The 72089-nt window shown below is 42.6% G+C and overlaps 1 protein-coding gene across 2 annotated transcripts; it reads left to right on the top strand.

Moving 5' to 3' along the window:
- Positions 1–32386: 32386 nt before the first annotated feature.
- LOC122922363 (brevican core protein-like) lies at positions 32387–47117 on the top strand. 2 transcript variants are annotated; one of them, XM_044272951.1, is made up of 13 exons: positions 32387–32472; positions 34442–34828; positions 35848–36022; positions 36107–36234; positions 37397–37690; positions 37911–38297; positions 38914–38997; positions 41631–41741; positions 43036–43194; positions 44816–44898; positions 45198–45342; positions 45435–45617; positions 46225–47117. In XM_044272951.1, exons 1-13 carry the CDS (start codon positions 32394–32396, stop codon positions 46233–46235), a joined length of 2226 nt encoding a protein of 741 aa, XP_044128886.1. In that variant the 5' UTR covers positions 32387–32393; the 3' UTR covers positions 46236–47117. The 2 variants fall into 2 exon arrangements, with proteins under 2 accessions (XP_044128886.1, XP_044128885.1); XM_044272950.1 differs by having other exon boundaries at positions 38914–40098.
- The last annotated feature ends 24972 nt before the right edge of the window (positions 47118–72089 follow it).

Below are 72089 nucleotides of genomic sequence, written 5' to 3'. Positions count from 1 at the left end.
ATGAGATAGATAGATAGATAGATAGATATGAGATAGATTGATAGATATGAGATAGATAGATAGATATGAGATAGATTGATAGATATGAGATAGATAGATAGATATGAGGTAGATAGATAGATATGAGATAGATAATTAGATAGATAGGAGATAGATAGATATGAGATAGATAATTAGATAGATAGGAGATAGATAGATAGATATGAGATAGATAGATAGATAGGAGATAGATAGATAGGAGATAGATATGAGATAGATAGATAGATAGATAGATCAAATCAAATCAAATCAAATCAAATCAGCTTTATTGGCAGGACTAAATACATTTTAGCATTGCCAAAGCATGTGGTAAATAATTGGGTAGGGTTGGGGGTGGGGACAGGTCCAGGGTGGGGGTATAGGAGTCCATAGTATATCAGGCTCCTCTCAGTCCATGGCAGGCAGTAATATATTGTGCTGCTATGGCCGCTGTGTTCTCCTCTTCCCCCAGCAGTATGGGGAGTCTCTCTTCCTCCTCCATGGAGGTGAAGTCTGGGCAGAGATCAGACAGTCTCCTGAAGTGAGTCTCTCTCACTGCTGAGTATTTGGGGCACCGCAGCAGGAAATGAGCCTCATCCTCCACGGCCTCCTGGTCGCACTGCTGGCACAGTCTGCTCTCCCTGGGCATGTACCTCTGTCGATGACGCCCGGATTCAATGAGCAGGCTGTGGGCGCTTAGTCTGTACCGGCTCAGGATCTGTCTGTCTTTTGGATTGGGGAGTTTCTCCAGATATGGGGCCAGTTTGTACTCCCTCTGCAGGCTCTGGTATACTGTCAGCTTCTGGGATGTTCTTATGTCGTTTTTTCCAGACGCTAATATACTCCTCTTTGAACTTGTGTATCGTCCTCTGGATTCCGCCCTTTGTCAGGCTATATTGGTTGGTGGATTGGGCAGGCTGGGTTTGGGTGACTTGTTGCGGGGTGCTTTGTTTTTCTGGGGCTTCTTGGTGTAGCAAGGCTTTGTGATGGTAGGAGCTGGGACTGCTGCTATGTAGATGGGCTCTGAATGATAGCGCCCTCTTCTGTACAGCAAAGTAGAGTGGGAATCTGCCCAGTTCTGCTCGACAGGCGCTGTTTGAGGTGCCCCTGTGGACCTGGAGAAAGTGTTTGCAGAGTTCTAGGTGGAATAGTTCTGTTGGCCCAGATAGATATGAGATAGATAGGAGATAGATAGATAGGAGATAGATAGATAGATAGATAGATATGAGATAGATAGATATGAGATAGATAGATAGATAGATATGAGGTAGATAGATATGAGATAGATAGATAGATAGATAGGAGATAGATAGATAGATAGATAGATAGATAGATAGATATGAGATAGATAGATATGAGATAGATAGATATGAGATAGATAGATAGATAGATAGATATGAGATAGATAGATATGAGATAGATAGATAGATAGATAGGAGATAGATAGATAGATAGATAGATAGATATGAGATAGATAGATAGATATGAGATAGATAGATAGATAGATAGATAGATAGATATGAGATAGATAGATAGATATGAGATAGATAGATAGGATATAGATAATTAGATAGATAGGAGATAGATAGATAGATATGAGATAGATAGATAGATAGATAGATAGATATGAGATAGATATGAGATAGATAGATATGAGATAGATATGAGATAGATAGATAGATGATAGATAGATATGAGATAGATTGATAGATATGAGATAGATAGATAGATAGATAGATAGATATGAGATAGATTGATAGATATGAGATAGATAGATAGATATGAGGTAGATAGATAGATATGAGATAGATAATTAGATAGATAGGAGATAGATAGATAGATAGATAGGAGATAGATATGAGATAGATAGATTGATAGATATGAGATAGATAGATAGGAGATAGATAGATAGATAGATAGATAGATTGATAGATATGAGATAGATAGATAGGAGATAGATAGATAGATAGATAGATATGAGATAGATAGATATGAGATAGATAGATAGATAGATATGAGATAGATATGAGATAGATAGATATGAGATAGATAGATATGAGATAGATAGATAGATATGAGATAGATAGATAGATAGATATGAGATAGATAGATAGATATGAGATAGATAGATAGGAGATAGATAGATAGATAGGAGATAGATAGATAGATAGGAGATAGATATGAGATAGATAGATAGATAGATATGAGATAGATATGAGATAGATATGAGATAGATAGATAGGAGATAGATAATTAGATAGATAATTAGATAGATAGGAGATAGATAGGAGATATATCTATCTGTTATAGACTTGTCTTCCTCTGGTACAAGCTGCAGACCAAGAATTAGAGATTGGCATATAAAGACTACAGGGATATTCACCCCCTGGACCAGCAGGGACATCGCCATCGCTTTCAGCACCGAAGTCTTTAACATTTCCTAATAAGAACCCCATATCCCCAAAGACGAGACAGAGGGGATATGAGAGAAACTGCTAAATACATAAAGGGAATCAACAAGGTAAAAGAGGGGAGAAGATTTAAAAGAAGAAAAACTGCTACAAGACGACATAGTTTTAAATTAGAGGGGCAAAGGTTTAAAAGTAATATCAGGAAGTATTCCTTTACTGAGAGAGTAGTGGATGCATGGAATAGCCTTCCTGCAGAAGTGGCAGCTGCAAATACAGTGAAGGAGTTTAAGCATGCATGGGATAGGCATAAGGCCATCCTTCATATAAGATAGGGCCAGGGGCTATCCATAGTATTCAGTATATTGGGCAGACTAGATGGGCCAAATGGTTCTCATCTGCCGACACATTCTATGTTTCTATATAGTAAGGCCCCCACTCCGGACCCCCTTCTGTTAGCCATACTGGAGTCACCCCGTCATATAATAGATCTAATCTCTAAGTCAATAAAATCAGGTCTCCACTTCAGGCTGTAGCCGACCACGAATGTTATTTATTACCTCCTCCACGCTGTTAACCACTGGACCACCAGGGTGATTATTATAATTATGATCCCGGACTCCACAAGGAATAATATTAATAGTAAAAACCCCAACACCACAAATAATGACCCCCACCACCACAGGGAATTGTAGTATTTCACCTCTTGACCACCAGGGACACTGCCAAGTTAATGAATCCCCCAGGACTGGCTACGAGATAACCATTTGAAGAATCACAGAGGATCAGGGAAGAACAAGGTCCACCAACAGGGATGAGGCATAAGGGGCACAGGCATAAAAAGCTGAAAAATGAGCCCCCTTCCCACACCCACTCAGAAAAGTGGATTCATCATAAAGACAGGAATGCGGCATAGTGTGAGTTCCCATACTGTATGCGTTGGAGGTTCCTGCATACAGGACTTCTTTGTCCTGCAAAAAGCAGGATTCCGAACAGACTCTATTGAAGTGAATGAAGCCTTTTAAGCTCTGGTCAGTTAGGTGCTGGATTGGGCACTTCTGTTACTTCCATTGCCCTGCTTCTCTAATGGAGCAGAACACTGGAAATTTTTTGTATTGATGTGAACCTGGCCACAGGAGATCACTACAGCAGTGCCCACATACTACAGCCTTACCATACAGTGCACAAACATAGCACCACAGGCTACATATTATAAAGCCCAATGGTAGTACCTATGGTACACTGCGATATAGGAAAGACCTCACAGTTGTGCTATATGTTAGGGCCCAGAAATGCTTCATAGTGTGGTGTCCTTATAGTGATATAGGAATGTCCACATAATAGTGCCATATAACAACACAGCGATAATGCCACATACTGTAATTCTGACCCTACAGTACAATACCAACAGCTGAGCCCAGTATATATCACCTTGTCCCTATGCCACCAATGGCAGTAGTCCCCTCCCAATAAATTCACCTCGGTGTCCCAACAGACAGATCTCATGGTACTATATAGCAGTGCCCAAATGATGATACAATAGAGTGTAATAGGAGAGGATTTATAGCAGTGCCCTGACAGTGGTGCCATCAGGAGGGAATTTACAATGGGACGCTATAGTAGTGTCCTCACAGGGGTTATACGGAAAGAACTGCTATATAGTAGTGCCACAGGACATACTAGAAGTAATTTCACAAAGGTGCTACATAGTACGGTCCATATAGTGCTGCCACAGGTCATATTAGAGGCGATTTTAATAAGTACTAGATGGTTGGGCTCAAACGGTGTAGTCACAGAGGGGGTAGGACTGTGATTATAGTAGCACACTTTAGTAGTGCCTCCTGCCTAATGATCATTCAGGAGTATGCAGCAGAGAAGGAAACCGACCATTCCACTGGTGCTGATTATTAGGACTGCATTAATTAGTAATGAAATATTTCCTTTTCATAACTAACTAGGAAATATATATTCACCGTCCTGAACCGCGGCCAAAACCAGCATCAGGGAATGGCGCTACAGCAATTCTATTCATAATATATAATTTCCCTGTAACATCACTGTGTACTGAGGACATCAGTATCAGATAGATAGATAGATATGAGAGAGTTAGAAGATAGATAGCTATAGACAGATATGAGATAGTTTCACGATAGGTAGGTAAGCGGGGAAATAACCAAACACAGGAAAACCAACAGAACAAACGACTAGGCCCAAAAGCTAGGGAGAAAAGGGTCACCTCCTAGCGATCCCTAAAAGCTTTCCCAAAACTGCTGTGCCCATGTGCATACCCTAAGGGTAGATATGCACATGCCCTCGTTCCTAAATCTAAACACCTTGGGCAAACCCTAAGCAGCAGGGAAAATGTAAGAGGCAACCTGCTTCTTCAAACCTGGAGGAAGCAAGCATCTCCCTAGAGGCCTAGATAAACACACAAAGGGAAATGAAGGAAAGGACTTATCTTGAGCAGAGCTGGAGCAGACAATCCACCATAAATCAAGAGCTCCCAAGAAAGAACTATAACCCGCACAGGCCACTGGGGGAAGGAGGGATAAATAGCCTCACTAACAATGAAACCAGTACACCCGAGGGAAGGTGGATCCAGCTCAAACACAAATCAAACCAAGAAGTCAGACATGTGCAGCCAGTCTGACAGATCTCCGCACATTCACAGGGCAAGGCGTGACAGATAAATACTGTAGATAGATAAGATAGATAGATTTACACTTGCCACTTGCCACCATTACTGATTACAAGGACAATCCCAGGAATCGGGTCACAAGCCCAACCCAAAGTGAGTGTTTTTTGGGCATTCCTGACTGTTTAGGCTCTGGATGGTCAATGGGGTGGGGCCTAAATATCCAGATTTATTTGTCTTTTTGAATACTGGTAAGTATGTGCTTGTATTGTTGGTCTGTTTGAAGGCTACAGTTTATACCAAAATAGACTGGAGACTTATCAGAAGTAGGCAGCCTTTCTAAAACGTTCCACTGGGACAGTATTCCTAGTTTCTCCTCGCCATGACTGATTGATCAAGAACAGTGCATCTCAGGCCTGTTTCATGCAGCCATAAAACAGTCACATTGCAGGATCGGTATTGTACCACAGCACAGGTCTTCTCTGATTGTAGATGCTTTCCTTTCCTTCATGTCTCTAACTGAACCAGACCACCATGATTGTGATGAACCAGCGGGTGTGAACCCACTGTGCCACGTGTCCTACCCCCTTTAAGGGTGTTGTCTAAGTGAACCCCTGGATTTTCACAGTACCCCTCATAGTGGGGATAGACTTTCCAAAGTGGAATACCAGGTCGCTACATCTTGAGGGGGATAGGCACGCGAGGAAGCTGGTCCAGGCGGACCAGGAGGTAGACGAGAAAGGTACCAGAGGCGCAGAACCGAAAGATGAGGCAGAGGCATAGTCAGACAGGCAAAAGGTCAGGGCAGGCAGCACAGGTACAGGTCAGGCAATCCGGGTCAGCAACAGGAGAGTCAAGGCAAGCAGACAGGGATATAACCGGTAGCAGAGTCCAGGAATACAGATATGAGGCAGGAACACTGGTGGAAACCAGGAACCTTAGCAGGACACAAGGACCTTGACACTAAGGCATCTAGGAAGGGGGCTGAGACACTTATATATGCGCAGGAGGGCTAAGCAAGGTCACATGACCTAACCCATACAGCCCAGGAAGTGACGCTCGCCGGCCCTTAAGGAAGTGCTGCAGGAAACAAGCAGTAAGCATGCTGTGGCCAAGGCTGAGAGCAAACTGGAGCGGATCCCAGAACAACAGCACTCACACAGACAGAGCCCAAGACTGCAGTGGTGAATGGGAAGCACTGGCAGCAGATCACCACTGAACACGGCGCCCGGGACCTCGGCGATAAGCAGCGGAACAGCGGCGCACAGCTGGTGAAGGCAGAGTTTGCTGCCTAGTTTGGTTCATCATTTCTGTACCCAACCTCTCTGTTAACTCCTGCCCCAAGGTGCCTCCATATTTGTACTTATAGTCCTGCCCTCCAAAATTCTAGACTTCAGACATAATAGGGTATGAGAACGAGAAAGAAGCTGAAAACAGGGGCATAACTACAAATGAAGGTCATCCTAACAAAACTGTTATGTGAGCTCCACACCAAACCTTAACATTAATTCAGACCCAATATTTTATGCCTACCCCTCTCAATCTCTATGTAACAAAGCTAGGAGCGACCCGGTACATCACATGCATCCAGAGATCTTCCCATTAATTGCTCCAGTTGCTCTGCTAAATTTATTTCAAGCTCAATGTCCTTTCTCAAAGGTTATATCATGAGACAACCCCTTTCACGTAGAGACATGGCAGGATGGTCAGGATCCTTATACTGGGATTATACTATATCAAGAATTATATAGTTTTCTGTCCACCTATATAGCTCCCCGTTGTAGACCTGTACCTTTTTTCATTATGCGCTACTTGGTTCCTGGATAGGATGTGACCATATTTATGGCACTTACAGAAGACCATTAGAAGAAAGCAGAAGTACAGGAGAATCTAAGGAACAATATACTGTCCTTTCTGGTTGCTAAGGATATTTATAGATCCTTGTCCTTCCAGAAGAGAGACCGACCAGTACCACAGCTTGTGAGTGGGAACATTCTGAGAAAAGGAACAGTTTGGTCCTCACAAGACAGAAGCTCCAAGATGAAGGCAGTTTCCTTATTAAGGAAGCTAAACTTCAAAATCACGTCTGGTATAATAGGAGAAGATCCAAGATCATCCCACACAAGATGCAAAGCCTGATATGTATAATCTCTCAGAGAATAACACATATGGAGCATGCTGGTATAACCTGGGTATCTCCTGTATATAATTATATATGTACAGCTGGTATAAGTTATACGTCTTCTTGTATATAGTGATATGGAGCATGCTGGTATAACCTGGGCATCTCCTGTATATAATTATATATGTACAGCTGGTATAAGTTATACGTCTTCTTGTATATAGTGATATGGAGCATGCTGGTATAACCTGGGTATCTCCTGTATATAATTATATATGTACAGCTGGTATAAGTTATTCATCTTCTTGTATACAGTGATATGCAGCATGCTGGTATAACCTGGGCATCTCCTGTATCTAATTATATATGTACAGCTGGTATAACCTGGGCATCTCCTGTATATAATTATATATGTACAGCTGGTATAACCTGGGCATCTCCTGTATATAATTATATATGTACAGCTGGTATAAGTTATACATCTTCTTGTATATAGTGATATGGACCATGCTGGTATAACCTGGGCATCTCCTGTATATAATTATATATGTACAGCTGGTATAAGTTATACATCTCCTTGTATACAGTGATATGGAGCATGCTGGTATAACCTGGGCATCTCCTGTATATAATTATATATGTACAGCTGGTATAACCTGGGTATCTCCTGTATATAATTATATATGTACAGCTGGTATAAGTTATACATCTTCTTGTATATAGTGACATGGAGTATGCTGGTATAACCTGGGTATCCCCTGTATATAATTATATATGTACAGCTGGTATAAGTTATACATCTTCTTGTATATAGTGATATGGAGCATGCTGGTATAACCTGGGCGTCTCCTGTATATAATTATATATGTACAGCTGGTATAAGTTATACATCTTCTTGTATACAGTGATATGGAGCATGCTGGTATAACCTGGGCATCTCCTGTATATAATTATATATGTACAGCTGGTATAAGTTATACATCTTCCTGTATATAGTGATATGGAGCATGCTGGTATAACCTGGGTATCTCCTGTATATAATTATATATGTACAGCCGGTATAAGTTATACATCTTCTTGTATATAGTGATATGGAGCATACTGGTATAACCTGGGTATCTCCTGTATATAATTATATATGTACAGCTGGTATAAGTTATACATCTTCCTGTATATAGTGATATGGAGCATGCTGGTAAACCCTGGGTATCTCCTGTATATAATTATATATGTATAGCTGGTATAAGTTATACATCTTCTTGTATATAGTGATATGGAGCATGCTGGTATAACCTGGGCATCTCCTGTATATAGTTATATATGCACAGCTGGTATAACCTGGGTATCTCCTGTATATAATTATATATGCACAGCTGGTATAAGTTATACGTCTTCTTGTATATAGTGATATGGAGCATGCTGGTATAACCTGGGCATCTCCTGTATATAATTATATATGTACAGCTGGTATAACCTGGGCATCTCCTGTATATAATTATATATGTACAGCTGGTATAAGTTATACATCTTCTTGTATATAGTGATATGGAGCATGCTGGTATAACCTGGGTATCTCCTGTATATAATTATATATGTACAGCTGGTATAAGTTATACGTCTTCTTGTATATAGTGATATGGAGCATGCTGGTATAACCTGGGTATCTCCTGTATATAATTATATATGCACAGCTGGTATAAGTTATACATCTTCTTGTATATAGTGATATGGAGCATGCTGGTATAACCTGGGTATCTCCTGTATATAATTATATATGTACAGCTGGTATAAGTTATACATCTTCTTGTATGTAGTGATATGGAGCATGCTGGAATAACCTGGGTATCTCCTGTATATAATTATATATGTACAGCTGGTATAAGTTATACATCTTCTTGTATATAGTGATATGGAGCATGCTGGTATAACCTGGGCATCTCCTGTATATAATTATATGCATACAGCTGTTATAAGTTATACATCTTCTTGTATATAGTAATATGGAGCATGCTGGTACAACCTGGGTATCTCCTGTATATAATTATGGGATTTTACTAAAGTATGACGTAAAGTCATGATTTTATTAAAGACACGGAGGCGAGTATTGCTTTAACCTTTCTTTACTTCTACCATAGCAGCAAAGAGAGAAAATGGTATACAAAAAAGAAACCATGGTAACAGACTCCTCCCCCTTATCCCAGTATATCCTTCCTTGTCTGTCTGAGCTCTTCCTCTTTCTTTGTGTCTCAAACAGCGCTGGTCAACCAGAACAACAGACGCCGAAACCACCGGGTAACGAAAAAAAACCCTTGAACTCGTCGGCTTGGACCGCCCCAACTGGACCTCCGACCGGAACTGTGTAACTCTAAAACATGAAGCCGTAAGCCTCTCAACCTAGGAAAAAAGGAAATAAGAGAAAAACCTTCTAAGAGCATAATCCAGTGCATTAGAAACATAGGATCCACTAGTTGGAAACACAGTAACAACATTAAAATTCTGACCATACGGTAAATCAACAAAACATACTTACGTCAAAAACCCCAAGGGGTGGGTCCAGGGAGGGCAATACTCGCCTCCGTGTCTTTAATAAAATCATGACTTTACGTCATACTTTAGTAAAATCCCATAATTTTATAACAAGACACGGAGGCTCCTATTGCTTGTTTAAAGCTGAGCCACTATAGAATCAAAAGCATGCGAAGCCGGTCGGAAATAAAACTCCCGGAAAGTGGAAGATCTGGACCAATCCGCCAATCTCATAACATCCTCCAAACGAGCCCCAGATAACGTCATGGACGTAGCTGTCGCACTGCGGACCGAATGTGCCGTGAAGATAGACGTATCAATCCCGGAAAGGGATAGAATCCACTTGACCCAGCGAGATAACGTAACACTGGTAACCGGAGCAAATGGGCTGCGAAACAAAATGAATAAGTGGGGGAGAGAAAGAGACCGCAGTGGACGGGTTCTGTCCTCATACTCGCGTAAGCACGCTACAGGACATAGCTGTGGAGAAGTCGGAAAACGGGGGTAAGAGACCGACCGGATACTGGTTTTCGTGCGACGGGAAATGTTAAAGTGGACCCCCTCCGGGGTGAAGGATCTGGCGTCCCAATCCAAAGCACGCACATCCGAAACTCTCTTACAGGAGATTAAACAGAACAAAGTGACCAATTTGGCCGATAACTGACGTAACGACAATAGCTCATTTGAGGGCCAACTGACTAGACATTGCAAGACATCCGACACATCCCAGGTAGACGAAAACCGTGGCCGAGGTGGTCGGGCCAAACGTGAACCCTTGAGTAAACGACAGACCAGGGGGTGTTGACCCGCTGGACGGCCGTCGAAACCGTTGTGTCTGGAGGAAATTGCTGACCTAAAGACATTGATGGTGCGGTAAGCCTTCCCTGCCTCAAAAAGTGAGGATAAAAGGCTAAGATGGAATTAACAGGGGCCGCAACGGGATCCAGAGTCCGGTCGACGCACCAGCGAGACCAAGAACCCCAGGCGGCTCGATAAGCCCGTCTCGTCCCGGGCGCCCAAGCGCAGTCCAATAAGAACCTAGCTGTTCCTGAAAGTCCAGCGCCTCCTCCTGGACTCCCGATATCTTGCAAGCTAGGAGGCGTAGCGACCCGTTCTGCAGGAGTGGGTGAACTTCTCCTGCAGGCCCTTGGAGTAGTGACACCTGCGTGGGAAGGAGAAACGGAAAATCCACTAGAAGTTCCAGGATCTGAGGGAACCAGGACTGGGTTCTCCAAAACGGAACAATCAGAACCAGGTTCGCCAACTGCTGACGAACCTGAAGGAGCACTCGTGGAATGAGCGCGAAGGGAGGGAATGCGTACATCAACGCTCCTCCCCAATGTTGAAGCAGAGCGTCCACTGCCTCCGCCAAGGGATCCGGCCTCCAGCTGAAAAACCTGGGCAGTTGGGTATTCAAACGGGAAGCGAAGAGGTCGACTGCAAAGGGACCCCACAGAGAATAAATAGCAGAAAAAAACGTCTCGTCTAACTTCCAGTCGCTGGAGTCCGATATGTAGCGAGAACTCCAGTCCGCCAGAGTGTTGTGAAGGCCTGGAAGGTACTCGGCCACCACAGAGATGTTCCTGTCGAGACAGAATTCCCAAAAATCCTTCGCCAAATGGGTCAGAACCACCGACCGTGTGCCACCCATACAATTGACGTACCTGACCGCAGATATATTGTCCATGCGGAGCCTGATGGCTGAGCTGACCACACCATTGGCAAAACTGCGAATGGCAAACGACCCTGCTAGGAGTTCCAGGGCGTTGATGTGAAGACCGCCCGTGGACACACCACTGCAATGTGCTCCCCATCCGTGCAGGCTCGCATCGGATTCTATGATCAGATCCGGTTGGGGACCCACGATCGCTCTGCCATTCCACACTGACAGGTTGTGGATCCACCATCTCATCTCGTCCGTCGTCTCGGCATCTAATGAGACCAAATCTGCGTAAGAGGCCCCCGACCGAAGGTGAGCAATTTTGAGGCGTTGCAACGCACGATAATGGAGGGGGGCTGGGAAAACGGCCTGTATTGAGGAGGCCAGAAGTCCGATTATCCTTGCCAAATGCCGCAACGACATCTGAGGTAGGCGTAGAGCATGCTTCAACTCCTTGCGGATAGCCTTGACTTTCGAGAGTGGAAGACTGAGGGATAATTCTTCCGAGTTCACCTGGAAACCCAAGAACTCTATGGATCTGGAGGGGGTCAAACAGGATTTCTCCTGGTTGACAATGAATCCCAAGTCGGAAACGAGCGTCACCGTCAAGTGGAGGTGTCTCAACAAGAGAGCCCGTGATTGGGCCATGATCAAGATATCGTCCAGGTAGACGATCAGACGAACACCTCTGCTGCGAAGCCAAGCCACCACTGGGCGCATGATCTTGGTAAAGCACCAGGGGGCGGAGGACAGGCCGAACGGAAGGCAGGTGAAGCGCCAGGCCTGACCGTTCCACAGGAACCGCAGCAGGTCTCTTGAAAAGGGGGACACTGGGACCGTGAGATAGGCGTCTTGGAGATCTATCTTGGCCAACCAATCGCCTGGAAGGAGCAGATCCCTCAAAAGATGGATGCCCTCCATCTTGAAATGTCGGTATTGTACAAAATTGTTCAGGGCTTTCAAATTGATCACCGGGCGCATCTGGCCCCCTTTCTTCTGCACCAGGAAAATACTGCTGATGACACCCCCACGATTCTCCGGTGCGCGTTCGATCGCGCCTTTCTGCAGAAGATCCGACAACTCCCTCTGAAATTGGGACCGTGCCGCATAGGACAGTGGTACCGTAGGGGGGGCTGGGATGGAGCTCGGATCGGCAATCAGATCTATTGTGAACCCCTGCACAGTAGAAAGGACCCATTGGTCTGAGGTTATGCCTGACCACACATGAGAAAAGAATCGGAGTCTGCCCCCGACTAAATGGTCTAAAAAAGGAGGGGGACGAAGAACATAACTTACCGAATGGTCGACGGGAGCCTGGATTCCCTCGGAAACCTCGTGACCTGAAGGGAGCGCCTCGTGAGGGAAAAAAGGACGGCTGATGTCTCTGATCCTGGAGGGATGCTCTATAATTAAAGGAGCCTCTGCCGGAACCTCTGGCATGAAAGTTGGAACGGCCGGACAGTCGGCCCCTAGCACTGCCGGCCCTGTTGGAAAAACGCCCTTGAAAGACTCGACGCATCGAAGTCTGGGCTTTATCAAGAGCCGTAAAAGCTCCTACATATTTCCCTAGCTCTTTAATAAAAGAGTCGCCAAAGAGCAACCCCTGGGCGTCCTTGCCCGCTTCAGTCAATGCCAAGTTCGAGAGCTTTGGCTCGATCTTAATTAGTATTGCCTTCCGCCTTTCAATGGCGAGCGAGGTATTGGTATTACCCGCTACGCATATGGCTCGCTGGGCCCAACCTCTCAATTCTATAGGGTCTACCTGGCTACCAGCCGCGATAGCGGACTCAGCCAAATCGAAAATCTTTGCTAAAGGACCTGTAATGTCCAGTAGCTTGTCTTGGACAGCCTTCAAGGCCGCGTCTAGCCCTTTACGGGGGTTAAACCCCGTCTTCGCCAGAAACTGGACCATCTTTGGATCCACTGATGGCGTCTCGCACACTTTGTGTGGTATTAAAGGACGAGGGCACTCCGCCCGCAACTTATTACGCGATTCCTTACTAAGCGGATTGCGTATGCGAGCCTCCATATACTGCGCCACATGTGTGGCGGGCATCCATTCCGCGGAGCGGGGATGATGCAGCTCCTCGGGGTTAAACAGCGGTTCCCCAGACGGATCCAATAAGAGATCCTCTGCTGATCCCTGTTGTAGTAACGGGGCTTCCGGGTCCAGATTACGAACCGGATCCACAGCAATATCCGCCAAATCGTCCTCCACCTCATCCGTCAATTCATAGACGTTGTCATGAGTCTCCTCCTCTGACTCCCTATCAGAGTCTGACCTAGGCTCAGGTAGAGACCTGGCAGTCTTCCATGCCCGCGTTTTTTCTGCCTGGCGGGTACAAGCTCGTTTACGCGACTGAAGCGCGTTGTCTTGGGATGGGGATGGCCCATCAATCTGAGGTGTTCTGGAGACAATAGGAGGTGGTCCTGGAGGTGGGACCAAAACCTGGGTAGTAGTAGCAGGGCGCGCCATAAGGGCCTGAGATATAGACTGGGTCAATGCAGCTGACATCGAACCCATGGCGGTTATAATGGCATTAGATATGGATCTTTGCAGTGCCACCTCATGGTCGTCCGGGTGGATGACCTCGGACCTCCTATCCTGCGCAGGGGAACCCTGATCTACTTGGGGGGCTTCACTAGGGGCCACAGAGGCAACGGAATTCTTTCTGACAGACATGGTGAAGTAGCAAAAGGCAGGGGTTAGTCACCCCGACCGGAGCAGCAAAAATAGCACTAGAGGAGAAAAGAGAAAAGGGGATAATGAAGCCAGGAATCATAGCCAGCTAGTGGGTAGACGAAATGGAATAAAACAGAACTTACAAGGCTCAAGAGCAGTGGAAAAAGACCGCCAGGAGATGCGCTGTGCAGAGCGGGATGTCCGGTGTGTGCAGAGCGGGGAAACGCACAGGGACGGCGAAATCTCGCGAGATCTCGCCGTCAGTAGCAGTCGAATGCGAAAAAATGCGAAAAATGCGAAAATATGCGAAAATATGCGAAAATATGCGAAAAAACGCGCGCGAAATCTCGAACTCGCGAGACTTCGGGCGGGAAGGAGAGGAAGAAGAAGCAGAAAGCGCGCGCAATGGCGGCGCAGTCTGAGGTAACGAGGGACAAGGATGACAGGGCAGAGAAACGGATCACACGGGGGGAAAGCGGGGAAGCCGCAAAAACTGTTATAAGGACAAACCCCTAGGCAGAACGGCCACAGAAGTACCTGAACGAAAAAACATATACATATATATACGTACCCTAGATAAATAAATATATATATATACAGGGGAAAAATATGTATCTACGATAAGAGTCTAATCAGAATCTAATAAAGAAACCGAACGAACCGATAATCCAAGCACATAAAAATACAAATATACCAGACCCTGAGCAATGCCACAGAGCTGGAGAGTACTTATCTGCCTGGTAGCAGCAAAGAAAGAGGAAGAGCTCAGACAGACAAGGAAGGATATACTGGGATAAGGGGGAGGAGTCTGTTACCATGGTTTCTTTTTTGTATACCATTTTCTCTCTTTGCTGCTATGGTAGAAGTAAAGAAAGGTTAAAGCAATAGGAGCCTCCGTGTCTTGTTATAAAATTATATATGTACAGCTGGTATAAGTTATACATCTTCTTGTATATAGTGATATGGAGCATGCTGGTATAACCTGGGTATCTCCTGTATATAATTATCTATGTACAGCTGGTATAAGTTATACATCTTCTTGTATATAGTGATATGGAGCATGCTGGTATAACCTGGGCATCTCCTGTATATAATTATATGTACAGCTGGTATAAGTTATACATCTTCTTGTATATAGTGATATGGAGCATGCTGGTATAACCTGGACATCTCCTGTATATAATGATATATGTACAGCTGGTATAAGTTATACATCTTCTTGTATATAGTGATATGGAGCATGCTGGTATAACCTGGGTATCTCCTGTATATAATTATATATGTACAGCTGGTATAAGTTATACATCATCTTGTATACAGTGATATGGACCATGCTGGTATAACCTGGGCATCTCCTGTATATAATGATATATGTACAGCTGGTATAAGTTATACATCTTCTTGTATACAGTGATATGGAGCATGCTGGTATAACCTGGGCATCTCCTGTATATAATTATATATGTACAGCTGGTATAAGTTATACATCTTCTTGTATATAGTGATATGGAGCATGCTGGTATAACCTGGGTATCTCCTGTATATAATTATATATGTACAGCTGGTATAACCTGGGCATCTCCTGTATATAATTTTATATGTACAGCTGGTATAAGTTATACATCTTCTTGTATATAGTGATATGGAGCATGCTGGTATAACCTGGGTATCTCCTGTATATAATTATATACCGTGGATATAAAAAGTCTACACACCCCTGTTAAAATATCAGGTTTCTGTGCTGTAAAAAAGATGAGACAAAGATAAATCATTTCAGAACTTTTTCCACCTTTAATGTGACCTATAAACTGTACAACTCAATTGAAAAACAAACTGAAATCTTTTAGGTGGAGGGAAGAAAAACTAAAAATAAAATAATATGGTTGCATAAGTGTGCACACCCTTAAACTCATACTTTGTTGAAGCACCTTTTGATTTTATTACAGCACTCAGTCTTTTTGGGTATGAGTCTATCAGCATGGCACATTTTGACTTGGCAAGATTTGCCCACTGTTTTTTGCAAAAACACTCCAAATCTGTCAGATTGTGAGGGCATCTCCTGGGCACAGCCTTCTTCAGATCACCCCACAGATTTTCAATCGGATTCAGGTCTGGGCTCTGGCTGGGCCATTCCAAAACTTTAATCTTCTTCTGGTGAAGCCATTCCTTTGTTGATTTGGATGTATGGTTTGAGTTGTTGTCATGCTGAAAGATGACATTCCTCTTCATGTTCAGCTTTCTAGCAGAAGCCTGAAGGTTTTGTGCCAATATTGACTGGTATTTGGAACTGTTCAAAATTCCCTCTAGCTTAACCCCTTCCCGACCTATGACGTACTACTACGTCATGGGAACCACAGTGTTCCCGCAATTTGACGTAATAGTACGTCATAGTGATCGCGCGGGCACCGGAGCGGTGCGCGCGTGATCACTGCAGGGGCCCGGCAGTCCGTGGTAGCCGGGCCCCTGCTGTTTCCGTTGACATCACAGTAAAATCCAATGTCGGCGGATTAACCCCTTCTATGCCGCGGTCCGAGTGATCGCATCGAGTCCCATCGCTGCTGTGGCGGGGACCCGATGCGACACAAAGCAGCCCGATGCCGTGCAAAGGCTGCCCAATGCCTTGCACGGCATCGGGAACTGCCTTCTACGGGAGCCGAAAAAAAATGTTATAATAAAAAACTGAGAAAAAAAAAACACATATTAGGCATCGCCGCGTCCGTAATGACCGGCTCTATAAATATATCACATGATCCACCCTGTCTGATAAACACCATAAAAATATAAATAATAAAAACGGTGTAAAAAAAAAAGCCATTTTTGTCACCTTACATGACTAAAATTGCAACAGCAAGTGAGCAAAAAGGCGTAAAATAGTACCAATCAGACCGTCATCTCATCCCGCAAAAAATGAGACACTACCTAAGAGAATCGGTCAAAAAATAAAAAAGCTATGGCTCTCAGACTATGGAGACATGGAAATATTATTATTTCAGTTTCAAAAATGCTATTATTGTGTAAAACTTAAATAAATAAGAAAAACTAGACATATTAGGTATTGCCACAAGCGTAACGACCTGCTCTATAAAAAAATTCACATGACCTAATCCCTCAGGTAAACGCTGTAAAAATAAAAAATATAAACGGTGCCAAAACATCCATTTTTCGTTTACCTTGCCTCACAAAAAACGTAATATAGAGCAGTTCAAAATCATATGTACCCCAAAATAGTACCAATAAAACTGTCACCTTATCCCGTAGTTTCCAAAATGTGGTCACTTTTTTGAGTTTCTACTGTAGGGGTGCATCAGGGGGGCTTCAAGTGGGACATGGCATCTAAAAACCAGTTCAGCTAAATTTGCCTTCCAAAAACCATATGGCGTTCCTTTCCTACTGCGTCATGCCTTGTGCCCGTACAGCAGTTTACGATCACATATGTGGGGTGTTTTTGTAAACCGCAGAATCAGGGTAATAAATATTGAGTTTTATTTGGCTGTTAACCCTTCCTTTGCTACTGGAAAAAAATTATTAAAATGTAAAATCTGCCAAAAAAGTGAAATTCTGAAATTTCATCTCCATTTTGCCATTAATTCTTGTGAAGCACCTAAAGGGTTAACATAGTTTGTAAAATCAGTTTTGTATATCTTGAGGTGTTTTAGTTTCTAAAATGGGGTCATTTTTGGGTGGTTTCTATCATGTAAGCCTCACAAAGTGCCTTCAGACCTGAACTGGTCCTTAAATAGTAGGTTTTGGAAATTTTCCAAAAAATGTCAAGATTTTCTTCAAAACTTTTAAAGCCTTGTAACTTCCCCAAAAAATAAAATGTCATTTTCAAAATGATCCAAACATGAAGTAGACATATGGGGAATGAAAAGTAATTACTATTTTTGAAGGTATTACTATCTATTATAAAACTAGAGAAATTGAAATTTGGAAATTTGCAATTTTTCAAAAGTTTTGGTAAATTTGGTATTTTTTATGAATAAAAATGATTTTCTTTACTCATTTTTACCACTGTCATGAAGTACGATATGTGACGAGAAAACAATCTCAGAATGGCCTGTATAAGTAAAAGCGTTTTAAAGTTATCACCACATAAAGTGACACATGTCAGATTTGCAAAAAATGGCCTGGGCAGGAAGGTGAAAACAGGCACGGGGTTGAAGGGGTTAACTAAGGCCCCAGTTCCAGCTGATGAAAAACATCCCCTTGGCATGATGCTGCCACCACCATGCTTCACTGTGGGGATGGGGTTCTTCTGGTGATGTGCAGTGTTGTTTTTGCGCCAAAAATTACTTTTGGAATTATGGCCAAAATGTTCAACCTTGGTTTCCTCAGACCATAACACCCTTTCCCACCTACTTTTGGGAGACTTCAGATGTGTTTTTGCAGAATGTAGCCTGGCTTGGATGTTTTTCTTGGTAAGAAAAGGCTTTCGTCTTGCCACTCTACCCCATAGCCCAGACATACGAAGAATACGGGAGATTGTTGTCACATGTACCACACAGCCAGGACTTGCCAGATATTCCTGCAGCTCCTCTAATGTTGCTGTAGGCCTCTTGGTCGCCTCCCAGACCAGTTTTCTTCTCGTCTTTTCATCAATTTTGGAGGGACGTCCAGTTCTTGGTAATGTCACTGTTGGGCCATATTTTCTCCACTTGATGATGACGGTCTCCACTGTGTTCCATGGTTTATCTAATGCCTTGGAAATTCTTTTGTCCCCTTCTCCTGACTGATACCTTCTAACGATGAGATCCCTCTGATGCTTTGGAAGCTCTCTGTGGACCATGGCTTCTGCTGTGGGAAGCGACTGAGAAAATTTCAGGAAAGACCTACTAGAGCAGCTGCACTTTATTTGGGGTTAATCAGAGGCCCTTTACATGATGGCCGGTGTATGCTGACTCCTATGTAACATGAATGTGAATGTGAGTGCTTAATTCTGAACACAGCTACATCCCCAGTTATAAGAGGGTGTGCACACTTATGCAACCACATTATTATTTTTTGTTTGTTTTCTTCCCTCCACCTAAAAGATTTCAGTTTGTTTTTCAATTGAGTGGTACAGTTTATAGGTCACATTAAAGGTGGAAAAAGTTCTGAAATGATTTATCTTTGTCGCATTTTTTTTACATCACAGAAACCTGACATTTTAACAGGGGTGTGTAGACTTTTTGTATCCACTGTATGTACAGCTCGTATAAGTTATACATCTTCTTGTATATTGTGATTTGCACCATACTGGTATAACCTGGGCTCTATTTTGTCATTCTGTTATTTTGGCCTTCAGACGTTTGCTTCCATCTTTTCCCCGCTATGATCTAAGCCCTTTTTGCGGTCACTTTGGGATCAGCAGTGATGGTTCTTCATTATAGAGGGGGCTCTGGATGGTCTTGGATCTCTTCCTCATCATGTGGTGACAGACCAGACTTGCGCTTTCCTCAATGAATGCTATAAATTTAGGTCTTTGCCCTCATTAAGTGGTGGTGGAGTGAATTACTTTGCTGACTTCACATCCCATGTTTTCATTGGAGTTTAATCTGTTATTAAATGCTGGCGAGAAGAAAATCCTGATTCAGCAAAAGGTGGGGACGACGGATATGAAAACGTTTCAGCCTCACTGTAACTCATTTCATGTTCCAGCCATATAACGCTTGCAGGTCGCGGCCAGAAAGAAGTCTGACATTTCCATCTGTATTGATCTCCTGGCAGAGGTCATATAGGTACACGTCTCTTATGAGGTCCTATGGCTATAAAACACGTAGTCCGGGGTATAGCTGTCACCTGGGGCAGTTATTGATTTTCTACATAGCCCTGTAGCTAAAAATGTCCCTCCAAGCATCTCTCTCTTTCCTAGTCCTGGTATTAGTCACCCACCTTTTTCAGAAAATAAATATGAACTGAACATAAAATGTCACATAGAAGTGCCGATATATACTGTAATTATATTCTTGTACATAGGAGGCAGTATTATAGCAGTTATATTCTTGTACATAGGAGGCAGTATTATAGTAGTTATATTCTTGTACATAGGAGCAGTATTATAGTAGTTACATTCTTGTACATAGGAGCAGTATTATAGTAGTTATATTCTTGTACATAGGAGCAGTATTATAGTAGTTATATTCTTGTACATAGGAGGCAGTATTATAGTAGTTATATTCTTGTACATAGGAGGCAGTATTATAGTAGTTATATTCTTGTACATAGGAGGCAGTATTATAGTAGTTATATTCTTGTACATAGGAGGCAGTATTATAGTAGTTATATTCCTGTACATAGGAGGCAGTATTATAGTAGTTATATTCTTGTACATAGGAGGCAGTATTATAGTAGTTATATTCCTGTACATAGGAGCAGTATTATAGTAGTTATATTCTTGTACACAGGAGCAGTATTATAGTAGTTACATGCTTGTACATAGGAGCAGTATTATAGTAGTTATATTCTTGTACATAAAAGGCAGTATTATAGTAGTTATATTCTTGTACATAGGAGGCAGTATTATAGTAGTTATATTCTTGTTAATAGGAGGCAGCATTATAGTAGTTATATTCTTGTACATAGGAGCAGTATTATAGTAGTTATATTCTTGTACATAGGAGCAGTATTATAGTAGTTATATTCTTGTACATAGGGGGCAGTATTATAGTAGTTATATTCTTGTACATAGGAGCAGTATTATAGTAGTTATATTCTTGTACATAGGAGCAGTATTATAGTAGTTATATTCTTGTACATAGGAGGCAGTATTATAGTAGTGATATTCTTGTACATAGGAGCAGTATTATAGTAGTTATATTCTTGTACATAGGAGCAGTATTATAGAAGTAATATTCTTGTACATAGGAGGCAATATTATAGTAGTTATATTCTTGTACATAGGAGGCAGTATTATAGTAGTTATATTCTTGTACATAGGAGGCAGTATTATAGTAGTGATATTCTTGTACATAGGAGCAGTATTATAGTAGTTATATTCTTGTACATAGGAGCAGTATTATAGTAGTTATACTCTTGTACATAGGAGGCAGTATTATAGTAGTTATATTCTTGTACATAGGGGCAGTATTATAGTAGTTATATTCTTGTACATAGGAGGCAGTATTATAGTAGTTATATTCTTGTACATAGGAGCAGTATTATAGTAGTTATATTCTTGTACATAGGGGCAGTATTATAGTAGTTATATTCTTGTACAGAGGAGGCAGTATTATAGTAGTTATATTCTTGTACATAGGGGCAGTATTATAGTAGTTATATTCTTGTACACAGGAGCAGTATTATAGCAGTTATATTCTTGTACATAGGAGCAGTATTATAGTAGTTATATTCTTGTACATAGGAGGCAGTATTATAGTAGTTATATTCTTATGCACAGGAGACAGTATTATAGTAGTTATATTCTTGTACATAGGAGGCAGTATTATAATGGTTATTTTATTTTATATAGGAGCAGTATTATAATAGTTATATTCTTGTACATAGGAGCAGTATTATAGTAGTTATATTCTTATGCACAGGAGACAGTATTATAGTAGTTATATTCTTGTACATAGGAGGCAATTTTTATTTGCATAAAACAAACATAAATACAGAAATACTTTTTCATCATTTTCCTCAAGAAAATAACAAGAATATTAACTGTAACTTGAAAGAAAATTTTAGCTAAAGCAGGAAAGAAAAAAAAAAAAAGAAGGGAAAATAAAATAAGAAAACAAACACAGTCACATCATTCAATTGAACCGTCAGTCAGAGGGACGTTCCTCCATAGTTTTAGGTTTTTCCCTTTTTCCTGACCTCTAATGACCGGATGAACCTGATTTCTGACATGATGAGGTTTATAGCTGTGGTATGTATATGGAATGGCTCGCTACAGATGGACACTTGGGTTCTGGTTTGCCAGTGGTAATATTTTATGATAGTGATTATCAGATATATGATCCCCCTCTTTAATGTTGAGATGTTACCCCATAAAGGATTTCTGTGTATTTTAGGGCCTGTAATGATGGGGGTTTTACCTTGGCTGCTATTTCATGCCAGATTTTCCGTCCACCCCACCACTCTGAGATAAAATGAAGCATAGTCTCCTCCTGCTGACAACCTAAGGGACACATGCGATCTGACACACTGAGGAATTTTAGTTTCCCACTGACAGTTTTCCCTGCAATGAGAGCTAGGCGATATCACAGAATTAGGGGGCAGCCTCGGCCCATTGAGAAACCTCAGACTATACTGTAAGGTTGTGGTTTAATAGTCTGTAGTACTAGTACTAGTGTAGGACTTTCTAAACAGTAGAAAGTCCTACATACTCTGGAGTATAGATCTTTCCTGGTTTTACTCTCAATGAAAGACTTGTCTATAGCCCATTTCTTCAGACATCTTATGCCATAGTCCAGAGACTGGGGGATTTAGTCACGAGTCAATTGGCCCTTCTTGAGACTGCCACCTCGCTTCCAAGATTCTGAAAAAGGTAATATCCAGTCCCTGCTATTCATCCACAGGGGATAGTTGTTTGAGTCCAGGTTATCAAAATTAACTTTTAAGGAGTCAAAGAACACCCTTGGATTTATCATATCCAGCCTACCCTCTCTCCTCTGTAGGTAGGTGATCCCTCTTTTTACTGGGTTCAACCTGTTTCCCCATTACAGCTGGAAGAACAGGTTAAAGAGCCTAGCCGGGAAAGACGACAGAGATGTACAAGAACACAGGGACCAGGTAAGTCTTCAACATAGTAACCCTTTCTCTATAGGTCAGCCTTTAGATTTTCTATCGCTGAACCTTTACATTTCAGGCACTAAACTTTTTCTTCCTATTTAGTTTGGCATTATCTTCCCTACCAAATTTAACCCCCAAGAATTTTAATAAGGGTGGAGGCCTTCGATAACTGTGGCAGATCAAAATCAGGGTCAGGCATCCATTGTCGAGAAAGCTTGACTCTTCTCAAGGTTGACCAGAGACCCTGAGGCCTCAGAGTATCTTCTGATGGCAGCAGATAACATCTCCACCTCACGAGACTCAGATATCACCAAAGTCACATCATCCGTGTAGGCAACAACATCCAGGGGCAAGCAATGGGGACCCCGCACCCCCTGAAAATCACACTCTAAGGCAAACACATACAGCAGTGGGCTTTATGGGCAACCCTGAAAGTGTCACCCTGCCAACCATTGATCAGAGGAAAGCTCTCTGGCTGAAAACTTTGTATAGAGAGGCAATCTACAAATTGTCCTGAATACCGTAGTTTGGAAAAGTGGCCCATATATACTCATGGTCTACTCTGTCAAAGGCTTTAGCCTGGTCCAGACCTACAACATATCTCCCACACCTCAAAGCTTTACATCTCTCAAACATCTCCCTTATCGAGATGACTGCTCCAGAGATGTTCCGCCCTTTACCTATGCCAAACTGACAGCCTGCCAACAGTGCCCGGGACAAACAGACTAACACAGAGAACAGAATTATTGCCAAAAATCTTCAAGAGGGCAATCAGCCTCCAGTTCTTGATATCAGAAGTCTCTTTTCCTTTAGACAGGAGAATTAACGAGGACACCCTCATGATGAAGGCATCATGTGATGTTCTAGACAATTTCTGTATTCATCCATGAGGATTGGAGCTAAGAGGTCTCTGAACTTCTTATAAAATTCTGCAATAATACCATCTGGACCTGGTGCCTTCTTCAGATATAACTTATCAATCGCCTCTTTTATCTCCTCCACCGTTATTTCTGCTGTTAAAGGAGAAAAGTCCAAATCTCTAGTATCAGGTCCTGGAGTTGCCTCCAAGACTTGGGTCACTTTTTCCTTATCCAAAGCCTTCCTCTGAAACAAGTTAGTATAGTCGTATCTCACCACTCCCCGGATACCCTCCAGTGATTCTTGTAAAACACCCTGGGAGTCAGTGAGACCTGTGATCAGTTTTTTAGCCACACACTCACGGCAGTTCTCAAAGGGATCTGGAGCCCCTGAGGACCCATAATCCCGTTCAGCTAACAGGGAGGTGTAACTGCTGTACTGATACTGCCTTATCTCAGATTTCAGCCGGTCAATCCTTTGTTGGTCATCCCCACACGCCGATTCTTTGCGCAGTCTCAGATACTAGCCATACTTACTCTTCCCCCTCTTAATTGACAGTCTTTGTAAGAGGAATCGGATCTCCTTCTTGACATCCTCCCACCAGTCAGCCATGTTATCATAGAAATACACTCTGCCAAGTTGATTCTGAAAGAAAGAGTGAATGTATTCCTTGATAGAGTTAACAACTAAAAGACTAGAATTCAGTTTCCATAGCCGTCTACGAAGATCTGGATGCTTAGTGGCACCCAAACAAAAGTACAAGGCCAAATAATCAGAATAAGGTACTGTCTTTTCCCTTCTTTCACTGATAGTTTCAGTAGGACTCACCAGAGGCAGGTCTATCATACTACTGCGTCCTGCACACGTGTAACTGTATTTTGGGCTCCTACCACCCTGTACAAAAACATCAGACAGGCCGGCCTGCAGAATAATATTGTTTAGGACCCTACAGTCCCTACCACTAGGCCTGTCACTGGTTGTAGTGGTGACAAAGTCTCCAGCCATGATAACAGGAATAGAAGTGAATAAGTATGGCTTAATGTCCTTTTGCGTCCTTTTCCTAACTGTATGTGGCCCACGGAGTCTTCTACCTCGGATGGTAATCTCTAGCAGCAGGCACCTTCCCATCAAGACCTCCGTTAGTCTATGTACAATTACATCACGGATAGTAACCCCGGCATAAGGATCCAAAGACATCGACCAAAAGTATGGACCAGACTGCCATTCTCGATCTGCCTCTCGTATGAGATCTAAGGTGTTTAACGCTTGTCTCCTGCAAGAAAAACACATTGGCCTTGAGGTATCTCAGGTGTTTGTAGACAACATATCTGGTCCTTCTGACTCTAATGATGATCACATTACTGGTGACCACTTTAAGATGAAAGTCTGCCATCCAGAGAAGAAGAAGAAAAATAACCCCCATCATCATAAATCAGAGTCAGAGTTGTCTTGATGACTACCAGTTTCCATAACCCTTACAGACTGTGAGGTAGAGGTCTCCTTTTTGTGGGAGGATCCCCTCTTGGGTCGTCATCACATTCGGCCATCATACGCTTGAGCTCTCTCTCTCCATCTGACTCAGACAGTACACTGTATTTGTTCTTACAGTTACATCAGCCTGTCTGTCAACTCTCATTTTAGTAGGTTTTTGGACAGTGGTCCATGCACCCTTAAGCCTTCGGCTGGTCTTATCTTTTTTCTGTTTTTTAAGGTTTTTATTTTCCCCAGTGGTGGGTGCTAGGACAAGAGACAGACACTGGATGCTCTACAGGTTGCTCCACAACCTCCTTCTCAGTGTTACCTGCCTGTGGGTGGTCCGGCACAGTACCACTTATGGGTGGGGTTTCTGGTACTGTGTACAATGACCCTGACAATAACGCCTCCTTCTTCTGCTCCCCATCTGCCCCTTCCACCAAGTCCTCATCAGAGAGATCTCTCCAGATGTTATGCCACGCTTCTGGACAGTCTCTATGGGGGTGACCGATTTTACCACACAGTTTACACCTTATGTTCTGGCAGGTGGCGCTCACGTGGCCGATGTCCCCGCACAGGCCACACTCGCAACGTGACCTGATTTCCCACACTTGAAGCATAGCCTGGGCTGACCAGCATAGAAACAAACACCTTTCTCCCGGCCAATGAAGAAGGAATTAGGAAGGTGATGGGTGATGTTCTGGTGCTGGTGCTGGTGTAATGTAACCAGGACCCTCCACCTCCCGGTGCAGATTCCATCCTCAGCCCTGGTCTTGGTCAGGTTCGACTTGAGGTTACAATTCCTCTTGAGCCAGATGATAATATCCTGAGGGCTGACAGACTCATTCCAGAAAATGATGGTAACATTTACATTATCAGGCTTAGAGATGGTAATAAAGCTGAACTTATTCCACCCCCTCAATTTCTCTGACCCGGGTGTAGTGGGCCCAGAACCCGTCCAGATCAGACATGAGCTTAAAGCTAATATCATAGCACTGTCTGTCTGGGAGGTTTATTACTGTCAGGATGTTGGCTGTCAGGAAGCGCATCTGGTTAAACAACATGTCTCTGACCACACACCTTCTGTCAGGTAGATCTTCTTTTGCCCCTTTATGTCTAAAACTGACAACATTCCTTCTCTTAAAGGCCTGACCTGTGTATCTTGTGTTAGAGGGAAATGATGGTGAACCCCGACTCCAAGAATTCCCAGATGTCTTACCAGTACCAGTGTCCTGGGGGCAGTACTATAATAGTTATATTCTTGTACATAGGCAGTATTATAGTAGTTATATTCTTGTACATAGGAGGCAGTATTATAGTAGTTATATTCTTATACATAGGAGCAGTACTATAGTAGTTATATTCTTGTACATAGGAGGCAGTATTATAGTAGTTATATTCTTGTACATAGGAGCAGTATTATAGTAGTTATATTCTTGTACATAGGAGTAGTATTATAGTAGTTATATTCTTGTACATCGGAGCAGTATTATAGTAGTTATGGTCTTGTACATCGGAGCAGTATTATAGTAGTTATATTCTTGTACATAGGAGCAGTATTATAGTAGTTATAGTCTTGTACATCGGAGCAGTATTATAGTAGTTATGGTCTTGTACATCGGAGCAGTATTGTAGTAGTTATATTCTTGTACATAGGAGCAGTATTATAGTAGTTATATTCTTGTACATAGGAGCAGTATTGTAGTAGTTATATTCTTGTACATAGGAGCAGTATTATAGTAGTTATATTCTTGTACATAGGAGCAGTATTGTAGTAGTTATATTCTTGTACATAGGAGCAGTATTATAGTAGTTATATTCTTGTACATAGGAGGCAGTATTATAGTAGTTATATTCTTGTACATAGGGGCAGTATTATAATAGTTATATTCTTGTACATAGGAGGCTGTATTATAGTAGTTATATTCTTGTACATAGGAGGCAGTATTATAGTAGTTATATTCCTGTACATAGGAGGCAGTATTATAGCAGTTATATTCTTGTACATAGGAGGCAGTATTATAGTAGCTATAGTCTTGTACATAGGAGCAGTATTATAGCAGTTATATTCTTGTACATAGGAGTAGTATTATAGTAGTTATATTCTTGTACATCGGAGCAGTATTATAGTAGTTATATTCCTGTACATAGGAGCAGTATTATAGTAGTTATATTCTTGTACATCGGAGCAGTATTATAGTAGTTATGGTCTTGTACATCGGAGCAGTATTGTAGTAGTTATATTATTTCACATAGGAGGCAGTTTTATAGTAGTTATATTTGTGTACATAGGAACATTTATCTCGTCACTTGTAGGTTTTGGAAATAACAGATTTTGTCTGTATGAGACAAGCTTTTGGTTTCATGCATCAATTGTTGCTGCCAAGAAGATGTGTGTTTTCTACTGGAAAGTCGCCATGTCTCTTTATTTGTCTGTGATCTTATCTCAGAGGCTTGGCATGTATTCAGTGCTGAGGTAGATTCATTGACAACATGGGGCTATTAGTGTAGCTCAGAATTTCAATCTATATCTCCTTCACCGCCTGGCATTGTGATTTATCTAAAAACCAAATTCACTCACCACCCATACTGGGTCTACTGATTGCCCTGTTCTCCTCATTTCCTTGGCATATAATATCACCTTTCTGCTATGGAAGATTTTTTTATGGGCCCATATTCCTCTTCGGATTACACAGGGATTTTAGGGAAGTTAATTTTAGACTTGATAGGATTTACAGCAAAATTTCAGCCTACGATCAGTGCCAGACAGTGGACATCTTGAATAGATTATGCTCCCAGCAATACCAGTTAACTAGGTGAATAATGTCTTTTTGGCACTTGAGGTAAGAGGAAACTGCGTTGAAGCTTCTGGAGAGCTCCTGAATTACATCCTTGCCGGATTTAAGGGTTATTTTATCCTCTGCCACGTTGCCTTGGAAAAAGGAAAAAAAAAATCTCTTTAACAAAGGGAACCCAGTATTTGGCAGGTCTCTTTATGGTGGGGATGGTCAGGGCAGCTGATGTTTCGAATTACATTGTGGTCACTAAGACTGGGAAGTAACTCCATCTGAATACTAATGATTATCTAGTTATGGCGACGGCTCCTTTCATTGAGACATTCGCTCATGTATCTGTCTATGCCTTCATGTCCTCTATGACTTGAGAGATGCCCAACATTAGAGCCTTGTGTGTCTTAGGCTACCGGATGCAACATAAATACTTATATATCGGTATCATTGGGAGTCGGTCACAGTAGCCTCATGTGATGTCAACCTAGTAATATCTAGTTAGCGATTTTTTCCAAATAGCCTATTAGTCCTCAGATTGGAAACTTGAATTTCCTTCGGCCACCACTTCAAAGGGGTTATTTTTATTACTAGGCTCATCTTATGTGGAAGAGCAACCTTCAGCATCAAAACATATTTGTGATGTCTTATGATCTCTTAATACCAGGTTGATGCCTAAACATGTTTGTGTCAGTTTCCTTCCTTTACCCATAATTTTATTTCAATTAAAGAAACTTCCTTTAAAGGGGTTGTTCCACGAAAAATATTCTACAGTTTTTAACTCAGCACCTAGATCTGAATACTTTTGTAATTGTATGTAATTAGAAATTTAGTATAGCCATTGAGTTATTCAATAAAATCTGTCTCTATAGTGCCACCTGATGTTAGTTATTTTCCTACTTTCTCTGGCCACCTCACTCGAGGTGGATACACATGTTCAGTTACTTCCTTCAATTGCCACCAGCTGCAGCAGAAAAAGACATTCCCTGAGAAAGGGCATGAGCGATGAGCTGCCATCTTGAAATAAATCCAGTAGAACAATAGGACCTATGAATGAGGAGATCTCTGGATCCATGTGAGGCACAGGTCCAGTTCTAGCTTAATTATAAAGCGACTGCCATGTAGTAGATTATGGAGCTTCATCTATGTTAAAGAAAGTTACATTTTCTTGACGGAGTGAAAAATATTGATTTAATTTATGTTGATTTTACATCAGTCTTTCAGTTTCTAAAAAAGTGCCCCCTACTGGGAACCTTGCCTAATGAAAACACTTACCTGAACACCCTTAATTATCCCATACCTATTGTGAGCTGGACAAGGTATCCAGGTAGACATGATGCTACAGATATCCACATTTCTTGGACATAAAATTAAAAGGAACATTATGATCAAGTCTTCCTCTGACACCAGTTCAAAAAAAGCAAACAAATATGAAAGGACTTTGTCACCATTCATTACTTCTAAGAAAGATTCTTTGTGATCGCCGGTGTTAACCGTGGACTTTGACCATAACGACTGCTAAGGAGCTTCACATAGTAACCGGCGTGAACAGAATTCTAAAAAGCTCCTCGCCTCCTCCATTGTCAGCAGTCTATGGATTGGTGGTCTATTGAAAGTATCTCACCATTGTGTGGAGGCCAATTCACCCTGCCCTCGGCTGTTTCTTTACACAAAGCAAGGCTATGGGAATGCTTGGGAAGAAAATAGTTTTTGTAAGGAAATACTACTACTTCTTCAATATCTTCTTATGATGAATATACAAGGGGCAATAACCCTCAAAGAAACACTCATGCCAGGTCAAAATATCCATTGTTGACCCCATGGTGGAGACCAATAATGACTGAGCTTTAATATTAAAATATAGTGGAATGGAAATGTAGTATTAGATTTTTTCATCTAGTTTTATCATGATGCATTATTTTAAAATGTTCACTTATGATGTTTTTCCTACAAAAGGAAGAGTTTCATTGTTACCTGTTTGTTAATTGGCAATTGAACTTTGTGTTGGGTAGGAGAAATAACACAAGGAACCTGCTCTTGATCTTCCCCTCCCATGTTCTCTTTTATCTTTGCTTAGTCTGATGTCATCCATTCGGACCCCATTCCAAGTTTTGCAATAGGAAACTACTGTATACCCCTCGTTGAACATGCAAGCAACCACATCATGAGTAAATTGTATGGACCAGGGAAGACTGAGCTGCCCATACCATACTGCCCCTTACCATAATGGCATCACATTATGTGAGATTGTCACACAAACTCTGGTGGAGTCACAGACGCTTCCAGTAGAGGTTTTACATTTTCTTGTAAGTAAGGTTAAAGGTGGGAGCTGTGGCTGTATAATCACTCATTCTACACTGCACCTAATGTCTTTGAAGACTTTAAGAGCTTTACACGATGCGCATAAAGCCTATAGTTACCTTCAAATTATATAGCACTCATGGTAAGCATAACTGAACACAATCTATGTAGTGCAGACTATTGTATAAAATGACTTCTAATGGGCCCAGTTCATTCTTTATGAGTCAAAAGATGGCAAATTGCCATCTATGTTGGAGGAGCCCACCAAGGGATAAATAAGCATGGCATGGCCGACTTTTTGGATTTATGATGGGAGTTATGAAAAGCCTATAGCTACCTTTGAATTGTGTAGTGTTCATGGTAAGACTAGCCAAACCCAATTTGTGTTGAAGGTTGTACATACTATTGTAGGAAAATACTTCTACTGGGCCTAGCAGATTCCTTACGGTCATGGCAAGAGCAGATAGACAACGTGGCTGCTTTCCACCTATGTTCAAGAAGCCCAACCAAGGGAAAAGAATAGCACGGCCAACTTTTTGTACCTTGTGTTTGGAGTGATGAGAAGCAAGTACCTTTTTTCACAAGGTCAGTTGTCATAGTTACATAGTACAGATGAAAAAAGACATAAGTCCATCATGTCCAACCAAGGGATGTGTGGTGATATGAATTTTAGGAAAGGGGAGTGAGACCCAAATTTCTACACATTTTTATAAGTACAGTGATCCCTCCGGATACAATGGATTCAGGATACAATATTTTTAACATACAATGGTCTTTTCTGACCCATCGTAAATTGAAACTAGATTCAACATACAATGCCTCAGACTCAGATCCAACCAATCAAGGCAACTTTCCTGGTAAAATAGCAGTATTAGTTGATCGCTAGCAGCTATTTCTGACTGTGATATGTAAGGACTTGTTTTATTTGTCTTAGTTATCTGCTTATTTGTCTTAAATCTTTATTTTCTCTTATTTCTCTTGGATGACATTTTTGGGGCTTTGGAACCGATTACTGTGACTGCGTCATGAGGTAGACTATACCATAGATGTTCTGTTCTAACAGTAAAGAAGCTTTGATGCCGCTGGAGACTGAACTTTTTCTTCTCCAGACGTAGACAATGCCCCCTTATCTTTTTAAGGGATTTTGCGTGGAACAGCTTTTCACTATTTTTTTGGTATGGCCCATTTATATATTTGTTTAGGTTAATCATGCCCCCCCCTTCCCCTTAGACGTCTCTTCTGAAGACTAAATAAATGTTATTGTTTTAATCTTTCCTTATAACTAAGACCCTCAATGCCCCTTTCAGGTTAGTCACCCTCCTTTGTACTTTTTTCAGCTCCAGGGCATCCTTTCTATGGACTGGTCCCCAGAACTGAACTGTATATTTCAGATGAGGCTGCATCAAAGCTTTGTAAGGTGGTAATATTACATCCCTGCCTTGCGAGTCAATGCATATTTTAACACATGATAGGCAGCATGGTGGCTCAGTGGTTAGAACTGGCGCATTGTAGTGCTAGGATCCTAGAATTGAATTATACCATGGTCAATATCTGCATGAAATTTGTATGGTCTTCACAAATTTGCATGGGTTTCCTGCAAAACTCCTAAGACATAATGATAGGGAACTAAGATTGTGAGCTCCATTGGAGATGAGAATAACTGTAAAGTGCTGCAGAGTATGTCAGTACTATATTAGTGAGTTAAATAAATATCCTGCCTTAGAAGCAGCTGATTGACATTGTGGTGTTATTTAGTCTATGATCTAGAAGGACACCCAAATCCTTCTCTACAAATGGCTCTCCCAGTGTTACATCACCTAGGACATATAAAGCACAGAGATTATTACTACCAAGATGCAGAACTTTACATTTATCCGCATTGAACCTCATTTGCCAAGTTGATGCCCAATCACTCAGAGTGTCCAAGTCAGCTTGTAGTATATGGACATCTTCCATAGACTGCACAGTACTACACAGCTTAGTGTCATCTGCAAAAATAGAAATGGTGCTATTAATCCCGTCCTCGATATCATTAATAAATAAATAAGTTAAATATTGGGGGACCCAGGACCGAACCTTGGGGTACACCACTTATAATCACTTATAATCAGAACAGCTTTACTTATGTGAAATAGTACATGTATTGATGTCCATTGTGTCCTGGATAATGTAATGTTTACCAATGAGTATTTCTGTTACCTACAGGCTGAAATGAAGTTATACTTGTTGCTCCTCTTCCTGTGGGGTCTCACCGCACAAGCTTTAACATCGGACACTGACAGAGGTTCAAGTTAAGTTTTGTCTCCTCTCATTTCAGTAAATTAAGTCATCAATATTATCATAGGGGTCACAAAGAAGAATCCTCATTATAAAGGTCTCCCCAACAGGCCATAGGTAGAAAATATACATAAAATATATATATATATATATATATATATATATATATATGTATAAAATGTATTACATTTCTTACATGTGGGCTTTCTGTAGTGACTTTTGAAGTTCCAACCATGGTCAGCCATTTTGAAGGCTATGGAGAGCTATGTTTGATCACCACCTAGTCAACCCTTTCGCATACATTTGCAGACTGTTTTCTTTCTTTTCACTTCCCTTCTCTCTCATTCTAAAGCTGGCCATACACATTAGTTAGAAGTTGGTTGATGTTTGAACAACAGCTGAACAAACATCTGGTAGATGTTCTTTTCGTAGACATGGCCATACACATTTTAGTCTACAATGACCATTAAGGTTGATCAAATTAGCCATACACGTTCAATGAATCTGGAAGATGGTTGAAAGATCTTTCTGGCAAAGTTCTTTCAAAGGAATACCTTTTGTCCACAAAAGATCTATCTTTGAGCAAAAGATCTTTCGTCCCACTATCAAACAAAAATATTCAACATGGCCAACTTCTTTTCTGATGATAATGGTCTGCTAAAATGATGTTCATAGTTAGATTTCGCCTGATGAACGATAGTTTTGGTTGAAAGCGTCCCTTTTGATCAATTTTAGACTAATGTGTATGGCCACCTTAGAAGGAGACTTTCATACAATGAGGTTGGACTACCCACGTGACCTAACACGCACACATTTTTTTTAGTTCACGCATGGTAGGAGCAGCCTGGAGGAAAGATGAAGAAAGCTGAATCAGTATCTTGATTCATACAGTAAAAGTACATCGAGTGAAGGTCACAGTTATATGTAGTGTGTTACAATGTCTTTGATGAAAAAATGAATAGTAATTCAGCTCATGGAGACCAGAATGAGTCATCTCAATATTTTTACAATGGTTCTCACTAATATATTTTACAGCTGTGAAGGATCACACAGTTAACTCTTAAATCCAGTGACTGTTTAATGTTATGTGATTGGTCTAATGCCTTGATCTAATAAAGGGTGATGATGTATTTACCATTCTGCTTGCTGACCCCCCCCCCCCCCCGCTTAACATCTTGAAAGGGAAGGACCCAATAGTAACAACCATGATCATGGGTCCCTCTTCTTCTGAGTTTTAACCAATCCAGTGAAAATATATATTCATTCTCGTCCATTGAGCATGGGGCTCCAAAACATGGCTGCCTGCATGGTATGTATGCTCATCATGATCATATGGCTAATACTGGGCCCTTGGAGAGAGGTGATCCAGCCATGGTCTTTTAATCCCTTTTGTTTTTATTAACCACAATTGAGGCTATTATAATTTTAGCTTTGGAGACCCCTCTCCTATATGTACACCACTTAGTGCAATGTCCAGAATATTCGCAATACACCACAGCTTGCCATGCTTTTCACAGATGAAGAACCAGCATCGGCCAGCTATCAACAGTATATTAGAACTGTGAATACAGCTCTGGTTGTTTCTGGAAAATACTACAAATAATTCAGGATTACTACAACAAAAAGTTACCCAACCTCCGATGTAGAGTTAAATGGTAAAATGGGTAGAACTTTGAAAGAGAAATAACAGGTTAATAAAACTGATGTTCTTGTTCGCAGTCTGGAAGACTCTGGAATGTTCTGCTTTGATGTCTTGGCCTGGTTTTATGTCAGGATGACAGGTCTACTTTAATGGTGGTTTTATAATTGAAGAAAGCCAACATGAGCAGTGACCCAGATTTTCCAAATTCCCCTTTTTTTGCTGAAAAATGAGGTGTCTCAATTTTCTGTGTGGTATAATGTACATTGTGGTGGCCAAGTGTGGTTTGGCATGATACATTGCCATCTTTCTTGAGTTAATACCATACTCTTTTCCTGTCTAGAGAATTACAAGAGCTTGAAAGTAAAGATTGAAAATTCTACCACCAAAGCTGTCCTGTCTGGCACACTCACCATCCCATGCCATATCACCTACCACTCAGAACCAGAAGACGTTGGCATTGGGCGCCGAGCTGTCTTGACCACACCTCGAGTAAAGTGGACCTTTATCTCCAATGGTAAAGAAGAGGAGATCCTAGTGGCCAGGGGCCACAAAGTGAAGATCAGTGAGGGGTACAAATCTCGAGCCTCTCTTCCTGAATACTCAGCTTCAGCATATGATGTCACATTAGTCCTACGGGAGCTGATACGCAATGACTCAGGGATTTACCGATGTCATGTACAACATGGAATCGAGGATGACTACGCCATGGTGGAGGTCAAGATCAAAGGTGGGTTCTTGATCTAATATTTATTGTAAATATAGTCAAGGAAGATCATAGCCCATGGTTCCTTCTATCAAGTTGGTATCTGCCTCATAAGGGTTAGATGTACTTGATGAATCTTTCACAGTCTTACGATGCATGTGTAGAAAAGGTGAACTTTTATGTCTACTCCTTCACTTATTTATTAAGAGATCAAAAATAGGTGAGGGATATCTGTCAGTAGTCACCTTCATATCAGTTTGCTCCATATAAAATATTTTTTGTAGGATATTTCTATTTCAAACAAACCACTGTACTCCAATCTGAGTTATTCCTTAAGGAAAATATGCCTCTTCCATTGGTGGTGGGTCATAGGTTTGGCCACAGTATCATCAACATTGGAGGAGCTCACAAATTTTTTTTTGCAGTTGCCATAGCTATTTCATAATCTCAGATTATATCTAATCAGTGTCCATTGTGCAACTGGAGTACATAAACTGTCCTTATGGCTGCTTCAAGACCCAACAGAAAGAGGACCCAATTGAAATTTGGTGACTTCCTTTATTTTAATGGTTGGTCTTATCTCGAGTCAGGATTGTCTCTCCACAGCTCCTACAATGTTAGCAAACAAAGGTATTGTGAATTAGTCTAAGGACCCAGACTGTAGATGGGGGCTACTTTGCACAATGCCTTTTGTTACATAAGTCCCCAGCAATAAGTTGATCACAGGTTGCCCAAGGACTCCCAGTGATAAACTGTAACCTGTAGGTGAACACAGTAAAAAGTGTTCAGTTTTCCTGCAGCACCACCACAGGTGAAATGAAGTATTGCACATTGTCCTTTGAAATCCATGGGGCATTCGTCTGATTGATGGATGTTATAAGTCCTCCAGAGTAAGAGAAGCTCTTTTACGTCACTCTCAAGTCTGGTAAGAGGTGAGGGTTAAACATATCGGGAATGCGCCATCCTTCAACGTAATAACACTAAGTGCTATTGTATGTTATCATTGTTTACAGAAAAATAATCTGGGTCTCTATCATTTTCAGGTGTGGTGTTCCTCTATCGAGAAGGAACCAATCGGTACACTTACACTTTCACCATGGCCCAGGAAGCATGTGCAAGAATCAAGGCCCACATAGCCACCGCTGACCAGCTCTTGGCTGCTTACCATGGAGGTTTTGAACAGTGTGATGCTGGTTGGATCGCAGATCAAACCGTCAGGTAAAGCAATTTTCTAATAAGGTTTTTTTTCAGATTCAAACTCTTTTCAACAAGGTCAAACGTACTTGACTTTTCACCTCATAGATACCCCATACACACTCCACGAGAGGGCTGCTATGGAGACATGGATGGGTTTCCCGGGGTTCGGAACTATGGAGTACTGGATCCTGATGACATGTATGATGTTTACTGCTATGCAGAAGACCTTAAAGGTAATTTTGAAGATTTATGTGGAACTTAAAATGATCTTTAATTGATGGAGAGTCAGTGTGGTCCACTTTTTATTTCCATATTTATCACTTATTTAGAATTTACACTTTAACTATCTAAGGCTACAGCATTGTGTTTTGCAGTTTTGAGCAGGCAAACTCAGGTAAGGCTCCATTCACACGTCCGCAGTGTATTGCGGATCTGCAATACACCCGGCCGGCACCCCCATAGAACTGCCTATTCTTGTCCGCAATTGCAGACAAGAATAGGACATGTTATATTTTATCCTGGAGCCGCGGACAGGAAGATCGGGGGCGCCCTCCGGAAATGCGGATGTGGAGAACACATAGTGTGCTCTCCGCATCTCTTCTGGCCCCACAGAGAATAAATTGGTCCGCAGTTGTTCCGCAAAATTGCGGAATGGATGCGGACCTGTGAATGGAGCCTAAAAGTCAGGAAATGAAAGCATTTATCTAATTGCTATGGGCATCTCCCTAGTTAATACACGTGCAGCCCACTATTTCCATAAACTTTGGGGGTCATTTAATAAGACCGGCGGCCTCTATAGCTGGTATGGATCCACCGAAGTTATGTAGAGGCGCCAGCCTCTACATAACTTTAACGCATCCACCGCCACTTCTAAATGTAAGACAGCTTCCTAGTTATCTTACATTAAGACCATTTTATGTGTCTTAACCAGCCACGCCATGCCAGCCCACTTCCCCACCCACGTCATGCCTACTTTTTTAGACCTGACGTGAGCATTGAAAAGTCACAGATTGTGCCGCAAAGGATGTTAGCGCCACAATCTGCTCCAGAAATACGCCTAACCTTCTTGCGACAAATTTTCAGTTCTCCCATATAACTTTGCATACTAGCCATCTTTCTAAGAGGAAACCACCCCTCTAGAAGACCATTTTCAATATGATTATTGGTGGTTTTCTCAGACAGTTTCATGATACCTGTAAAGCATCCCAAAAACTGTGCCTTGTTAATGCCAATGTCTGATAAAGAATTTACCACCAAACTCCTTTTTACTGAATGAATTCTAGCCTTCCACTTTGCCCCCATACCTTTCTTTACAGTTTCTTAAAATTAAATCTGTGCTATATACACATAAGAACCAATATACTTGTTGACTTTCGCTCTGCCCTTTCATTGTAGGTCAAGTATTTCTTAGTTCATCACCAAACAAATTCACCCTGGTGGAAGCTAGAGAACATTGTAAGACCCTGGGTACTGAGATAGCAACAACAGGTCAACTCTATTCTGCGTGGAGTGAAGGACTGGACCAGTGCAACCCAGGCTGGTTGGCTGATGGAAGTGTCCGATACCCTATTGTGACACCGAGAGAAAGGTGTGGTGGTAACGCCACTGGAGTGAAAACTATCTTTCTGTTCCGTAACCAGACCGGTTTTCCCAACTCCCAAGAAAAATATGATGTGTACTGTTTCAGAGGTAAAGACATACAATATACAGAAAAATAGATCAGGAGAAAGCAACCAAAACTATAATGCATTGATGCCTTCAACACATACCTTGAATATTGACCATTATAATATATAATCATACATGATTAATTCATTTTTTATTCATTTAAGTTATATTTCTGACAAGTTTATGGGCGAAGTTTAATGCACAGTGTTGCTAAACTTTACAATGTTCTCTTATATTTCAGGCAAAGACACCTTGCTAACACACGATCCTCCAGTCCCTAGAGACCGAGATGTTATTACAGTAACAGAAAGTTTTGAAGAACTAAAGTTTCCTGATGTAAAAGCTGAAAATGAAGCTCAAGGGTTAGTGCACTCCATACCACTAGATGAGACTCATCTGACAAAAACAAGTCAAGAAGATAAGAACACAACTGTTCTCAAAGACGAACAAGAGTCTCCACCATCTCCACCACACCCAACATCTCAAACTCACGAAAGCATTGTCAGTGATGAAGAAGACCTATCTCCTGCATTTGCAAGTTTTCCACCTTATGAAGACCATTCTGATGACAATGAAGAATCTACAATAGGTTACACCATTAATATGCCCATTTTACAAAGTTCTCAAGGTACATATTTATAGCAAGCACCAAATTTCCATAGCTCTGACCACAAACATTGTATGCAGGACTTCTGTAAGGGAAGGTGCACATTGATGATGGCTTGCCCCACATGGCCATATATTAACAGTTCTGTCATGTTAAACAAACTAAAGCGCTCCATACGCATTAGCTTAATGTTTTCCTAACCACCAATTTCAGCAGGACTAGATTAAAAATGAATGGGGTCCTCCTGACTGTGCCCTGATGGCAAATGGGGAAAGAAGGATCGGAAAGTTGTATGTCAATATGCCCAATCTTTTTGTTCTTAAGGAGATATGCTGCTACCAGACATCTGGCAGCAGCGTATTCATTTCTCGCCATTCAGAGTACATGCACAAGCCAGGCCGAGCAAGCATTTGTATGTGAGTGACAGGAGAGAAAACTATTGGCCAAGCACTCAGTCAACAAATAGCAAATATACATGGTCAGTTTTAGTCTTTCCATAGAAGGGAAAATGGCTTGAACCCTAAAATAAAATGCTAAAAACTTGGAACAGAAAAATAGAGATATGATATGTTGGTGAGGTTACTCTTTGTTGGGTGAGCCTATGATAACACTAGGTATATTGCTTTTATTTTGGCAGAGACCAAGGTTGGGTTGGTCCCAGAGGATACTTCTTCTGAGTCAACCAGAAGAACAGTGGAAGGACCTGTTCTACCGACTGCAGGTGACTCCATCTTAAGTGTAATAATTGTGAGCACACATGCAGAGAATTTCTATGACAACTTTACTGGCTCGGCACAGGAACCTGGAGTTGCTGTGTCAGAATCAGCAAACTACTATCACACTGATGAAAACCCAGATCCTACACAGTTTCCCAAAAGAGAAAATGAAACGGATGCAAACATTGAGAAAGAAACAGATCAAGGAGATGAGTATAACATAACTAAGGCAGATGATAGTTCTGTCATGTCAACCATATTCCCCTCTACCCTAAAGGTTGAAGTAAGTCATACAGATACTGAAAAGAATTTAGCTGAATTGTATGATAATCAAGCTATTGACACAACATCACAAACCACTGCCATATACATGTTCCCCACTGTACATCCATCCACTGACCATTTTGAAGGATCTGGACAAGAAGATCAATCAGCGTTTTCAGGAGGACTCATTCATTCACAGACAACCCAAGGTTCAGTGGTGGAACTAGCTTCTGGTTACTATTTTAGTGCTACTCAAGATCCCATAAAAGATGTCCATGACTTAGACTCAAATCTGGATCCCAAAACACCCATACCACCTTCTTCACAGCCAAAACTTGACAACAGTTCTAAATTATCTTGGGAAGACGGAAGTGGAGATGTTACAGAGTCCACATGGATTACATTGAATAGTGGTTCCACTGTCAACACAAATATTACTCAAAAACATAAAACCAATGTAACTGTAGAGAAAGACGGCCAACACAACACAACCCATACACCTATGCTTCTCACACAAGGTTTATACGGCTCAAAAGAAACTTCATCTGCGCCAGTTTCTCACCTTTTAAGTCCCAATATGTCTCGTGTCCAGTCAATCATTACGGATATAAGAGAGCAGACAACGATAATAGGCACAGTGGAGAATACCAAAGATTTAGAGTCCAAAACAGATGTATCTCCCACCTTTACAACTTTCACTTCATCACCCAACAATCCCAGGAACTCTTCACATCATAATTTAGAGAAGACCATTCCACCTACTGCGTCCCTGAGCCCGTCAGATCCTCTGCCTGCAGTCCCAACCGAGAAAGCTATTGTGGGATCCTCCATTAATTTTTCAGGTAACCACCTGCATATCTGCACGGCTGTTACTCTTTCGGTGGTCTACTACATCACCAATGCCTTAAGATGAATCTTCTACTTCTACCTCTGTGCTTTGTCCTTTCACTGTCTCATTAGAATCTGTGAACCTCTGTCAGCAGCCTGATCTATGTGGGTCCAACCAGTCTGATCATTCGAGAGCTTGCATTGTTTTTGTTGACTTCTATGAAGTATTTTTATGATTGTTTCCATGAAAAAAATAAACCAAATTAAATGCTTTTCTTAGAATTAAAGCACTTGATTCAGGTCATAACTTTCCTTATTCCTTTATTTCCTTTCTGGTGTCTTCTTTATGTGTGTGTGTCTATCTGATTCTTTCACTAACACCTTCTTTATGGCATTTTAAATCAATAGTTAATCAACACAGACAATTTCATATAGTAATGGAATTCCAAGAGTTTCACTTGAATTTTCACGGCCAATTTTAGCTTATATAGGTTAATGCTTTTGATCAAAAATGTCTTTACTTTTGTTCTGTCCAACTGGTGGTTACTTGTAGTAATGTCTCAGCAGGCGCATGGCCCACTGGGTAAAGCTTAGAAGTTAAACACAGTGGATCTGGACAAAAACTGGACAATTAAGGTTGAGATACACTGCACATTGATATTCACCATGGGCAATTAATAAGCCGTGGTGATCACCACATTGGCTGGATGCATGAGATATCAAAGACCCTAAGTATCAAACATTTGCCTTCTCTGTGATAAGTTTGGCCCAAAGTGGTGATAAGTTGAGGGATAATAGATGAGGAAAACCCAGATTTACTGTAGGAAATTTTTTGGAGCTACAATGAAATCAACTGTGGAGCTCTGAGTTCTAAGTAACTTCTTATGTTTGACCAAAGGCAATTCCGCCTGACTACTCCATACACATTGAGCGTGCAAGGGGAGAGAGGAATCTGTTACTTCCAGAGACTTCAAGTAGTAGCCAGAACTGAAATTCAACACGCCTGATCCTAAGTTGCCTCCAAATATCATCCGTCAAGAGAGATCTGGCACACCTCCATACACATAAAATATTTGGCCAGTTCTAGACGACTATGCTCGTATGGGTATGGGCAACTTCAGAGGCCTATTAAGAAGATACCAGAACCACCTACTCCCAGAATGAACTCCTTTGGAACTGGTTGGATTTTTTCATAACTGGGATCTCCAGGGATCTCGGCCTATTCCAAAGTGGTGATGTTTCTAAAAAGCACTGTTCCTGGTGCTAGTATTTGGTAGTAATTGAAAATCATGAACTTTTATTGTATCTTCTTACTTACCTGAATTTTAGAGGATAACTAAAAATAGAATTCCCTTTCCCAAAATGATTTTTAGAATATGCATTCTACTAACACTTTATCAGACAACTTTACCTAATCTTTTATGCTTCTGTGCATAACTTTACTGATGTCATCAACGATGACATATTCTTTAGATATAGTATAATTAGTTCATTTTTGAGCAAATCAGTAGTTTCCTATTTGTACCTATTGTACCTTGTGTTGTAGATATCTGCTACCCCAACCCATGTGAAAATGGAGGAACCTGCATTGATGAAGACGATGGTGAATTTCGCTGTTTGTGTTTGCCAGGCTATTTTGGAAAAGTCTGTCATATAAGTGAGTGAAGAGGGAGCTATTTATCTCTTTGTCAATATTACAATATAATTCATGTGTCTCATACATACAGACATTCAAACTGCCAGGCGACCTTCTGGAATGTATGGGCTCCATAACTCTAAATAGTCAGGAACTCTATGACATTCTCACGATTTGCCCCAGTGTGTAGGACAGACGGAACAGGGTAAAGGATTTTTTTTGTAAAATGTGGGACGCTATGAGGAGAATGTAAGGGATACAATATCAAACAGAGCAGTGAATAGTGGGTCACCTGTAGCAAAGCAATTGACAGGACAGTGTGGTCGCTACTCATTTTTCTAGGCTCCTGACAGCAGTGCCCCATCTATAGTACCATAAGGGTGCTCATGTCATTATGTAGGAACATCCACTAACCATTGAGATTTTTAGGCATGTTATATACAATAGCAATGGCTTTAAATAAAAAGAGGACCGCCTTGGGACCTTACCCGAAGCCACAAAATATTAAACATTTTTAAGTAGTAGAAAACTACATTAAAGCACATATCTTTTCAGGTCAAATGATAAATCATAAGTGAGAGAAAGTGAAACGATTCAAGGCAGAGCAAAAACTTGGGTCCATCAAGTATGCAAAATAGCTTGCCACCATAAATAAGAAAATTGTCTATCTAGTGCAACATTTAGGTGGCTATACTCTAGAGGCCCTTTTACATGGGCCAATAAGCAAGAATGAACATTCATAGGAACATTTGTTCGACTGATCATTGGGCCAACTAAACACCCCACTGATGTAATCACAAAAACAATCATTTGTCATCTGCACATTTCCAACCATTATTTTTTCCCTATGTAGTTTGCATCGGACTGTGGGAAGTACCTTGAAATGAACACCGATAGACTTGTTATATGGTTTGTCGGCCCTCGTTTTGGCCCTACATCGGGCCATATGAAAGAATGCTAAGTCAAAACAAAGAAAGCTTTTGTCCTTCTGGAAGAGAGATTTTTTTTACCTACTTCTCATTCTCTAGAGACGAGCTGAAGTATCAGTCTTTTCAGTATTCAGCATTAGACCTGCTTCTGTCCTGCTCAGTTTGTATTCTTTTCAACCCAAGTACTCATACTTCCATGGCAATTCCCTTTTGGAAGCCAACCCTATTATAGTTCAATCCCAAGATTAGTTAACTAGATGACATTAGAGAAAGGGGTGGTCGCTAATATATAATAGGAACCATCGAAGAGTCCAGAAAGATTTCTCTGTACAATTGCTAAACATCTACCTTTGTCCTCCTGATCCAATGTCAATATCTCTGGTTAGATGTAGATAAATGTCTTGAGGATTGGGACACGTTCCAAGGATTCTGCTACAAGCATTTCTATGATCGTAAAAGGTGGGAAGAAGCTGAAACCCACTGCCGAGAATATGGCGGTCATCTCGTAAGCATTGTGACCCCTGAAGAACAAGACTTTGTGAACAGTAAGTATAGAAAATTACCGTGTATTAATGGGCTCCAAACAGGATACCTGCCACCTCGAAAGTCAACTAATTTGCCCTAAAAAACTTCTGATTCTAATTCTCTCCTCTCCAAAGACTTATTATATAGCACTCGACAAAACAAGAACACAGTGCTACATCACTTAGCAACAGCACTATCTCTCAAGCAAAGTTCTTCTCCTCCAATAAGTCAGGCATACTTTCTCTTCATGTTACTAAGCATATTCTTTTACCTACTGGCCTCAAAGGAAGTCAAGTAGGAATGCTCAAAAGCTAGCTTATAGAGTCCAACAAGCTTGCAATTTGCATGAAGCCAATTAAAGTGTATATTTGGTTAATGAGCTTCAACTTCCATCATGCTTAGGTCACTCCCAGTACAAAAAAACAGTATCTAGAGTCATAGCCTTTTGGTTCAAAAGATGGAGATGACTGAATTGATATGTCAGTTGCATGTCAAACACTTAAACATGTCGAAGTAAGAATTCAGTCATTGGCATGCAAAACACCAACAGATTCAGAATGTTTTTGAATTGATAGGTTGGAGTTACATCCTTGCATTGTTCTCCTGCAGCAGATCATCCTTAAAGCAAAAATAACATCTCAACATTGACCTAGTTGGGGTGTCTTGGGATGTCATGCCAACATGGCAGGTTTGTAGAAGCCAGCTGCTGATTTGCTGATATTTTTGATGCCTTATATTTATATTAGTTATGTCGTGTTACTCAGGTACACACGGTCAGCAGAATTAGTAGGTACCATGCCACACAGAAGAAAGTAGTAATTTAAAATTTCAGAAGATCCAGAATTTATATCTCCAGAACTTCTGCATCATAAGGAAGATTATCACGTTAAGGCAAGAAATTAACTATACTAAACAGAAACCTGATGGCCTATATCGTGCCTACATGTCATTCTGTTTGATAAGTTATCTTCATAGAAAAGATGAAAGATCCACCATTACCACTTGGATAAGACATTGGGGGTTTCCTTGTACTGTATACTTGTGTTTATTATAGATGTATGCATTTCTGCTTTACACCTTTACCAAACACTTTAGTAACACATAGGACACTTATGTAATTTGGTGCGGTCTACTTCATTTCTGAAAGAGTCCAAAGAGCCTGATGGATGGGTAAGTGAAACATTTTCCTTAAAACACAGACCAACCTTTATCCAACCCTATGTTTCAATCCAATAGGGCTATTTGAGGGAAGTTTTACTTTATTTTCTGACCCTATTTTCCTCAAGCTCATTACTGGAGCTCTCATGACTTTTAACTTCCACTCAATCCTAGTTTCAGCTGGTAGAACCAGCTAGTAGAACATTTCCATAGCTTGGAGACTCTGATACTGAACTTTTTTGAGATGCACTATTGTGTACAATGTAGAATTCAATGAACTTAATGTCAGTTAGGTAGTGGAGACTCGGGATTCAGGAGGTTTTCAGGACTGTTGAGGCCCTAAAATTATAGGAATCTATGAAACCTCATCTTAAACTTACCTACATAAAGAAAAATGTGTGGTCCCTTAAAGAAAAGAAAGTAGAGTTGTGATATGGTATTTATTGTCCCACAATTATATATATATTTTTAATTTTACTGTAGATCAGTATAAGGACTTCCAATGGACAGGCCTCAATGATCGGACGATAGAAGGCGACTTTCAGTGGTCAGATGGGAACCCACTGGTAAGTCATATATAGTGTCCTGCACATATAAAAATTCACAGTAGACAAATTATTTTAAACTTCAGGTTTTTGCTTCCACTTGCCTATCAACCTTCAATTTTTGATATTTCATTAATCTCATAGACCCAACACATCCATCCAGTTGCATAGCTCTAGGTATCCTTAGCCTATGCTAGACTAAAACCACTAAGAAGTCAACTTTAGACTATCCTATCAAAACTTCCACAACTGTACCTCATACATATGCACAAAATGCAGTATTATAACGCTTGAACATTTCCACTTTTTTTTTCCTATAGCTTTTTGAAAATTGGAACCAAGGACAACCTGACAGCTACTTTCTCTCCGGTGAAGACTGTGTGGTCATGGGTTGGCATGATGGAGGTCTCTGGAGTGATGTTCCATGCAACTACCATCTTCCATACACCTGTAAAATGGGCCTGGGTAAGATTGACAAAAAATTTGTCGCCATCCTAACTATGTCCCATAATGGAAGGGGAGTGTTTTATGGCATCACATGTCAATGTTTGTTCTAGTGTCTTGTGGTCCTCCACCCGAAGTTGTTAATGCTTCTATATACGGCCGTCCCAAAAAGAAATACCCTATAAGTTCTGTGGTAGGATATCGTTGCGATGATGGCTTTGTGAAACGGAATTTACCCATCATCAAGTGCCAGTTAGATGGAGTATGGGAAGAACCACAGATAAATTGCTTGCCCGGTAAGAAGACAGAAAGACCACCTACCTAAAAGATGATAGGACTGTGTCACATGAGGCCATTTGGAGTTGCTAAGATGGCTGTACACCGTGTGTAATCAAAACCATATGTGTGATGTGTTATTAGCTGCCTTCTCAGCTACCCTAGGGAAAATCTAAACAACTGTAGTTTAAGATGGCCTAACTGATTGGAATCTCCACTTCATGGGCATGTAGGTATATGTTTGAAGCAGACACATACCTAAATATCTAGTTTAACACCACTACACTCAGCCATAGCTATGGGTGGCTTATCAGAAATGGGCCAAAGGTGCTGAGCACCATGGGTATCTAAGCCAACAACTTATTCTGACTTGGCTAGGTTAGATGTAGGTCCAGGGCAGCAATATCCTTGCCCCATGTGAAGGAAACTATAGCTAGAGCTCTGGAAATATAGATCTGGAGTAGGTTGGTTGGTTATACTGCAGACACACTAGCCAAGGAAACACCTCGAAGATGAACCCAATTTTCTCATCGGGCCGTCCTTCCATGGTGTACGCCACCACTTACACAGAATATATTTTTATCCTTCCCATTTTCATTCACTCTCTGTCCTTCTGTTTTTTTGCAGCACTTCAATGATGTGGCCACATCTCAAGATCCTAACCAGTCTGCATCTTGAAAATAAAGTCATACCATGGTGGCCAAATTTCACAGGCTCAATGGCTCCTAAACGAGGCAACATTTGGCCAACATACCACTAAAGCAGAGTCACAGGGAGGTGCTATATACAATTAGACTGTGGCCTGCCCCATCCAGTGCTGGTTGACCCCTACCACAAGTATTTTCCACCCCTTTGTTGCCTATTTTCCACAGCAACCAGGCTAAGTAAATATTCTTACTCTGTCTATCCTAAAGAAAGTAATTCTTCAAATATATACCACTCAGGTAGCTCCACTTTTTAAATTATGTCCTAGTTTGAACAACAGGTTGAGAAAATTATTTTCACTTTTGATCCATTTTATACTATAGTCACATCCAGTGAAACTCAGATATTCTGCTGGGTATCCGTAGAGACATAAGACAGGTCCCGTGACCTAACAATTTAGCTAAAAGTGCCTCATTATCATCTGAGCTCCCACAATCCACTGTGTTCAAAATTTAGAACTTCGTTTTGGATGTTAATAGAGAAGAAAACGTTGCCATTAAACTGTGGATTCCTGTTCTAAAATGGTAGACAAAGGGGAAGATTCCCTCTCCAATGTATAAAAACTGTATAAATGGACAATTTATATATACTTGTGACCATTTAGGTTCATACCGTCATATAAGCTCAGATCACGGTGGCCAAACAGACACAGCGACAATGACCTGATCCAAGCTCCACACCATCACAGAGTCTGTTCTCGCCCTTTAATCAGATCAGATCTGGATCCAGAATGATAGATACATCCCATAGGCAACTGTACGTAAAAACACACTGCAGATTTGGATGTTTAGTGGGGGGAAAGTCTGATTAGTGTAAACTGGAAGCAATTACTAATTATTGAAGATGTCTGATCTTTTTGTTGAAATAAAAGAAAATGAAGTGATTTATTACCTTCTTTTTTTATACTATAAAAATATGTTTAAAGAGAGGACAAAATCCCTCCCTATTGCACAAATTCTGAGAGCTATATTCTTAACAAAATTTATTTTTATTCAAAGAATAAGGCATATCATTTGATCACATTCCATCGTAGAATTAATGGTAAGGCATAACCACAAATCGTCTATGGACGTGACCACAATTGCATGTCAGTGCAACACATGTTGTACAAAATGAGACATCAAATGTGACAGACAATAAAAATCAAATATAACACAAATAAGAGGAAAAGAGAGGGGAAGGAAGGGGACGGGAGGGGGGGGGGGGGGGGGAGGGTTGGGGGAGTTTTCCCAACTCCGTCAAGGAAACTTCCTATATGTCTTCCAGGGTGACCAGATTTTCAAAAAGCGGGAACGCGTGCAAGATTCCCAATGGGCCAGCTCTTCGAATCTGTAGATCTGATCCACCTTATCCCTCCACATCGAAAAAGTAGGAGGTTCATTATCCTTCCAAAGCAGCGGGATGAGCAGTCTCGCCGCCATGATAAGCATAGTGGGAAGATCAGATCTACAGGCGGACAGCGAGTCATTAGGGCACCAAAGCAGGATCAGTTTAGGATCCAGCTTAACCTGCTTAGCACACACCTCATTTATCAGAGCTTCTATACTAGACCAGAAAGTTTTAATCTTTTCACAGTGCCACCAAATGTGTGACAGAGAGCCTTTGTCTTTTTTACACCTCCAGCACTCACTTGGAAAGTCTGCATTAAGCCTATGCAAGAACTCTGGGGATTTGTACCATCTTGTAAGCAGCTTATACGAGTTTTCTTGTATCTTAATACAGCGGCTAAAGCCATGAGAGTGTGTAAGGACAAAAGCCATTTCCGGGTCCGTAAGGTGGATGGACAATTCCCTTTCCCATGAAGCCAGGATATGTAGCTCAGGGGGGGAAGCCAAAAGTAACTCCTTATATATGGTAGACAGCGGTTTAGGGATCCTACGAGTGTCTGATAACCTCCTAACCAGCCAAGAGGGGGGTCCAGAGGTGGTGGGGGGCGGTAGCTTAATCAACTTAATCTCCTTCTGCAGGGCGAAACTCTGTAGGAAGGGAGCTTTTTTGACTTTAGGGTCATTCAAGACCGTGGACCAATCCAGGGTCCCATTTGGGGACCGAATCTCACTTAAAGGGATCTCAGCCAAAAGAGGCCAGATACCTGAGGGCTTTTCGGCTTCCGGATGGACAAAAAACTGCAAAGAGGAGAGTGGAGTACCCGGTATGGGGAACTCAAGTGCTCTATCCTTAAACTGCTTGGCCCACTCAACCAACATACTCTTCCATAGGGGTGGCAAAGAGGAACTACCCGGAGAACAAGGGGACAGCCCCCAGAGAATCCGCTTCATTCTGGTGGAAAGCAGAGAGCGCTCAAGACACACATATGGAGCACTATAAGCGTTATTAAGGAGGGATAGACCTCGAAATAGTTAAAAGGCCATATAGTAGGAACGCATGTCGGGCAGACCAAAGCCACCAAACCTCCTCTCTCTGGTCAACACTGAATATGCAATTCTTGAGGGTTTACTTCCCCACAAAAAGAGGGAGAAAACTCTGCGGATGTCTACAAAAAATTAGTGCGGCAACCAGATAGGCAAAACCTGCAAAAGGTACAAAAATTTAGGAGCTATAAAGGTCTTAAGGTAGTTCCTCTTGCCACACCAAGAAATAAACGGCAGTTTAATAGAGTTCAGCTGCTTCCTAACTGAGGATAATAAGGGGGCATAATTAAGAGCAAATAAGTCCTTTGCTTGAGCCGGGACATGCACCCCTAAGAATACTATGTCTTTTGTAGCCCAGTGAAAGGGGGTAGTATTCTGGAGAGCCTCTAACCGAATCTGGACAAGTAACATTAAGGGCCATTGACTTGCTATAGTTCATTTTAAAGTTTGACACATAGCCAAACTCCTCAAAAAGAGACAAAAGCCTAGGGAAAGATGTTTCGGGATTGGAGGTCATGATAAGTAGGTCATCAGCAAATGCGGCTGTCAAGTGTGTCCGAGAATTAATGGTCAGGCCCCTAACGGCAGGATCCTGCCGGATCTTACACAGAAAAGTCTCCATCACTATGACGAATAGAGATGGGGAAAGAGGACATCCCTGCCTCGTCCCATTGGATATGGAAAAGGAGGCAGAGAGTGTACCATTTATTTTGAGTTTGGCAGACGGGGTTGAGTACAGAGTGAAGATCGCAGATATAAACGAATCTGGGAAACCAAACCTCGACAGGGCCCGCGACATATAATGCCAACCGACCCTGTCGAAGGCCTTCTCCGCGTCCGTACTCAGCAAAGCCAGAGGCGTGGAGGAGCTTCTAGCCTAATCCATAAGATGGAGCAAACGTATTGTGTTTTCACAGCCCTGTCTGCCACGCACAAACCCCACTTGCTCGCTATCAATAAGATCCGCCAGGATCAGCTGTATGCGCTGCGCCAGAATCTTGGCCCACCACTTGACATCCGCATTTAGCAGTGAAATTGGGCGATAACTGCCACAGTGGAGGGGGTCTTTGTTTTCCTTATGGATTATAGTTATGTGGGCCTCTAACGTTTGGGGGGGGGGGGGGGGTAGAGAACCTCCAGACAGGGGGAAATTACAGAGTGCCTGAAAATGAGGAGTCAAAACGTCCTTGAAGGTCTTGTAATATGATATAGGGAGTCCATCCGGGCCTGGACTTTTACCTGAAGGTATGGAGGAAAGGACTTTGCCAATTTCCTCTCCTGATACAGGGGCGACTAGTTGGGAAGCTTGTAGGGGACTAACAGAGGGCAGCTTCAGAGTGGACAGGAACTCATCTGTGGCTTGCTCAATAGAGGCTGAACCAGGACGTTCTGGGGTGGGGAGATTATATAGATCTGCATAAAAAGCACTAAATGCTTTTGCTATGTCATGAGTCGACTTGTGCTTATTGCCTTTTGCATCTAGAATAGCAGGGATAAATGAATCCATGTGGCGTTGCTTAGCCATGGCAGACATTAGTTTATTCCCTTTGTTCCCATGGGCATAAGTTTTAAACTTGGAGCGGAATATAGGTTTCGCAGATTTGGCGTTAAGCAGGTTTTTCAGTTCCGTCCTGGCCTCCACCAATTGAGCAGCCACAGCCTGAGCCTGGATTTGCTTATAAGTCAGTTCAAGACTCGCTATGCGGGACAGCAGGTCATCTACAGACTTGGAGCGCTGTCTTTTAACATGCGAGCCTAGGGCTATCAATTCTCCTCTAACCACAGCCTTATGAGTCTCCCACAAGATGGAAGGAGAGGGAGGGGGGTCGCCCACTGCATTAAGAGAGAAGAATTCAGCTGCATTGGCAGGGTCGGAGATCAATGTGTCATTAAGACGCCATATTCTCTCTCGTTTAGGAAGAGCGGTCAGGGACACCCGGAGAAATACTGGGGCATGGTCAGAAAGCGTGATGTTCCCAATCCTCGTGTCTACCACCTGGGAAATATGGGGGGAGGATAAAAATAAGTAGTCCAGCCTATGGAAGGATTTTTTTTGCGTTAGAATTAAACGTGTAATCCCTACCAGAGGGATGCATAGTGCGCCACACATCAATAACCCGCAACTTCTTCAGCGCAGTCTTCAGACGGCGCAAAAGTTTGTGGGACAACTCAGACCTCTGAGAGGACGAGTCAAGGCCTGGCTCCATGGTTACATTAAAGTCACCTCCTAGTATAAGCATGCCCTCACTAAAAGCCTTTAGTTGCTCAAGAGTCCGAATGAGCCAGGGGATCTGACCCCTATTAGGGGCATATAAATTAGCCAGGGTAACAGGCGCGTCAGCGATGTGCCCCTTAACAAATAAGAAGCGACCATCAGTGTCCGCAAGGACAGCGGAGTGTTTGAAGGGTAGGCGCTTGTGGACGGCCACGCTGACACCCCTGCTAGCCGAGGCAAAAGAGCTATGAAACCAGTGCGGGAATGTGTTTGGGGACAACTTCGGGATTTTTCCTGATTTAAAATGAGTTTGTTGGAGGAACACAATTAAGACCTCATCTTTCTGTAACAATGAGAGCACCTGAGACCGCTTACATGGCTCGTTCAGACCCTTGGCATTCAGTGAGGCAACTACAACAGAGGCCATAGTAAAGACAGAGGAGGCCTGTCGGCCCAGAGCAAGAGGACATCCAGTCTGGAAAGCAACGGACGGAGCAAGGAGAAGGAGGCTACAAGGAAAGTCAAAAGAAAAATAAAAGACATAACAAATGAGACAGTAACACAATCCATGTAACAGAGAATGTCTCCCCATGGACAGGGAGCACGTGACCCCACCCAGCATCTGACATGATGGAGATCCTTTTTCATGGCGGCGGACAGCCGGGATCTAGTAACATAACTGACAATAATGCAGACATATAACCCCCGCACAACTAGCAGTGCAGTCAGTGCGCTAATACACAGCTTGTAACCTGCATCTCATGCAGGCAAGGTAGCAAGGTAAAGGGCCAAACCCAAAGCCCATGAGAACGTGGCAGTGGGCTACGACCTAAAGTAAGTCCATAACTGATGAACAAACGGGTAAACTACAACTCAGACAGAGCCAAACAGAGTTCCTTCGTCTTGAGACCTAGCAAAGTCCCAGAACATTGAACTCAGTGGAGAGTAAGCATAAGCGACTTCAGCGTCTCCCGGAACAAAGTCACGTATCAGGAGCTTGCGACCGGCCTTTTCCTTGTTTCCCAGCTCTGGATGGTGAAACTTGCTGCCACGAATCTACCCCCGGGGGGGGGGGGGGGGGGGAGGGCAGGGGATCCCCTTGATCAGCCGGCATCCACGAGGGAACTGTGATGGGTGCAATCCCAAGAGGGCCCCAAATAGCTTTCAGGTCACCCGGGGTCCGCACCGTATACTGCCTCCCATTTTTCAAGATGGCCAAACCGAAGGGATAGAGCCAACGGAATGGCGTAGCTGTGGCTTTAAGGGCCTCCAGGAGCGGCTTCACGATGCGCCTCTTGGCTAAGGTGGAGGGGGCCAGATACTGGAAGAATAGGACTGGGGTCTCACCATACATGATGCGGTCGGCCTCCCTTCCCGCCTTAAGCAGTGCAGCAGTGTCCACATAGCTTAGGATGCCGCATACTACATCCCGCGGCGGCTCACTGGGTTTCGGTTTGGGCCTCAAGGCCCTGTGAATGCGCTCAATCACAATCGGAGCTGCTCTCTCAGCTTCCAGCAGGGAGGAGAAGATTTCACATGCGACTGAATGAAGCGCGTCAATCGCAATATTTTCGGGTAAGCCGCGGATGCGAATATTTCGCCGCCGGCTCCGGTTCTCTCGATCTTCTATGCGCGACAGCGCGTCGTTTAGCAAATCTCTGTGGGTCTGCAGGGCTGCGCTGGTCTTACCCTCATGCACCAGGATGGCTTCCTTTGCTAACTACAGGGACTCCACACGATTCCCAATCTGTCGCAGGTCTCCTTTTATCTCCTCCAAGTCCTTTTTAAGAGGTGCAAGAGCAGACTCCAGGATGTCCCCGAGAACTGCTTTGGAGAGTGAGGAGCTTTTTCGCAGTGGTCTGCGATCGGAAACATCGGAGGCGCTTCCCGCCTCAGAGCCGTCCTCTGCTTCAGAGAGCTGCCGCGCCATCCGCTTCCGCAGCGGGAGTCCTGGACTGTTTCTTGAGGTATTTATCCATCTCCGGTTGCCTGGAACGGGCCCCTGTCGGCTCTGGTGTCTCAGGGTGACGGTCCTTGCCTGGTTTCCCCCATTGGCACCGAGTAAATAGCTAATAAAAGGGGTTATAATAGCTGCCAGGGAGAGGAGCTCAGGAACAAGCAGCCATTCAGCTCTGAGGTCAAGCTCTGCCCCTAAGAGCTATATTCTTGTACATAGGAACAGTACTATAGTAGTTATATTCTTTGCCAATTTTCTTTTTATTAAACATCAGCGAAATAGTACAAGAAGAAATAAATTGCTTCATCACAAGTACAGGTAATGTTTGGATAATCACATCATCAAACAGTAAGCACATGCATATCAACATTTGTGTAAAATAAAGACTTATATAAAATCATGTGACAGAAAGGATGTTAGGAACCAAACATTTGACAGGCGTCTGATATGGCCAAAAAGGTGATCCTAGGAATCACAATGACATGTAGACAAGGGCAGACAGCAGACAACATGTAGACTAACATATAGGGCACATGCAAGGGGGAAAGGAGGGGGGGGGGGGGTCGCTGTGAAAGAGTTGGAAAGCTCAGATGATCAAGCAAAGCCACGAAAAAGCTTCCAGGGTTGCCAGACCTTTAGGAATTTCTGTCGGTTTCCCATTTCCCAGGCCGCTAACTCTTCTAGGCGGTATACCTGGTCCACCTTATCCAACCATTCCACTTGTGACGGGGCTCTATCTGATTTCCATTTGAGCGGAACAAGTAGTCTCGCCGCCGTGAGTAGCATCGTGGGTAAATTAGATTTTGACGGGGTAAAGGTTTGGTTTGGGCACCAGAGTAGTACTAATTTAGGATCCAATACCAATGGACGTTGTGGAGAGCATACCTGGTTAATAGTATTTTCAACTTGGAGCCAGAAGGGGCGTATGTTATGACAGCTCCACCAAATGTGGGACAGTGATCCCGGTTCAGTGCCGCACCTCCAACACACATCAGGTATGGAAGGGTTTAATTTGTGAAGAAATACGGGCGTTTTATACCATCTGGTCGTGAGGTTGAAGGAGTTTTCCTGCACTATTACACAGCGTGAGAAGCCATGTGAGTTAGTTAGAATGGCTGCTTTTTCAGGAGCCGAAAATTTCATCGAAAGCTCCATTTCCCATGCAGTGAGATGCGACATGGTTGGCGGAGCGGCTGAGAGAAGGAGCTTGTACATTTTAGATAAAGCTTTTGAAGCAGGGAAGGGTTTCTTCAAGCCACGTTGGTGGAGTATTATGGGGGGGGGGCATCTCGAGTTTCTTAATGTCCTTACGGAAGCCTAGTATCTGCAGGAAAGACGCTTTATTCACTAGAGGTGCATTAAGTATGGACGACCAATCGAGCTCCCCGTTTTGGTTTCTAATACTATCAAGTGAGTGGTTATGAAGAAGTGACCAGATGCCTGAAGCATCAAGTATGTGTCTGTGGATATGTGCTTGCAACAAAGATAGAGGGAGACGAGTGTGCGGGAATCTCAGCTCTTTGGCAGAGAACAGCTTAGACCATTCCGCTAGTACCGCTTTCCACATATACAATATATTTGTGGAATTATGTAGGCAGGGGCGAACCCCCCATAAGGCGAGTTTTTCTCTGTAAGTAAGGGGTGGCGGCTTCCAGATGGGCGCAGATTGACGCCGGCTCCCCAGCTAGTATGTCCAATCCCCTGATCACTTGGGTGGCCTTGTAATAAAGGCGAATATCTGGCAGTCCAAACCCCCCAAACCTCCTTTCCCTTGTTAGGGTCGAGTAGGCTACTCTAGCTTTTTTACACTTCCAAACGAAGGAGGAGAAGATTCTTTTGATATCATTAAAATAGGAATTTGGCAGCCAGATAGGTAACGTTTGTATGAGATAAATGAATTTGGGGACAATGTAGGCCTTTAAATAGTTTTTTCTGCCCATCCATGAGACAAATGGGAGTTTCACTGATTGTAGGTGCTGACGTATGTATTTCAGGAGCGGGGCGTAGTTTAAGCTGAATAGATCAGTTGGGTTGGCCGAGATATGAACGCCGAGATACTGTATGGAGTGCGGGGCCCATGTGAATGGGTTGGTACATTGGAGTTCTACATTTCGAGGGCACGTTATGTTAAGCACTTGTGATTTACTGTAATTTATCTTGAAATTGGACAAAAAACCAAATTCTTCAAAAATTCTCACTAGTTCTGGGAAGGAGGTTGTGGGGTTGGATGTTAGAACAAGCAGATCGTCCGCAAAGGCCGCTGCGACATGGGTGTGTTTATTCACGTTGAGTCCAGAAATCTTAGGATTTTGACGAATCTTGCATAATAGGGTCTCCAGTACAATTATAAATAGCACCGGAGACAGGGGGCACCCTTGTCTGGTTCCGTTGGCGATGGAGAAGGGGGGGGGGAAAGAGAGCCATTAACCCGGACCCTGGCCGAGGGGGCCGAATAGAGAGTCAATACTGCACTGATTAACTGTGGGGAGAAGCCAAACCTTGACATGGCGGTGGACATGAAATGCCAGCTTACCCTATCAAAGGCCTTCTCTGCATCAGTACTTAAAAGTGCTAAAGGGCAATGTTTTGATCTGGCCCAGACAATCAGATGCAGCAAGCGCTTGGTGTTCTCGTTACCCTGTCTACCGTGGACGAACCCTACTTGTTCCCTATTAATGATGTCTGGAAGGACCGATTTGAGTCGGGTCGCTAGTATCTTCGCCCACCATTTGATATCTGTGTTCAGGAGGGAAATTGGTCTGTAATTTCCACATGACGTGGGGTCTTTGTTTGGTTTTCGGTATTATGGTGATGTGTGCTTCCAGCGCCTGAGGAGGGAGGGTTCCCCCGGTCAAGAGGTGGTTACACAGGTCTCTAAAGTGCGGTGCTAAAATATCTATGAATGTCTTGTAATAGACAATGGAATAGCCATCAGGGTCTGGACTTTTGCCCGAGGGGATCGATGCAAGAACTGCACGTAGTTCGGTATCCGTTATTGGGGCTGTCAGAGCTGACGCTTTATCACTGGGCAGAACTGGAAGTAGCAATGACTCAAGGAATTTATCCGTCGCTGCCTTAATTTCAGCAGCCGACGTCTGGTTAGGGGAAGGGAGGTTATAAAGCTCGGCATAGAAGTCACAGAACGCTTTGGCTATCTCTGGCGTGGCTTTAAGCTGTTTACCGTCTGAGGTTTTAATGGAGGATATACGAGAGGTGTCTAGTTGCTTTTTAGCTAGAGCTGTCATTAATCTGTTCCCCTTATTACCGTGCGCATAAGCTCGGAATTTGGAGCGCATGAGGAGCTTGGCAGAAGTTAAGTTTAATAGATTCTTTAGGTTTGAGCGGGCTTCTGAAAGTTCATTTAGGACGGCTTGGGCCTGACTTCTTTTATGGGAGAGCTCTAGCTTTGAGATGCGATCAAGTAGATTAGACAACGCTAAAGTGCGCTGTTTTTTGGTGAATGCTCCCAGAGATATCAGATCACCCCTGATTTTGGCCTTATGCGCCTCCCAAACAATGGATGGGGAAGGAGCTGATGGTCCCACAGTATTAGTTGTAAAGTACTCAGAGATGGCTTTTGCGATTTTGGCTTTATGATTGGCATCAGCGAGGAGAGTCTCGTTCAGCCTCCAGACACGTTCCCTAGAGGGGAGATCTGAGATATGAAGATGCAAGAAGATCGGAGCATGGTCTGAGATAGTGATGCTACCTATGGACGTCTTTGATACTCTGTGAATCTGGGCCGAAGACAGGAACAGGTAATCGAGTCTTTGATAAGACGCTTGCGCGGAGGAATAGAACGTATAATCTTTCTCAACCGGATTTAGAGTACGCCAGACATCTACTACTCCTACTCTCTTCAGGTGTTGTTTAAGGTTCTTTAACAGCTTGTGAGAAAGGGCCGAGCGACCGGTCGAGGAATCAAGATCCGGTTCCAGGGTGGCATTAAAGTCTCCCCCTAAAATTACTATACCCTCTTGAAAAGAGGATAATTGTGTCAGGGTTTGAGTTAACCAGGGGACTTGCCCTCTGTTTGGGGCATATAGGTTAGCAAGTGTCACTGGGTTATCCGCCACTAAACCTTTTACGAAAATGTAGCGCCCATCTGGATCCACCACCGTCGCTAAATGTTTAAAGGATAGTTGTTTATGAATGGCAACACTCACCCCCCTACTAGCAGAGGAGAATGGACAGTGAAACCAGTGCGAGTATCTAGTAGAAGAGAGATTGGGCACCTTACCGGATTTGAAGTGTGTTTCCTGCAGATATATGATAGACGCCTTTTCTTTCTGAAGCAGAGACAGTACCTGGGCTCTCTTGCAAGGTTCATTGAGTCCCTTTACGTTGTACGATGCCACCACAACAGCCATTTCGTGCGAATTCGACTCTCAGGTGGGGAGCAGTCTACGTAGCCGTGGTCGATCTCTCTGGAGCTATGGGATTGGGACGAAAGAGGGGGGGGGGGGGGTACCACGAGGACACACAAGACACAGACAACAAAGAAAGACACCAAAAACACACACAAGGATCTTCAGTATCTAGAAAAACAGGAGTAAATCCCAACGATTTTGGGATATAGTAGGGGAGGTAGGAAATCCCTCACGTATGGAATAAGATGAGCAGGATGTGTGACCTACTCTGCTGAGGACACACTATCAATAGGGATAGAATCCCTTTAGGTGTTAATAGAAGGGGGGGGGGGGAGTGGGATAATACCACAAAAGTGCCTAGACATGACGAACACCTCGTCACCGCCAAGTGTCATATAATAACAGATGCACAAAACATGAACAGAAGTAACGTTTGTGAAACGCAAGATCAATATATTCATTAACTGGTAACACATGAAATATAGAGCCCTGGGAGGCGAGAGAAAGATCAGAGCAGGACAGCCTTCTCTACCCATACCTAGGAGATATAGCTAAGTTACACCATATTGCATAGACATGGTATTTAGTTAGTGCAGAAACGCACCACCACAATATATACAGAAGGGGCCCCCGGTCACAGAACTCTAACAGGAGAGGCTATGTAAGTAATGCGCCCTGTTTGAGCGCTGCTGTTAATGAACATTAACTAAACCCAGTAGAGAAGGGGCAACAGGAGGGTGGTCTTCTATTTAGGGGGAACCATAACTATTAACTCTATAAGTCCCGGCAATATAACTCACAGGAGGCCCGAACGGCAGCAGGTTCATTTATAAAGCAAGTCCTCCTCTGCATTCAGGTGTCTCTGGAGGGAAGGGGTCCCGGAGCTCCCATTCTGGACCTGGCTGATCCGGCAGAGCGCTGCGGCAGTACCATATTCTTCTTAGATGAGGATGGGAGATCTTCCTCTGGGGGTAAGGGCAGCCAAGATGGTATAGCTAACGGCTCCATATTCAGTGCAGGCCACACTCTTCCCAGGTCGTCCGGCGAATGAACAGTGAGCCTCTTCCCGTTAATCCAGAGGGCCAGGCCAAACGGGAAGAGCCAGGTGTACTGGATGCCTTTCTCACGCAGGACCTCTAAGAGAGGCTTCAGGATGCGTCGCTTGGCTAGTGTAGAGGGGGCGACATCTTGGTAGAACAGGATCTCTTCACCCCCATAGGTAATCGGGCAGGTTTCTCTGGCCGCTTGCAGGATCTGTGCAGTATCCACAAAAGACAGGAGTCCGCAGATGATGTCCCGCGGAGGCTCTCCTTGTTTGGGCTTAGGTCGCAGCGCTCGGTGGATGCGCTCCATGACCACGCTGGCAGCTCTCTCTGGACCAAGCAGGGATTGGAAGATTTCCATGGCGACCTTCCTCAAGGATTCAGGCGCGTACTGCTCGGAGAGCTGTTTGATTCTTATATTCTTCCTCCTGCTCCTATTCTCCTGGTCCTCTATGAGGAGGAGAGATCTGTTGATGTATTCTGTATGTTGAGTGGAGCGCGAGGACATGGCATCAGTTAGGGTCTCCATTTCAGCCTGTCTGGCCTCCAGACCCTCGACTCTGCTATTCATCTGTCGCAGGTCAGATTTAATGTCAGACAATTCTTCCATGATGGGTCGCATGGCTTGGAATATGGTCTTTTTTAAGAAGGCCTTGGTGATGAGGGATGTTGCAGGATCTCCATGCTCGCTCCCTGTCAGGCTTTCTAGATCTGAAGCTTGGTCCCCTGAGTTTCCCGCTCTCAGCGCCATGATGGGGTCAGTACCAGCTACCCGGTCTGTCTGAGGTTTCCAGTATTTCTGCAGGTCAGACTGACTTCCCATAAACTTTGGGGTACTGGGGGGTCCCCTGAGCGTTCTTTGCTGTGTTTGCCCATCTTTGGGGTATTTCTGTTCGCTATTAAAGGCAGTTTAGAGGTGTTTTATGGAGGAGCAGCAGTCTCACACGTCCATTCCAGTCGGTGGCTAGGCTCCGCCCCCATAGCAGTTATATTCTTGTGCATAGGAGCAGTATTATAGTAGTTATATTCTTGTACATAGGAGCAGTATTATAGCAGTTATATTCTTGTACATAGGAGCAGTATTACAGTAGTTATATTCTTGTACATAGGAGCAGTATTATAGTAGTTATATTCTTGTACATAGGGGGCAGTATTATAGTAGTTATATTCTTGTACATAGGAGCAGTATTATAGTAGTTATATTCTTGTACATAGGAGGCAGTATTATAGTAGTTATAGTCTTGTACATAGGAGCAGTATTATAGTAGTTATATTCCTGTATATAGGAGCAGTATTATAGTAGTTATATTCTTGTATATAGGAGCAGTATTATAGTAGTTATATTCTTGTACATAGGTGGCAGTATTATAGTAGTTATATTCTTGTACATAGGAGGCAGTATTATAGTAGTTATATTCTTGTACATAGGAGGCAGTATTATAGTAGTTATATTCTTGTACATAGGAGCAGTATTATAGTAGTTATATTCTTGTACATAGGAGCAGTATTATAGTAGTTATATTCTTGTATATAGGAGCAGTATTATAGTAGTTATAGTCTTGTACATAGGAGCAGTATTATAGTAGTTATATTCTTGTACATAGGAGCAGTATTATAGTAGTTATATTCTTGTACATAGGAGCAGTATTATAGTAGTTATATTCTTGTACATAGGGGCAGTATTATAGTAGTTATATTCTTGTACATAGGAGCAGTATTATAGTAGTTATATTCTTGTACATGGGGCAGTATTATAGTAGTTATATTCTTGTACATAGGAGCAGTATTATAGTAGTTATATTCTTGTACATAGGAGCAGTATTATAGTAGTTATATTCTTGTACATAGGGGGCAGTATTATAGTACTTATATTCTTGTACATAGGGGCAGTATTATAGTAGTTATATTCTTGTACATAGGGGCAGTATTATAGTAGTTATTATAGGGAGTATTAGTAGTTATATTCTTGTACATAGGAGCAGTATTATAGTAGGTATATTCTTGTACATGGGGCAGTATTATAGTAGTTATATTCTTGTACATAGGAGCAGTATTATAGTAATTATACTCTTGTACATAGGAGGCAGTATTATAGTAGTTATATTCTTTTACATAGGAGGCAGTATTATAGTAGTTATATTCTTGTACATAGGAGCAGTATTATAGTAGTTATATTCTTGTACATAGGAGCAGTATTATAGTAGTTATATTCTTATACATAGGAGGCAGTATTATAGTAGTTATATTCTTATACATAGGAGGCAGTATTATAGTAGTTATATTCTTTTACATAGGAGGCAGTATTATAGTAGTTATATTCTTGTACATAGGAGCAGTATTATAGTAGTTATATTCTTATACATAGGAGCAGTATTATAGTAGTTATATTCTTATACATAGGAGGCAGTATTATAGTAGTTATAATCTTGTACATAGGAGCAGTATTATAGTAGTTATATTCTTGTACATAGGAGTAGTATTATAGTAGGTATATTCTTGTATATAGAAGCAGTATTATAGTAGTTATATTCTTGTACACAGGAGGCAGTATTATAGTAGTTATATTCTTGTACATAGGAGCAGTATTATAGTAGTTATATTCTTGTACATAGGAGGCAGTATTATAGTAGTTATATTCTTGCACATAGGTGCAGTATTATAGTAGTTATATTCTTGTCCATAGGTGCAGTATTATAGTAGTTATATTCTTGTACATAGGAGGCAGTATTATAGTAGTTATATTCTTGTACATAGGAGGTAGTATTATAGTAGTTATATTCTTGTACATAGGGGGCAGTATTATAGTAGTTATATTCTTGTACATAGTAGCAGTATTATAGTAGTTATATTCTTGTACATAGGAGCAGTATTATAGTAGTTATATTCTTGTACATAGGAGCAGTATTATAGTAGTTATATTCTTGTACATAGGGGCAGTATTATAGTAGTTATATTCTTGTACATAGGAGCAGTATTATAGTAGTTATATTCTTGTACACAGGAGCAGTATTATAGTAGTTATATTCTTGTACATAAGAGGCAGTATTATAGTAGTTATATTCTTGTACATAGGAGCAGTATTATAGTAGTTATATTCTTGTACATAGGAGCAGTATTATAGTAGTTATATTCTTGTACATAAGAGGCAGTATTATAGTAGTTATATTCTTGTACATAGGAGCAGTATTATAGTAGTTATATTCTTGTACATAGGAGCAGTATTATAGTAGTTATATTCTTGTACATAGGAGCAGTATTATAGTAGTTATATTCTTGTACATAGGAGGCAGTATTATAGTAGTTATAGTCTTGTACATAGGAGCAGTATTATAGTAGTTATATTCTTGTACATAAGAGGCAGTATTATAGTAGTTATATTCTTGTACATAGGAGCAGTATTATAGTAGTTATATTCTTGTACATAGGAGGCAGTATTATAGTAGTTATATTCTTGTACATAGGAGCAGTATTATAGTAGTTATATTCTTGTACATAGGAGCAGTATTATAGTAGTTATATTCTTGTACATAGGAGCAGTATTATAGTAGTTATATTCTTGTACATAGGAGGCAGTATTATAGTAGTTATATTCTTGTACATAGGAGGCAGTATTATAGTAGTTATATTCTTGTACATAGGGGCAGTATTATAGCAGTTATATTCTTGTACATAGGAGCAGTATTATAGTAGTTATATTCTTGTACATAGGAGCAGTATTATAGTAGTTATATTCTTGTACATAGGAGGCAGTATTTTAGTAGTTATATTCTTGTACATAGGAGCAGTATTATAGTAGTTATATTCTTGTACATAGGAGCAGTAATATAGTAGTTATATTCTTGTACATAGGATTATTATTATAGTAGTTATAATCTAGTACATAGGGTGCAGTATTATAGTATTTTTTTAATTTTATTTTATACTGTTGATAATGGATTAAGTGACCTGTACTGGAGTCAAAAAAGAAAAATCTCCTTAAAGGTGGCTATTCCTGTTCGGTCTCACTTTGTCTGTAGATGGTAAAATATTCACTATCCGGGAAAAAAAGAATAATCTACTGTATGAGCTGAACAATTTCTCGTCATATATTACATCTAATTTTGTTTGTTTTGAATGCTGGAATCTAATCAGTGGATTAGACCAAAAGGTGTGACATCTAGTGACAGATATAGGGTACTACACTTTTGCCACACAATTACAGGCTGGTTTTTATAACATTAGTATTTTTAAGGTACACTTCATTACAGTTAGAACATTTTATTATTTTCTTATGTAAGACCATTGGATGATACTAGCAAGGCAGACTGGGATTAAACCCCCACCCTGTTAAAGAAAAAAATATATATATAAATATACCGTGTTCGTACAAGCACCCCTCTTTACCAGGCACAACATACCTCAGATTGGATAGTTTCCACCCCAAAAAGATAAAAAAAACGTTGTCATATACAGTGATGGCGAGTTCGCATTGTTCGCCCGCGAACATATGCGAGCTGCCATCTTTTTTCACAAGTCCGGCGAGGCACAGGTAAGCCCTTACCTGTGCCTGTGCCGCGAGCCGGTCTGAAAACGAATGCGGTCACCGGGAGCAGGCAGTTCTGAGAACAGCCGCCGGGGGCCTTCATCGGGCTGTTCTCTGAACTGCCTGCTCCCGCTGACCGCACTTGTTTTCAGACAGGCTCGCGCACAGGCACAGGTAAGGGCTTACCTGTGCCTCGCCGGACTTGTGAAAAAAGATGGCAGCCCGCATATGTTCGCGGGAATCACTGGTCAGATACAACCGCGTATGTTTAAACTCTATCGACAGGGATGATCACCTTTCAAACCCCAAAAAGACATTTTTGAGTCAGGGACACCATCTATCTATAGTGGAAAACCAAATTGCCAGAGCCACCAGATTACCACAGAGTGAACTCCTACAATACAAAACAGTGAAACCATCAGGTACCTCTTGTAGCCACCTACAACTCAAATCTGGAAATTCTAAGGAAGGTTGCTCGGAGACTACATCCAATTCTACAAAAAGATGACCATTTGAAATTCATATTTCTCTATCCCCACTCCTGTGCTACAGACAGTTACCTAATCTCAAAAACATCATTGTCAGAAGCTCAGTGCTCTTTCCAACAACAGGAACATGCTCCTGCAAACAGACCAAATGTAAGACCTGTCCGTACATAATGACCCCCGGCAAAGTGCAGTCCCCAATAAAGATCAGGACTACAAGATCCCAGGTACCTTAACCTGCGCTAAGCCAAATGTGGTCTATTTAATTGTATGTACCAAATGTCCTACTAGGGGTCTGTAAGTTGGCGAAACTGGTCAAAAACGTAGAACAAGAATGAACTCTCATCGCCACACAATATAAAAAGAAAGGAAAGATCTACCTGTACTGAAACAGTTCTGCAGCCATGACCACAACATCACAGACATTAATGTATTGATATGAAGGGGGAATTTCAAATCTTAGGGGGGCAGAGGAGTCTAGGAATACAAGTTCATGACCACCTTTGACACAATCAGATCAGGAATGAAGGTGTCTCATGGATTTATGTCTTTCTATATCTCTTATGGAATGTGCCCCTCAGATCTCTTGGGTTCATGGCATTCATGGACTCGATATCGATTAGAGGACAATAAAACTTTTACACTCCTTCTCTAATTGCTTCAACAATTTACTGCTACAACCGTGTGTTTCCTCCTCCACTCATATTGATCGCTCATCATGTCAATCTTCAGATGCCTGAAGAAGAGGCCTAGGAACCCTGACCTACAAAGGACAGCAGCACACACACCTATGAAGTATACACATACAGTATATACACGCATGTGTACACACATTTACCACTTTCATGTACAGAATATGCTCACTAACTACATAGGAACTGACATACATACTATATATACTTATCAATAACAATCTTAGGAAATATGGTCACATAAATACTGCACATGTACATGCTCTAACTACCTGAAAAAATATGTTCAAAAGAATAGCTGAACATCTCCTGGACCATACTGTTATCCTGCTCTAAACACCTCTTGTTGGTGTCTGTCCCTGGGTAACCTAATGTAATATCACAAGACTATTTTGATTAGATAGGTTGCTGTGTCATCGCAACTGTCTTTGCTTTAGGAACATTGCTGTGACATCACTGGTGGGTCTCAGTCAGGTAAGCTTTTGTGACATCATTGTTGGGTCTCAGGTAAATTTTTGTGACATCACTGGTGGGTCTCAGTCAGGTAAGCTGTTGTGACATCATTGTTGGGTCTCAGGTACATTGTTGTGACATCATTGTTGGGTCTCGGGTACATTGTTGTGACATCATTGTTGGGTCTCAGGTACATTGTTGTGACATCACTGGTGGGTCTCAGCCAGGTAAGCTGATATCATGAGTGGGTTTTGGCACTATGAGCCACATACTGTTTTTGCACAGGGACCATGTGCTGATCATGTCTGCCCCTGTGCCATTAGCCATGTGTGACAAGACTATTGGAATTAACAACCAGATTTATTAGATTAAGACATTATATGTAAATTTAGAGGATTACTTCATGATCCACAACTACAAGATTTCTGATTACATAATTCATAACAAGATGGTCTCTAACTACATGACCCATGACTAAACAGTCCCTGACTATATAATCACTGAATACTTGATCTTTGACTACATGATCCCTGACTACATGATCTCTGACTACATGATCTCTGACTACATGATCCCTGACTACATGATCCCTGACTACATGATCCCTAACTACATGATCCCTGACTACACAGTCCCTGACTATATAATCACTGAATACTTGATCTTTGACTACATGATCCCTGACTACATGATCTCTGACTACATGATCCCTGACTACATGATCCCTGACTTCATAATACCTGACTACATGATCCCTAACTACATGATCCCTGACTACATGATCCCTGACTACATGATCCCTGACTACATGATCCCTGACTACATGATCCCTGACTACATGATCCCTGACTACATGATCCCTGACTACATGATCCCTGACTTCATGATCCCTGACTACATGATCTCTGACTTCATGATCCCTGACTACATGATCCCTGACTACATGATCCCTGACTACATGATCTCTGACTACATGATCTCTGACTTCATGATCCCTGACTACATGATCCCTGACTACATGATCCCTGACTACATGATCTCTGACTTCATGATCCCTGACTACATGATCCCTGACTACATGATCTCTGACTTCATGATCCCTGACTACATGATCTCTGACTTCATGATCCCTGACTACATGATCTCTGACTTCATGATCCCTGACTACATGATCTCTGACTTCATGATCCCTGACTACATGATCCCTGACTACATGATCCCTGACTACATGATCCCTGACTACATGATCCCTGACTACATGATCTCTGAATTCATGATCCCTGACTACATGATCTCTGACTTCATGATCTCTGACTTCATGATCTCTGACTTCATGATCCCTGACTACATGATCCCTGACTACACGATCTCTGACTTCATGATCCCTGACTACATGATCTCTAAATTCATGATCCCTGACTACATGATCCCTGACTACATGATCTCTGACTACATGATCTCTGAATTCATGATCCCTGACTACATGATCCCTGACTACATGATCCCTGACTACATGATCTCTGACTTCATAATCTCTGACTTCATAATCTCTGACTATATGATCTCTGACTTCATAATCCCTGACTACATTATCTCAGTGTACCTGATCCTTGGCTATATGATTAGAGATTATCAGACGAATCCGATCCGAATTTCAGGAAAAATTACATTCCCACCGAATCCGAATTTCCTCACGCTTCGTGGTAACAAATCTCATTTTTTCCTAAAATGGCTGCTGCACGTGTGACGACATGGAGCAAGGAACTCTGGGAAGGAGGGATCACCCATAATGCCATGCATGCATGCAGCCAGCCATGTGATGTCACAGCCCTATAAATACTTTCAGCCATCTTGGATTCTGCCATTTACCAGTGTACTTTGTGCAGGGAGAGACGTCAGCAGGCGCTAGGGACAGTTCTGGAAAAAACTTAATTGTGCTAAAAACACGATTTACAAGTGCAGGGAAAGATTATTCAAGGTGTAGAGAAAGGATAGGGAGGAATTATTACACAGTATTTATGTAGAACAAGGTTCAGTAGGGGAGGTTACAGCCTGGGCAATAGGAACAATCCTAGTACACCTTGCTGCACTGACTGGGGACCCAAATTGCCATTATACAGCTCTGTAATTCCATCAGGGTCGTCTAAACGGGCCCCTGCTTCAGTGCTGCTGTTCAGCTGAACGTCCGTGGAAGGACAGCTGAACAGCTGCACTTTACAATGTAGTGTAAGGTCCCCTCACTGTACATATCAGATAAATCATTACCCTAGTGCTGACAGCTCCCGACACCAGCAGCACTCTTTTATTGGAGCTGTGGGACCTGCGATGATGTCAGATGCAGGAGGCGGAGCTCAGCAGAGAAGAGGGGATGAAGGACCTGTGATGACCTCACCATCATATGACCAGAACAGGAGGCGGAGCTCAGCAGTGCAGTGAAGTAATGAAATAGAAGACCAGTGATGCATGGGAAGAAGTAAAGAAGGATGGATTCAATGTTAGTGCCAGGGAAATGCTGGGAGTTGTAGTCCTCTCCTTTTATACCCCCTGTTATGTAATAACAGAGTACATTACAAGATGAGGTATTAGGAGAGGACTACAACTCCCAGCATGTCCAACTTGTTATGTAATATCAGAGTACATTACAAGAATAAGTATAATAGGAGAGTACTATTGGAATGAAGGTTAGGAAAGCACTTACATTGAATCCATCCTTCTCTACTTCTTCCCATGCATGTCCAGGCCATTATTATGTAATATCAGGATACATTACAACACCCTGGATATGTTGGGAGTTGTAGTCCTCTCCTCTTATGCCTCCTCTTATAATGTATTCTGATATTACATAATAACGGCTTGGACATGCTGGGAGTTGTAGTCCCATCCTCTTATACATCCCCCTGGAAATGTGCTCTGATATTAAATAATAATGGCCTAGACATGCTGGGAGTTATAGCCCTGTCCTGTGATACCTCCAGCGGTAATGTGCTCTGAATTGCGGGGGGCCTCACGCCGCAAATCGATGCCCTCGCCCTTCCGTCAAATCCTCTAAGCTACCCGGCCCAGGTGAACCCCAGTGAGCGTAGTCGAGATGGGCCCCTGGCTCGACAATTACCCTAATAAGCCGGCGGCCTCCCAGCTTCGCTTTGGTTTCTCCTTCGGGTTTTTTATACCATTTGTCCTAAGCCGGTCTCCGTTTATTTCTGACAACCTTAAGTCGGCCAGGGAGCACCCAGATGTTCTCAGAGAGAAGCTGAATAAGGAAGTTTTCTTAGGCAGAATTATGGGCCCGTTTCCCTCCATCCCTTTCCCAAATCTTAGGGTCTCCCCTTTGGGAGTGGTACCCAAGAAGGAACTGGAGAAGTTTTGTTTGATTCATCACCTTTCACACCCAAAGGGTTCACCAGTGAATGATGCCATCCTCCCTGAGGACGCTTCGGTTTCATACGTCTCCTTCGACCACGCAGTTGCGTTAGTTAGAGAGGCAGGCAAGGGCGCCCTCCTTGCAAAGTCGGATATCGAATCGGCTTTTAGACTCCTTTCTGTTCACCCTGACTGTTATCACCTTTTGGATTGTTACTTCGAGGGCCAATTCTATTATGACACATGCCTTCCCATGGGCTGTTCCATTTCCTGCCACTATTTTGAAATGTTTAGCTCCTTTTTGGAATGGGTGGTGCGATATGAGGCTGTTTCCTCGTCCGTCATACATTATTTGGACGATCTTCTATTTGTTACCCCAGGTTCAGGGGATGGTTGCCTGGCCCTTTTGAACATATTTTTGGAACGGAGGGCCCTGTTACACGGCTGTCGTTCTTGGGTATCGAAATCGACTCCGTTGACAAGGTTGTTCGGCTGCCGCGTGAAAAACTCAGCAAACTTCTTGTTTTAATTGAAGTTTTCTTTTTTATCAGCTAGGAAGGTGTCCCTTAATCAGCTAGAGTCCTTGTTGGGTTTGTTATGTTTCGCGTGCCGAGTAATGCCCATAGGGCAGGTTTTTTCACGGCGCCTATCGCTGGCCACCCGCGGTGCCAAATCCCCCGGCATCACATCCAGCTTACTAGGTCACTGAAAGCCGATTTGGAGGACATTCCTGCACTCATATAACGGCCATACATGTTATATCTCCAGGGTGATTTCGAACGCAGCCTTGGCCCTGTGTTCTGATGCTTCCGGCTCCTGTGGGTTCAGAACAATCCTGTGGGTTCGGGACAATCCTGCGGAGTGAATGGTATTCCTCTCCTTGGCCTGAATCATGGCAGTCATCGGGTTTATGTAAGAACTTAACATTACTGGAGCTGTTCCCGATTGTTGTTGCGGTGGAGATATGGAGAGGTAGGTTAGCGAACCGGCACGTATGCTTCTGGTTGGACAATCTAGGGGTTGTTCACTGTATCAATAGTTTGTCCTCCTCTTCTCTTCCTGTCATTGCATTGCTGCGGCACTTTGTTGCGCTGCTTTGAGCGTAATATTTATTTCAGGGCTCGCCATGTCCCAGGGGTAGATAACAGAATTGCTAATGCCCTTTACCGTTTCCATTGGAAGGATTTTCGGCTCTTCTTCCGGAGGCGGAGCAGGATGGCAAGGAATGCCCGCAGCACATGTGGCGGCTGGTGGACAGCAGCTGATGTCGCTGATCAGCTCATCGGTATCTCCAGCTACTTGGAAAGCGCATGGTAAGGCCTGGGCCGACTGGTTGTCGGGGGTGGGCTCAAGAGAAGTTGCTTCTCGAGATGATCTTCGGTTGGAGGCCACAGTTGAGTGGTTGCTTAAGCTGCGCTCTCTGGGCTTTTCTGCGCCAGTGGCTCTGTGCCTGTTGTCGGGTGTAGCCTTTTATTTCCAGTTATGCGGCAGGCCCGATGTGACAAAACACTTTATAGTAGGGCAGGCGATGTGGGGATGACGTAAGGAGTATGTTGTCTGGGAAAGGCGTCGTCCCATCTCCTTCAGCCTTCTGTGCAGGCTGATCGATAGTTGCCCAATGGTGTGCGTCTCACCATTCAAGGCCGCACTGTTTGCCTCCAGTTTTAGTTTAGCCTTTTTGCCGCCCTCCGTGTTGGTGAGTTGTTGGTCCCATCCATTCGCAGGCCAGGTGGCTTGTTATGCCAGGATGTTGTATTGTGAAATAATGCTATTAGGATTCGGGTCCGACGATCCAAGACGGACCAGTTTGGTAGGGGAATATGGATCCCTCTCCACCCAGTTCCGGGACCGGCCTGCCCAGTTTGTTTGGTATCTGAATATAATGTGATGCGTTCGGGGGGCACCAATTTATTTTCTCATTAGGATGGTTCCCCTCTGGCGAAGTTCCAATTTACTGCAGGTTTTTCGCACCTGTCTTACACGACTGGGGGCGGATCCCAAAAATTTCGGCACCCACTCATTCCGTATTGGCGCCGCTACGGAGGCGGCTAAGGCAGGTTTGCCAGAGGCTGAAGTCATGTGGATTGGAAGATGGCAGTCTACTTGCTTTGCAAGGTATATCCGGCCGGACCTGCGGACATAAAAAAACCCCCAAAAAAACCATATGTATTTTATGACTAGATATGCGGAAAGATGAGGTTTATGGCCTACCCTTCCTGTGTTTTAGGTTCGGGCTAATGGTTCTTTCTTTAAGGTTTGGGGCATCCAGCAGTTTGGATAGTCGGCCATTAGTATATCTTCTGGGCAGCGCAGAGAGCGGAATGCAGGCCCGGCGGGTGCACCTTGGGTTTTCAGGAGGTGGATGTCTTTTGGAGATGGATCCGAGGACTCAGGTGGTCACAACTCCTTCCAGAGGTGGTCCATATAGGGTTGCACTCTAGGTGCTCGGTGATATTACGCGGGCGGCAATGACCTTTGTCTGTTACGTTTGGCAGAGCTTTCAGGGAGATGGTATTAGTGTGGTCGGCGGTTATCCCCTGGGTGGTTTGGCATGGGGCCAGGGACGCGGAGGCGTTGGAAAAATGCAGGCAGACAGTAAATTCCCGCATTTCCCTTTTCGTACAATCTCGAGGGGGTATCATAGTTTGTCACCGTCAGCTGGAGGGTGACATTCGGTCTTTAATGAGATCTGATGGCGTCCACCACTCGGATATCGGTTTAGAAATTTTTCTTTCTGGCCTGCAGGATGAAATTGAGCAGGCCATGTTCCTGCTGGGTGGTGGTCGGAGCCCCGTTTAGGAGAATGGTTCTCCTCCATGGCAGCATTGAGTACAGCAGAGATATGGTGGTAGCAGTTGGCGGACTTGCCCGCTGGGAGTCCAGCGGCTGGCATACCGCTCTGATGAATACAGTTTAGTAAGGTTTGCAGCAGTGCCCCTCCAGCATACCACATGTGCAGGGCACGGCAGTGTCACGCTATTCTGCACCTCGTTTGCCTGGGCAAACTGAGTCACACAGGAGAGGAACTGCTCCGTGTCCTTCATCAAGAAATCGAATCCTGGCTTTCTCCGCTACAACTCAAAATTGGAAACCATGGTGACCGACAACGGGAAGAACATGGTGTCAGCTCTGCATCAAGGAGGGCTAAGCCATGCGCCCTTCATGGCACACTTGTTCAATTTGGTTGTCCAGCAGTTCCTGAAGTCTTCCACCCATCTGCAAGACATCCTAAAAATGGGCAGGAAACTTTCCATGCACTTCAGCCACTCTTACACCACAAAGCACACCCTTTTTGAGCTGCAGCAGCAGAACGGCATCCCCCAACATAGGCTGATATGCGACATTTCCACCCATTGGAATTCCACCCTCCATATGTTAGACCGACTATACGAACAGAGAAAGGCCCTCAACGATTTCTTGATGATCCAAGCGGACAGGAGTACTCCCCTGTGTAACTTCAATGTCAGACAGTGGCAGCTCATGCGTGACACCTGCCGTTTGCTCAGGCCCTTTGAGGAGGCCACGTTATTTGTCAGTCGAAATGGGGATCATTCTAAATTAAAGGTATTATATCTACTATAAATGAAAAAATAAATGGGCCTGACGCACGTTTGATCAAAAATGTGCGCAAAGAGCTTCTATTTTTTCATTTATAGTAGGTCTAATACCACTTTAATTTAGAATGATCCCAATTTCTCAGTTCTATTGTTTGCATGTGAAATGTTGTGCAGCCATGCTTTTATTAGTTCTCTGTATGATTGCTTTATGGATATGCACCTGTGACCATGAATGTGCTAGTCTAAATATTCTTGTAGTTATTTGTCAGTCTCCAGGACTACGGGATGAACAATTTCATGCCACTGCTTCATGTCCTGGAACAGATGCTGGTAAATCTGGCTGGTCAGGGGACAGGAGACGTGGCGCCTAGATCTCACGGCCACATGAGCCCTGTGGGGACTGAACTGGAGCAGGACATTGTAGCACAAGCAATGTGTAGCGAAATGGGTGGTTTTTCTACACAGGTGACAGGAGAGGAGGAGCAGGCAGAGAAGCTACAGAGAGATGAGGAAGACGAGGCAGAGAATCCAGACACACCGTGGCAGTATGCAGTGCAGATGGAGGCAGGGAGTCCCTCCGAGTCACTTGCACAAATGGACCGATGCATGCTCACTTGCTTGTGTAGTGGCAGACTAATTGTCACCATTCGGCCAAGGGATGACTTCTGGCTCTCCACCTTGTTGGACCCTTGCTACTGGTCCAAAATGGGGGCCTTTTTCACACCCGCTGAGACGGAGGGCAAACTGAACAAGCAGTTCCA

The sequence above is a fragment of the Bufo gargarizans genome, unplaced genomic scaffold (assembly GCF_014858855.1).
Source record: "Bufo gargarizans isolate SCDJY-AF-19 unplaced genomic scaffold, ASM1485885v1 fragScaff_scaffold_286_pilon, whole genome shotgun sequence".
In the NCBI taxonomy this organism is placed as follows: Eukaryota; Metazoa; Chordata; class Amphibia; order Anura; family Bufonidae; genus Bufo; species Bufo gargarizans.
This window is presented reverse-complemented; position numbering and strand designations above follow the sequence as displayed.

What these genes read in the sequence shown, in the direction of transcription:
- LOC122922363 (XM_044272950.1), top strand. Translation starts at nt 32,394, where the DNA reads ATGAAGTTATACTTGTTGCTCCTCTTCCTGTGGGGTCTCACCGCACAA. An exon ending in CTATGCAGAAGACCTTAAAG is followed by an intron (nt 36,235 to 37,396) that starts GTAATTTTGAAG and finishes CTTTCATTGTAG; the next exon opens with GTCAAGTATTTCTTAGTTCA. An exon ending in TGGAAAAGTCTGTCATATAA is followed by an intron (nt 41,742 to 43,035) that starts GTGAGTGAAGAG and finishes ATCTCTGGTTAG; the next exon opens with ATGTAGATAAATGTCTTGAG.